Here is a 58,554-nt window from a genome sequence, read left to right on the forward strand (position 1 = left end):
ACCTACAAAAGTGTAAATCCGACCTACAATCGATGACCAACCGACCTACAAATGTGTACATCCGACCTACAAATGCATATATCCGACCTACAAAAGTGTAAATCCGACCTACAACCGATGACCATCCGACCTACAAATGTGTGCATCCGACCTACAAATGCATATATCCGACCTACTAAAGTGTAAATCCGACCTACAATTGATGACCATCCGACCTACAAATGCATATGTATCCGACCTACTTAAGTGTAAATCCGACCTACAATCGATGACTATCCGACCTACAAATAATTGTACATCCGACCTACAGTAGGTCGGATCAAACAAAAGTTTTTTGAATTAAGGTGCAACTGACCTATAGTTTAACAGACCTACAGCAGCTAAAAAGCAGCTGAAAAACCACGTGCAAGTAGGTCAGAAGTGTAATATAGAGGATATGCGTAGGTCGAAAAATACACCACCCACAAAATTACGAAGAAATAATTCAAATGAACAAAAAATTAGTTCAAATTGAACTTAATCAAATGAAAATTAGTTCAAATTAACACGAGATAGTTCAAATGAACCCAATTTTTTAGAAATAGTTCAAAAAACAAAAAGTATTTTAAAATTAAGATGGTGTATTTTTCGACCTACGCAAATCCGCTATACTCCACTTCTGACCTACGCCAAATCCGCTATACTACACATCCGACCTACTAGTACATGGTTTAACAGCTGCTATATATGGACTTGTAGCCGCAGCGCACGGCCCCTAGCCGGCCTAGCCGCGGCGCTCGGCCCCCTAGCCGCAGCGCTCGGCCCCGAAATTGTCTTAACCTAACCTTACCCTCAAATGATACAAAAATAAACAGCTGGCGTATAGGTACGATGTAACTCATGTAACATTACCATTTTAAACGAACACAAAAATAGTTAAAATAAACCAAAAAGTAGTTCACACATGTGTATTAATTAAGGGTTAGGTCAGACTAAGATTTCTGGGACGATCGCATGCGGCTGGGACGTTCTTCCGACTCCTCCTTGACTATATCTCTTCTTTCCTAATCAGAAAATTGTGGATTACCTTTTGATAAATTTTGTGATATGTAAAAAAACAATAACATTTTTCTTTGGCGCTTTGTGCATTTTTTCTAAAAGAATTTCTTTCCATTTTCTTTTTTCAACTTAAAGAAAGTGTATTGCAGATTGCAGAAAGAACCTTCCCGCATCCAACACAAGGGTGGTACTTAGTTAAGACTCAAATTTGTTTATTTATTTAAAAATTTAACTAATGTATTTCTATTTTCAGAGAAATAATCCAAAAACTCTTATTTAATACACGGCGGAGAAAACATTACTATTTCATGAAAATATCCTTCTCTTTAAAAAATTTTTTTTTATGCACATCTTATTCCCCCACAGAATATCCGCCCATTCTACTAGATTTAGATTATCTTTTCCCAATTTTTTTAAGAGTACTATTAATTTAAGTAAGAAGTTACTAGGACTCAGGTCTACAGGTGGACAATATCGGCTCGAACAGTTCATCCCGATCATTACTAAAATTGTCGGCAGCTTCCGGCTCTAAATGGCTCACAACTATCCGAAACCCCGATTCATAACTTGTTATCTTCAGACTCTTTTCATTTACTTTCTTAAAATGATGATCCTAGGTTTTCTGATCTCATACTTCATATGGAATAAAAATTCTGAGAAAACCCAAGAATATAAAATATGTAAATATCAAAAAAAATAACTTTTTTAGTTATTGTTATAGCTATTAAATCGTCTAACACCCGGAAACTATCATTATTAATCGAATTCACATTTACCGGATGAGCAAAAAAGGACTCATGACTGGTTGAAACTGATCCACCTATTCAGTAATAGGATTAGTTTTAATCATTTTCAAAATTTTCAAAAGTACCTTTGTTATTTTTCAAATGGTTATAAACTTATCTTACTTTGAATTGACAAATGAATAAAAAGTCAACTAAGAACGATTTAATAATTGTCACTATATTCTCATGTTTATGGGACACCCTTTCCTTGCATTGAAATTGTTCAAGCCAAAATTAAAACATTAAAAATTCTTCCGAATGTTTGTAAACTTTGCAAATAAAGGGGGGGGGCCACAAAACGTATTACTCTCCGGAAAATTTAAACAGTGTTTAAACATAACTTAGAATTGTCGTAGGAGGCTGATTTTTTGTATGCAAACTCAGAATTATGTATATTATGTGCATTTTTTGGTTTTGAAGGAATCTGAGCAAAAGTGCGTGCGCGCGCGCGTTTTTTGTGAAAAAATGCGACTTTTTTGACAGTAAATCAATGTTAACTTAGTTAACATTGATTTACTGTCAAAAAAGTCGCATTTTTTCACAAAAAACGCGCGCGCGCACGCACTTTTGCTCAGATTCCTTCAAAACCAAAAAATGCACGTAATATACATAATTCTGAGTTTGCATGCAAAAAATCAGCCTCCTACGACAATTCTAAGTTATGTTTAAACACTGTTTAAATTTTCCGGAGAGTAATACGTTTTGTGGCCCCCCCCCCTTTGGTCACAGTCTCTGAAATTCCTTACATTCCGAGTTTTAAAGAACAACAAAGAGATTTTGTATTTTATTTTTAACAAAAAATTACCTACAACAGGATGCCTTAACAATATATAATTTAATGCCAAAATTGGTTTGTTTAAGAAGTTTTTGAGTACTATTAAGACAACCTGAATTAAGGGTGTCCAAACATACTTAAGCACTGTACGTACATGATTAATGCACATGTTATACATGATTTAGATAGCTATGTACTGTAGTGACACACCCGCGTGTAAGGACTCCCTAGCGTACTACTATCACAGCTCAATATAGCGTGCAACGCACTTAGGGAGGAAACGATCATTCACATAGTTCTAATCCTTAGATCCTCTGTGTACAGTACAATTGACAGAATATACATTATACATACACATTGAGTACAAAGTGTTTACATCGAAAATTTTTATAACACTGTAAACCTAATGTACACTGTCAACTTTATTTGCAGTGTACATAGTACACTTTGAATGTGCAATTTAGAGTATTCGTTATATAAAACTGTACGGTACTACATCAGTATATACAGTACAATATTAGTCCTGTGACCTGTACACTTTACATAACTGAACGTACAAAGAGTACGTCAAGCACATTGTACATTGTCAAATTATGTACACTGTACAGGTCAAGTACACTGTCAACAACTGTCTAGTACAGAAGAAAGAATAGAAATATGTACTGGAATGATTTAATGAAGATTTGAAGGAAAAGGTTGCAGTACGCGAGGGATTCCTGAACAAAGTTTACGTTTAATATCGTTTCAGCATGATCATTGATCAAGCAATGATCGCGCAGCTGATCATTTCCTATGTAGAAATCAAGTTTACGGGTCAAATGATCGTTTGGACAATTCACAGGGGATTACTCCAATCCAACGATCAAAAGACAAATACATAATTTCTTACTTAGATACATTTGAAATTATCTCCCGATAACTGATCATTACATAATCGATAAATTACATTACAAAAGATCGCGCAGGGGCTTGCAATTCAGGGGAGTGTTGTAGAAATGTTATCGCTTGAAGAACATTGATCGATGGATGCCATCGTGAAAAGGGAGTTTATTTATCAAAAGTGTTATTTTCTTTCACACTTTTATCTCTTCAAACCAATGAAAAGATCAAAATTGATCTTTGTGAAAGCAGTTAATTTTAACATTTATGAGATGTAAGGAGAATAGAAAGATCTAGAAGTACATATTGTCTAACTACAAGCAGGAGCTGCTGTATTAAACCATCCATGTACTGAGGTGTGTGTTTAAATGGTTTCGAGGGTTGGGATCCTCAAAACCATGCGTTGCAGTTGTACAATCTAGTATATACAGGGAACAAAGGGTCCCAGAGGGAGATATCATAGATTGAGTTTAGCAGAATTCTTCAAGTATGAATTTCACACATAGTAGTGCCGAGATAGCTCACAGTTTCATTCAGTTGCTCGGTACTAGCTCACATAATATATAACACAGTTCACATGTTGAGCTCAGAATAAGATTGACTAGGGAAGGGGGAGTACTGTTCCTTCCTCATCTTTACACAGTTGGCACACATACAGTAGTTCCCGGGAAGGAGGAGAGAGTAGGTTGGGCGGAGGTATATCTGGTTTTAAACATGGCGGAGTGGAGTAAATTTGGAGGATTTTCTAGTTCTTCGTCTTGGGTGGAGGGGAAACTACAAACACACAGGCTGACACAGTAATTGAGAGACGCTTGCGCTTAAATTCTGCCTCCAGTATTGAGTGTCGAGGGCGGAGAAGGGGTGCATTGCCAGGGCGTGGCAGATAAATAGGCGAACCAGCTGCTGAGAGGCGGAGCGGTTGCAGGAAAAGCATAGCTCTCACAGACAACAGTATCCATCTACAGAAGATAGTTTAGGTTTCGAAGTTGCAGTCGTACGAGGTGCATCCTAAACAGACCAAGATTTAAGAAGATAATCGAACATGATAAAATACTAACAGACACAAGTTTTTTCTTAATTTCGTTGAAATCGAAATTTTTTCCAGTTCACAAATCGCAATAAGAAGTTAGTTAGTTGGTGGATTATCTGTAATCGTGAAGATGATAAGATTTATAATTAAATAGCAGCTTATTTGTCAGGCATTATCAAGTTAACTTATATCATTTCACTAGGGTTAATAACTTCGAGAAGAAATCTGTAAGACCCCCCCCCCCGTTGTTAAAAAAACCATACTTTGGCGGATTTAAGTCCTACCTCAGTTCAGAAGTTGAATCCTCCTGCGGGTTGATCTCCTTCAGGACCGGAGTTAAACTGGAATCCTTCCTCCGTTGCAGCCGGAGCTAATCCTGCATCTTCCTCCTCCTATTAAAATTATTATTTATTTTTATTAAATTCCTTTCAATCCAGGAAATGTATAAAATCAGGGCACCTCCAGGATCCAGTCCACACTTAGCCTGAGCTACATGGGAATTAACCCTTTAAAATTATAAAGCATTTGTTTTCCCTAGAAAATCCGCGATTTTACAAAAAATGAGTTTTGTGATTTAGTAGATTCACCTACAATGCAGTACCAAAATATGTCATTGGTTCAATTTTTCAACATAAAGTTTGCTTAGCAAAATGTAAAATTTTATATGAATATTTCAAGAAAATGAGAATGTCCGTGAAAATATGCGATATTTTCCTAAATAAGTCCCCATTTTGAGTTGTCGGTAGAAAAATTAACAGAACAAGATTGAGAAAAACAAAAGAGAACAAAATTTGTTATTCATACCTCGTCATTGAAATATTGCTCGATTATCTCGTACGCGAGTTTGTAAATTTCGACGTTTTCGTGGTTCTGCAGAGCCTCTATCTTGTCCAGACCTCCGTACTCCTCAATGATGGCCGCGACCGCCTCGACCTCTGTGCCGGCCATCTTGAGCATGTTGTTCAGACCGTCCAGGACAACTTGGATAACCTGGGTGTCTTTGCAGCTCAACAAACTAGAAAAATGCAATTCTACAATTAAAATAAGATTCATTTTAAATCTAATAATTACATAACTTACTTTCAATCATTGTACAATCTAATTTTAAACATCACTCTCATATTCTGAATATTAACGTAAATAAAAAAAACTTGTCACTTTTCTCCAAACCCAGTGTTGTGTGGAAATCAGAAAATGTAGAAGTCGGCCTATTTTACTTTGAAATTTCAAACCAAGCGCCGTGGTTCTTAACAAGTTCCCCAATAAAAATATGAGACATGCTTGGACATACAAACAGACAAACAGCGATTACTACTTTTTATAAATAGGTAAATAACAAGAAAACTTACTTGCAGAATGGAGGAATAACCCCCTGTTGGACCAGGTATGCAACCTGGGTTTTATTCCCGGAGATTGTTAGGTTTGAGATTGCCCAGGCGGCCTCCTTCTGGGTTTGGAATTCTCCCCTAGCGGACAAATTTGAAATTTAAAGCCTTTACCTGTAGGAATATTATTAACATTCATCCTTTAACGTTTACTTATAATCAATAAGAAAAGGATTATTAAAAGTAAAAGGGTTTGTTCACATTTTAATGTAACGTATTAGCACAAATAAAATCAGGCTTTAAGAGAGAGACATCCTACAACCTCACTTTACAATCGTTAAAAACTGTTGTTTATTTATTATTATGCTAGCTGAAGTGCCTGGCGTTTGATCTATGAAAAAAAATAGATTTATAAAAACAACTAATTTTCCTTTAAAAATAAATCTCAAATCGTGTTTTTGTTTTTATAATTTTGTGTACCTGGCAAGATGTGATATAACCATAGGAACTAGTCCTTGATCTATAACTGCTTGAACCTGTCCCTGGTTTCCAGCTGTTATGTTTGACAGAAACCAAACGGCCTCCTGCAAACATTAAGGGAATTAAAAGCGCAATTTTAAGTGACCCTCCATGCAAAGATGTCCTATTCACAACGGTACCCTTGAAACCTTAGTATGATCAAAAATGTGGAAGATTCGTCGTTTGGTGACTCGAAGTGTTTATTTCTGTGAATTTCTCCATTTTTCTTATAAGCAAGTAATGCACAAGAAACCACAAAAGAAAATACATAGTTCAAATAAACGAAAACATCCATATTTAATTCATACTTGAGACAAGACAAAGCTTTCAAGGGTACCGTTGTAAATCGAGCATCGACATTTTGGCATGGAGAGTCTCTTGAAAATACAGTTCCTTTAAAGGGAGTGTTCGTGAAAAATAAAGGGGGGTATAGGCTTAATGCGATAAAAAAGCACTTTTGATCGCTACTAATCTTACTTCTATCTGTTGCGTCTATAAGAAGAAAATTGTTAAGACGTCTCATACCGAATAACATGGCGTCCATACAAATTGAGGAAATTGCAACATACGACTAAGACCGTAAAAAAATTAATTTAATTTCAAACAAATCATTCAGATATTACAACCTATAGTCATCTGAATAATTTGTTTGAAATTAAATTGATTTTTTTACGGTCTAAGTCGTATGTTGCAATTTTCTCAATTTGTATGGACGCCATGTTATTCGGTATGAGACGTCTTTAACAATTTTCTCCTTATAGACGCAACAGATAGAAGTAAGATTAGTAGCGATCAAAAGCGCTTTTTTTTCGCATTAAGCCTATACCCCCCTTTATTTTTCGCGAACACTCCCTTTAAGGACAAAATCAACGAGGAGTAATTAGTAGTTGTGAGATGAAATCAATTAAAGATTTAGCAATTTGAAATTAAATACCAGAAGTGTTTATTTTCTAATAACATTGTAAACGGTAGAAAACAAAACAAAAATGAACAGAATTAGATTCAAATATTCAATTTTGGCTGTACTATTTGGATTCTGGGGTTTATGAATACTTTAGAGTTTTAGGGTAAAAAAGGGGACATTCTTAAAAGCGTGTCCAAAATGTGAATTTAATTCATCCGAAAAAAAAACATGTAAATAATTTTTTTGCTTAGTGAAATAGTTCTGAACATCAACAAAATGAACTATTATTTAGAAAGTGAAATCATATCTCTAGAAAAATTAACCCCTGAATAAATTCAAAAATCCAAGTTTTACCTTATTAATCTTCTCTTTTGTATGATTAAGAAGACCAGGGAAATGATCTAGAGCTCCGTGATTAAGAACAGTTTGGGTCTGATCATCCGTCCCGGTCACAATGTTTCCAACAGCACGTAGAGCTGCCGTCTGAACTTTAACCTCCCTGCAACAATATTTCAGAATTAATTTTGATGTTCATAATAACATAAACATTTTTTAGCTATGAAATGTGTATTTGATGAGTTTATAAAGCACAAAATTTAACAAGTATGTAGCTTGAAAATTAAATCATTAATTAAAATGTGACTGTGTACACTAAATCATAACTTAAACTATCAGCTGTCTTTTTTTTCTAGTTTTATCATTTCACGGGAAAAATGTAAATTCCAAAACCTTAAAAGATATTTTTTGACATGAAAATATGAACCCCTTTCAAAATACTGCATATTAAGATTAGAAGATTTTTAAACCTTTGATTAGTGTTATGAATCGCTATGATTCCTTTTAATTGTATAATGTTTAAGATTGCCTTTTACTAATCTTTGCAAATCAAATTCTGAACATTGTTTTTAGATAGTTTTTGGGTCAATTTTTGCAAATATCTTATGCTGCCAGGATCTAAATTTGACTTTGTTAAAGAAAAGCAAAATGTTTGGAATAAAAATGTTAGAAAACATTTTCTCTTTTTCTACTATGCTAAATATTGACACTGAAAGAAAATATGAACAAAAACGACCCAAAGCGAACCAGCTGAAGGCACATCACTTATCACTACCTATGACTGAGAAGAGGCACTAGTTTAGAGACTACTCCACTATCTATCACCATCTGGATCTGCTCATTCCCACCGTCCGTGAGGTAGGAGAGCGCCCAGACCGTGTCTACGAGAATGTTGATGTCGGAGTGATGGATCAGCATGGATAAAGCAGGAAGAATCTCCTAAAAGCACAATTTTAAGTTAAAATAAAATAAATACTATAAAAAACCGTATAGCGCAACACAATCAACTACAAAACAAAAGATTAAAAAAAAACTTTTGTATGTCAAAATTGGTATGTAATTTCAAATGAAATATAAACCGAGAATTAGAACTAGGATGAATATTTTGAAACTATAATCAATTTCCTATAAATTCTTCGTTACTAAATTCAGTTTTCTACGAAAGATTGTTTTTCTTTATTGTTAGCATATTAGAAGTGCTTACGTTGGTGAATTTTAATCATACAAAAATCTCTAATCCTGTTTTGGCAGCCTAATTTAAGCTTCGCCAAAGGTCCTTTTAACATTCAATGTTAAATATATTTCCGATTAATTAAGAGAAACCATGGAAATATATTTTGAAATATATGATGTTGGATGAAAACTAAATACTACCTAAATAAAATAACTTAACCTTTCACCATGCAATTACATCTATTTATATGATAAATTTTACCCCAAACTTCATATATTTTCCTTAATTCAAAAATAAATGTAGAACTCCACGCAAAAATTTACGAAACAGTTTTGGAAGACGATTTTAAAGAGCGAGATGAATCGGAATGGACAAAAACCTCCAATATATATCCCTGAAATGAAATTCAACTCACATTAACCCTATAGTTGCTGAACTAGTTTCTAACCTTGATAGTATCGATAGGAGGGGGAGGATCCTTGTTCCTGCACAAGTTTACCACCACCCAGGTCACGTTCCTCAAGAAGGAGATCGGGATCTCAGGGTTGATGAAGGTTAGAAGAGGTTGAACAACTCCAAGCTGGATTACATAATCACGGAGCTGAGGACCGTCACCAATGATGTTTCCCAGGGCCCAAACAGCCTAAGAAATGTCAATGATACTACTTGAACAAGAAAAAATGTAAAGAAATAGTTTTTATTAAAAACCACAGTTTTATGTCATTTCCCTTAAAAAAAGGCATCTAATACTTCCAAAAAAGTACTAAACATTGAAAAGAAGCATCAGAAAGATTGGAATATATTTGAAAATAGTTTGAAATGAATCAATATGAATACAAATCCGAACCTGTTCACAAACATTCTGATGTTGTGAGGTGAGCAGCTGAAGAAAGAGTGGCACTGCCTCAGCTGCCACCACAGCATGCGTCTGCTGACTCGTTCCGCTTGCGATATTTGTCAGCGCCCAGGCAGCCTCGAACTGGAGGCTAGGGTTGTCGGTTGACTTGAGGCAGTTGACTAGAACTGGTAGGATGCCAGAGGCGATGAGGGCATCAATTGGAGGATTTCGGTCACTTGACAACAACTTTCTAGCAGCCTTAAAAAATAATGATGGAAAGATTTCAAAGAAGGAAAACTATATTGTAATGTTAAATAAAAATGAGTAGCATTGCATTCATATAAAATAAAAATAATAAATATATAAAAATTTATGAAAATATGTATTTAGACATTTAACGATATATAATAATGCATAACGATTAACGAATAACATCGATCCTTAACGATTTTTCATCTTCTAACGTCGTTATACATCGCCAATCGCCATGTTTCGTTTTGTTATAACCTTTTTTATTCGTTTAACCTTATCCGTTGTTGAATTTCGTTATTGATGTGTGTCTATATTTAACAATAAATAAAGTTACATAACAATTAATAAAAGTGAATAACAATGTATAACGAAGTATAAAGATGAGAAACTCCGTTACCTGTACAGCATGAAGCTGAGTAGCAGGATCAGGGGACTGGGCCTTCTCTACAATAGTTTCCAAGCTGGAGTTGGATAGGTTCTCCCTTCCCTCCTCATCATCTAGTTTTTAAAGAAATTAAAAAATGTATTTTCTTTAAAAAAAAAATTCCATGTTGAAAGATTATCTTAAGAATTTTAATCGCCGATCTGGGAAAAAACAAACGATATTTTTAAAGTATAAAAAAATAGGAGGGGAAGGCTTTTCTTTATTTCTCAAACATATTTTGAATTCATTTTACTCAGGAGGAGAAGGGATAATTCTTAAACTTATATTACGATATTTCATCGTGGAGAAAAAAAAGAAAATGAATCATAATATAAGAGAGTAAGTATAAAGTTGCGATATGTTGAATTTAAAAAACAAAATCACGTGTTTCCTAAAAGTAGTTTTAATTAAAAAAAAAAAATTTTAAGTGGGCACTGGGCAGAAGGAGATGACAAAATTTAACCCATTATTGCAGTACTTGGTGAGAGGAGGGTGGGGTATACCTGTAGTATCCTCGGTATTCGGTACATTCCTCTTCTTCTGTAGTGTTTCATCTCTCTTGTTCTTCCTGATCTCTACAGTTACATCGTTCCTCTTCTTCTTCATCTCCTGATAACACATTATAATTTAATAAAATATTGATCAAGGAATTATTAAACATAATAAAACAAAAGTTACTAATAAAATACTCATAACTTCACAGATCATTAGCACGATATTAGTTGCAATTTTGGAAGTTTAAAAGTACAACTTCAGAGAGTCTTCAATGAAGTTTTTTCTATGTTTGACCCCAACGTACGCACAGAAAGCTCAAAAAACAATTTTGTTTACTGCATGCACATTTATATAATCAGCTTTATACAAATTAAATTTAAAATGATTTAGTGTTTACAATTCCAAGTCCCAATTAAGAGCTATACACATTCTGATGCAAGATAACCAACAGAGCGTCCCATATGATATTAGATTATCTCAAAGCTTAAACGCCAAAATACGCACACAATTCTCGAAAAACTTATTATTTTCTTCATGCAAATCTTTATATTAGCAATATAATTTTTATATAAATGATTCATTTTTTTAAATTGGGTCCGTCCTACAATACGATTTTTGGACCCCTCCCCTAATCAATTTTTGTACATGACCACTTTTTCAACAATTTTCAGTTAAATTAGTATTTATTTAGGATTAGGTTGAGACACTTTTTGGGCCGAGCGCAGCGGCTAGAACAGGCTAGGGGGCCGAGTGCTGCGGCCACGGGCTTGGTTGAGTTAAGACCCTTTCTGGGCCGAGCGCTGCGGCTAGGACAGGCTAGGGGGCCGAGCGCTGCGGCCAACTCCTCTTTTACATTAGTTCATCTTCTGATAATATGTATAGCGATAAAAAAAATAATGCTGCAACATAAAACTGGGTACTGAACGGTTGTGTACGATATGAAAGTATGAAGTATAGAGTTATTTCAATGATACAAAGGGAGCCCTCCCCCCTCCCCCATTACAACTCATAAACCCCACACCCATTCCAACACATTAGCTATACTTTTCAATATTATCTAGATGCATAACAAACCTCTTGATCCTTTCCTTCATTTTTGAAAAGTTTCTGGCGGCCGACAACGGCGGCGTTCGCAGCCGGTTTATTTTTCTCCATTCTTTGTTTATTAAACTATTATTTATCTGAAAACAGTAATATGTCTGTTAGTCGCCAAATTGAACCTTGGACTTAAAAATACATTTATAAACATAAATATACTTTGAAATAAAAGTATTAGAAAATCACTTTGAAAATAAGATTAACTTTTTCTGTAGTTTTATCCGCTCCAAGAAATTTCAGGAAACGCAGTGAACGCACTGTTGAGAATGAGGTTTGGTTTGGTTTGCAAAATATCAGTGTGCAGCGGCAATGCGCATACGCTCCCTTTTCATTCTGTGGCGGGAAATTCAAATGTGAGAAATATTTTAAAGATTAGTGTATTTTTCCATCTACACAAATCCGCTATACTTCACTTCTGACTTTAACCAAATCCGCTGTACTACACATCCGACCTACTATGACGTGGTTCTACAGCTGCTATAAGGACTTGTGGCCGCAGCGCCCGGCCCCCTAGCCTGTCCATAGCCGCGGCCCGCTCGGCCCCTAGCCTGTCCTAGCCGCAGCGCTTGGCCCAGAAATTGACTTAACCTAACCTAATCCTCAAATGATACAAAAATAAACAGCTGGCGTAGGTCCGATATTGCAGTAGGTCGGAAAGTTAGTAGGTCCAGTTAAGTTTAGGAGCTGGGGGATGTTTCGTATAGACGATGTAACATTAAACCTTTTGAAGATATAATATTTTTCCCCAGCAACGAAACTCAATGAACTGGCCAGAGGGGTAATCTGATTAACTCTCCCCCTCTAAGTACTATTCCCCTATCTCACATCTAAATATGTCTATAGCCTTTGCATGCCAATCAAAGGCGGCATATGGGGGGGACAGGGGCAAGGGCGTACACAGAAATAAATATGGTGTGCCAAATGTGCGCAGAGAACCAAATTCTCCCCCCCCCCCGAACTGTTAATTCAAAACATTTTGCTTCTTGGACAGGGGCGGATACAGGGGGGGGGGACGGGGGACATTCGCCCCCCTGACAGATTCAGGGAGGGACGTAGCCCCCCCATGAGTTTGGAATTTTTTGTTCCTATTTTCAGAATAGCTTCTCAATAGCATGCTTTATGCAAAACAGGAAAAATATTTGTCTTAATAAAATGTGTGAAAAGTTAAAATCTAGTTTTTTAGTCTTAAGTCATTAATTTTTTTGAGTCTTTTAAGTCCAAAAAAAATTTCGCCTGCTGCGCGATTTTTTGTTCCCAATTATGAATTTTTTTGTTCCCAAAAAACTTGCCCCCCCCCCTCACAATTAAATCCTGTATCCGCCCCTGTTCTTGGATACTTCAAAGGTAGACATAAAGTCTAATTTTATGATCCCTAGAGCTCTGCTATCTCTGCAACTTGATTGTATAAACTTTTAAGATTTCAAACTCATGGTTATTTGACCAGAGCGCTGGGAACTTTAGAATGGGATACCTTTAATCCTGACTGCTTAATCCAAATATCCAATGTGGGCACTTTTAATTTCTTGCTGAATCCACTCTTTTTTGGATATAGTGGAGAAAAATAAAAAATTAGGGAGTCCCTCCCGTTTTTGTATATTAATCTTAAATGCCGCGCAAAATTTCAAATTTCCGGGCTTCTGATACCCGACTCTGATCTTGGTTGAATTTTTAAACTTTTCAGGATACAAGTACAAGATTAGGTTAGTCTTGAGATTAAGAAAAACAGAGGATCAAGCATTGATCTCGATATCCACCATTCTAAAGTTCACAGCTCTGACAGAATTGTTTTTGACAAAGCAGTGGCGAATTAAGGTTGGGGGGGGGGGAATAAGGGAATCATTAGGGCGCAAGTAGAGAGAGCAAGCCCCTTCTAGCCGTTTAATTCTGATTTTCAAGAATAAGTTTTTTTTTTAATTTGTCTCCGGCGCCACTTAATATCTCAAAGTGAAGATTTTTTTTAAAAAATTGTATAAAAATCCAAAATTTGATTTTTAAAAAAAATTCCATCCCACACCCAGTTTGTTATGGGAAGGGGAGAATTTTTTGATGAAAAACTAATAAATCAATAGATAATTGGATGTTATTTCTGCATAAGCGAACCATGGAGTTTAGCTCATCTTCATGGTTTTAATTTGATTATGAGCTTGACATAAAATTTTTACTGGTCACTACAGGTCAGTCAAGTAAACTTGTAGGACTGATATTATTAACTGAAAGGCCCGGCGTTGCCCGTGGAAAAAATAAAAAAATTGAAAAGAATAAAAAATTTTGGGAAAAAAATTATTTTCATTTAGCTCATAACACTGTTCGGCCACCCGTGAGTGTCCACAAAAAATTTCAGCCCAATCGGTCCAGCCGTTTGGCTGCCTATACGCAACATATATATATATATATACGAATGTCTTGTTTTATTATACTAGCCTTAGAGGGCGCGTCGCGCCCATCTTCTAAATTAATTGTGAACATGTTCTTTTTGTGTACATCTAAAAACAAAGAAGAAAATAATTTTGCAGATTTTTACAAAAAATTCGCGGATTTTCAAGAATTTAAATTTTTTTACAAAATTAAAAACTTTTAAAACAAATTTTTTTTTAAACTTTTATCATTCATAAACCTTCCCTGGGGTCCCTAGATGTCCCACAAAAAATTTGGGCCCGATCGGTTCAGCCGTTTTGACGTTTATTGGATACAAACAGACAGACAGATAAACAGACAGACAAGCCAAATTTATTTTATTATATAGACTAGGCTTTTTTCTTCTATTTCAATTGTGAACATGTTCTCATTCTTGGATTTTCCAAATTTTCAAAAATCCAATTTTGTTATAGGCAAGTTTTTGAAAATTCGATCATTTATAAAGCTTCCCTGGGGTCACGCGAGGTCCCACAAAAAAATTGGGCCCGTCTGTAAAGTGTACACGGGAAAAAAATAAACATTTTGTTTAAACAACTGATTTCTTTGACAAATATAAAAAAATTTTGTTGAAAAGAGTTTTTTTGTTGAATATAAGAGATTTTTTGGTTAAATTAAAACGATTTTTTTTGTTCACAATAAACGAGTTTTTTTAATATACTAGATCTTTTGGTTGAATTAAAACGATTTTTTTTTTAAAAAGGCGATTACGTTTAAAATAAGCGTTTTTTGTGTTAAAAATAAGCGACTTTTTTAATGAAAATAAACGATTTTATGTCGCTTATTTGGCAGTCACCAACTTCTTCTGCAATATAAGGGATTTTTTTGTTGAAACAAAACGATTTAAAAAAAAATTAGCGATTTATGATAAGCGATTTTTTCTCGCCTAATCGGGTGCCATCCAACTTTTTCACCCGAGTAGGCGACTTTTTATCGCTTAATTACGACTTTTTAATTTAGAGTGGATCATACATAAAATTCTATTCTAAATATATCATATTTTCATCCTTCATTCTTTATTTTCTTCTTTTGTTGACTGTACCTTCTGTCAATTTGGAAAAAAGATATTTTTACAAAACACTGATTATAGAGTATGCCAGGATTAGCTGGACAGACCTGAGCTGCTTGTATGGTGAATTTCTAATTTCGAATCTGCATATTCAGATAGCAGTCGCGAGATCAATAGATGAGAAGAAAATAAATCAATATTACAAGATTAATTTTCTTGAACGAATAAGAAAAAAAAATCAGTTATATAAACAAAAACTAAAAAAAACAGTTCTATAAACAAAAACTAAAAAAGCTAGAAATTCTAAATAGCGGTTCACGAAAAGTTAATAAAAACCTTTTAACTTAAATAAAGATATAAGAATAAACAAGAGCTTGAACGGAAGAAAAACAAGAAGAATGGAGAAGGGGGGAAAGAGATGGAGAAAGAAAACTGTACATGGCAGGAAGGGAGGGGAGAAAAGGAGAAAGAAAGCTGTACATGGCAGGAAGGGAGAAGAGAAAAGGAGAAAGAAAACTATGAATTGCAAGAACGGAGGGGAGAAAAGGAGAAAGAAAACTGTACATGGCAGGAAGGGAGAAGAGAAAAGGAGAAAGAAAACTATAAATGGCAAGAAGGGAGGGGAGAAAAGGAGAAAGAAAACTTTACATGGCTGGAAGGGAGGGGAGAAAAGGAGAAAGACAACTGTACATGGCAGGAAGTGAGGGGAGAAAAGGAGAACGAAAACTTTACATATCAGAGGTTTACACCATCAAGTTGAGTTTGTGGCAAAGACTCAATTCCTTTGATTTTCAATCTAATCAAATCATATATTTTCTTCAGTAATAATAAATCATAACAGTTATTAACCTTAATTTTACAATTTACTATACATGACATAATGCAATTATTTTTTAAACTATAATTTTAAAATTTATTTTGTTTTTTATTTAACAAATTATGCTGAATATTTAAGGTTTTTCTTGGGTTTTCCGTTACAAATTATCATCTCACTTTATAAACACTGAAATTAAGTTGATTATTTAAATTGTGAAATTAAAATTTATTTTTACGAACCCCACATTGATAGAGCAGCATGTCTGAATTACAACGTTACCATTTTAAAAGCTTTGTTGGATCAAGTGTGGCTAAAATAATATCCATGTCTTTGTTTTTGAAAACTGATTATTTTAATTTGTGCTTTCTCCGAAAAAGTGACTTCCACATTTTTGATCAATTAAAGTTTCAAGAGTACCGTTGTGAATCGGGAAAACCCTTTTTTTAATGGAGAATCACTGAAAATTACAACGATAGACCCCTTAAATGATTAAGATGTAATAAAAAAATATTTTTTTTTAAATCTCTCAATTCCTCATCTTTCTCTTCCCAATCCCAAATTAAATCATACATCTCAGAGAGTTCCATACCCCCTCCTTCTTGCTTTACTTCCGGTGTATGCTAGGGGCCGGATGTACTTCAACACCGTGTTTCAAGGAAGTGTGTGACGGGAGGAGAAAGTGTTCCATTTCGATGAGGGGTGTTTAGGAAAAACTAAATTTTTGGAGGTGAAAAAAGAGCAGTCATGAAGTATTCATAAAGAAAAGATGGCTATTAACTGATTAAATCTAAATATCTCAGGGGGGGGGAGGGGGGGTGATTAAACCACTCCTGGTTCCAAGACATACACTGACGATCATGCCACCTCAGGCAAGGCGCATAGGCCTGATTCAGGGGTAAACCGCCTTCTACAATTAGGACAACTTGCATCTCCTTGAAGATACATATTAAAAAAATAATAATAACAATAAAAAAGGATTTATCAATCTAATAATTTGAAGAGTGAAGACGATTTACCCTTCATGTTATCATTCACTGCACTTGGCACTGCGCACACACTCACATATGGCGGCAAAAAGACCATACTGTACACACTACACGTCCTATATATTTATCCAATACTATCACATATATACAGGTTAATGCCCTGATGTGTCTTAATGACAAATTTTAAATGAATATGATTTCATTTTTATACGAATAAAAATTAGTTTTATTGTTATCATTTTTACAAGAACCTAGGATAGTTCAACTATTTAATATTCCATAATACCCTCAATTCAATTCCATAAAACTATAATTTTTTAAATTATTCATTAGTATTTTAAAATTGGTGAACATTCCCTTGAAAGATCAGCTTGAGTTACTAAGAAACCTAAGAAACAGGAACAGTGGATGCTACTTTTATTTTTCTACAAATTTACATTTTCATATTATTTTGAATATTATTAAAATGCACTGCAGGTGTATATATATATTTATCTTTTTTCGCATTATTGTTTTCATTATTAATATCATTATCACTATTGTGATTATCATTATCATTATTATTATTTTTAGTGTTGTTACTAAATTTTATTTATTAGCATCTATCCTTGTGTCCGGCCCTGTGTGCCCCTGTATCCTATATTTATGTTAAAGAACGATGTGAAAAATGTTGAATAGTTTTATCTAATGGAGATCTTAAAACCTTCTCTTGTATTCACTGTGTTTACAGTAAGAGGACTTGGGTTCGGGGAATTGCAGAATTTAACCCATTTATTTAATCTTGTTTTCAGGGTTAACTTCTCGGGATTCTTTTTTCGATAAACTTGAAATTTAGAGAATCCATGACAAGCACAATTTAAGTAATTATCTACTTTTCTACACACCATTAATTGTTGTTAAAGGGACTGTCTGCGTAGTTTCAAATAAACCTCCTTTTAAAGACTATATAGCATGTCAGAATCACAAAGGCTCTTTCCCTTTAAACCGATGAAAAAAATCCTGGAAGTGTCTAGAAATATTTTCTGTCTTAAAAAGTATACTTTGGAATTATTGTGGAATCATGCATTAGAGATGATAAAGGAAATTAACAGAATTTAGCTCTTTTCAGGAGAGTCACTAGTTCTTTCTTTTTGTTACTCGGATTAATATTTTTGGCTTGCGAGACTTTATAAAATATGCATCCTTCCTGTTCTGGAATAAACTCAGTCAAGATATGTATAACCTAGCCAAGCACAAAAAAATATAATATAGCCAAAACAAAATACAGATATTAGATGGGTGAAAATTTAATTTATTCCAGAATTTAAAACCTGGCCCGTGTTTACCGTGCTTGGTACTATTGTGAATTGGGCATTGAACTTTAAACAGAGGGGTTCACTCAAGATTACGTCCAAAAAAATGATTTTCGTTAAAAATAAAATGTATACTACTGCAGGGCTACCAAACATTTACTCATCTAAAATTTGTGACTTTTTACGTAATTTTAAATGAGCCTCAATATATTTAATTCTAGTGTGATATGTCTGATTCATAATGGTACCCTTCCATACCGGGTCTGAGTAGCATTAAGAAATATTTTGTCGTTTTCCATCAGGAAAATGAAAAGTGTTGTATTTTGAAAATTTTCCTTGTTGTCTTAGCAGTATAAAGATGCAAGTCACTTTTATAAAAAAAATCCAAAATTTAAAATGCTGAGTATTCAGCATAGTTATATAAAAATCCAAAATTGAAAATGATGAGTATTCAGCTATAAGAATCCCAAAAAAATCTCATTAATTTTTTATCTGACACGTTATGGGTATGGTCGAGAATTAAAAATTATATTTATCTAAGTTTTTTCTCTTACTTGTTTTTTATATTTTATAATTGATTTTGGACCAAACGTTTATGCAAATCTTCAATTTCGTTTCGAATTGTCATTTCCATTTCTTCAGTCCCACTCTCACAATCTTTTTTCACAATTTCTTTTTCCTTTATTTTCATATAGATTTTTGACAAATTCATTTTCACACAGAAAGAAAAGTTTATCTTCAACTAAAAAATCGGAAAAAAGTGTTGCTATAGACGCAAATGCCGACAAAAAAAGTAACTAAGAGAAAAAACGAAAAATTTACGTTAAATAGATTGTGATCGAAAGTCTCAGCGCGGTTGCCGTTAAAGCAGGAAGGATTACTAAAGCCAAAAATCGCCAAAATTGTTATCAAGCACGCACAATTTACAAAACACTAAAAACAAAAGTTCGTCAGAAAAAAAAACATCTCACAAAGACACTGAAAAAATTCCCCGTAGAAAATTAAAAACACACTCAAGTCACACAAACTCACTGCAACAAATTAAACAAACTAATAATAATTATATCATAACAATTATATTCTGTAATAAACCATTAACGAAATTACATATTTAGCGGAAATTAACAAGATTTTGAAAAAATAACACATTGTTCGTCTAGATAACTAGCAAGGGTATTATTAAAGCAAGATCTTGTATATATAAAATCACTTTATATTTTAATATATAAGTACTTAAATTTTACTAACATCGGGTGGTAACACAATTGTTGTCGTTGCTGGTAACAAGTCAAATTTTAAAGAGAAAAATAAGTCATTTCTGAACTTTGAGGTGACCCAATCATTTTTATTTACATAAAAATTTTGGGATTTTATAATAAACAGAAATCCACTTTTTCATTCTAATAAACTGCGTGAACTACAGGGTGAGACACATTTTAACAAAATATATGAATAATATAAAATTGTGAAAATATAATAAGTTTCTCTAGGCAGTACAGGGGTCTATATGTAATACATAAATAGGTTGAGACGTGTGCGTTTGTAACCATTAATTTCTATACCACAGTTTCTTCGGTTCAGAGTTAAAGTTTACAAAAAAAAGTATTTTTGGTCCTTTTTAGATATGGAATAGTTGGAGCTGGGACTTAATGATGGGCGGAGTGGAATGTTTATGGATTTAAAGCCTCAAATTATTTTTATTTGTTCCAAAAAATGTTAGAATGTATACAATTTAAGTTGAGTTTTTTGTGTGGGACAATTTTGAAAATGTAAACTTTAGGAAAACCCATATTGCAAAATAAAGCTGTTGGGGAAAACGTTATTAGGGGAGAGGGAGGGATTTGGATTAAAGGAATAAATTCTGAGCGCATTGCTCTAAATATTTATAAAGAAGGAAAAGTGAATTAAAGGACTAGATGAGTTGTTTAAATCATGTAGAGTTATTATTCGATTTTTTTCCGGAATATTTGCTGAATGTAACTGCAACATTGGCAGAAATAATTTCACAAAGGGAAGGATGAAGCAAAGAAACTAATGTAGTTTTAACAAATTTTTATCGGAAGCCCAAAATATGATGGCGGCCATATTTCCACCACCATTTTGAAATTCCAACCTATCAACCGGCCGATTTCAAATCAACAATAAAAAACAAAAACAAAAATTTGAGATTCTTCAGAACTCCAAAATTTTCACAAAGGATATAAAACAGCCTCGTGGTAAACCAATATATGGAAGGAAACATGGAAGACAAGAGATTCAAACATGGAGATTCAGGATATAAGTTTGGGAAGAATTGTTTATATAATAATTAAGCTATCACATGTCTCTCTCTCCAGAGTCTGACTAGCTTTAAGTGGCTAAATCTGAGAGACGGGGTATTCAGTTCAGTTCTATGGATACTCTACATATATCCGAGTGTTGAGAGATATCCGGATATCTCTGGATCTATCCGGATCCTCCAGGTTCCGGATCCATCTAGTCCCGGGAAATGCGCTTGTGGATCGACATGTGCTTCAACAGATGCGCTTTCTGTCGGAACGCTTTAGAGCAGTGCTCACAACCGAAGGGTTTCTCTCCAGTATGTGTTCGTAGATGCACCTTAATGTTGGATTTGTTGAGAAATCCTCTATTGCAAACATGACAATGGTGCATCATCTTCTTTCCTTGATCTCCGCCTGGACTCGAACCAGCACTTCCCATCAAGGATCTCTGCAACAAAAAATATTCAATTGCAAAACTCAAAAATACAGAAGGACCCTTTAAACTGTGGAACAGGATGACGACTTTTCTTAAATCTTAAGTGTATTTGGTTTTGTATAAAGACAACAGTTTTACTAATAGGTTGAAAATCAAGAGTTAATATTATTAAACTAATTTTACCTGTCTAATCTTCGGTGGCTTTGGTTTGGATCTAATGATTCCGTCTGAACCCATTCTTCTGTGATCTGAGATAGAGTTGACTGTGCTGTGCGGCATCTGCTCCTGGTAGTAGTCGGGTTTCATCATCTCTACACTCTCAAACTTGATCTGGGGATAGCTGAGAGGATACGTCCCGGTGATCGCTCCGCGGAGGATCGGAGATAAATTTGGTTGAAAAGAGTCTCTGGGTTCCACAATAGTCATCCTGGAGCCCTTGATCAAAGAAGAAAGGGAGCCTATGTAAGACTGTGTGTTGGTGAGGGTGTGGTTGCTAATAGAATGCAAATTTTCGGAGCTGGACGAATGAATATCGAACCCACCGTCGTTTGGAAGAATAGCTAGAGGTTTGATGTCCTGTGCCGTGTTTTCGATCCAGGCCTCGATATCAAGATCGTTCTCGATTGATGGAACGGTCGAGTCTGCACCCACCGACATTCCTACGATGTTTCCAAGATCGTCAAACGCGTTCTGATCGGTGGAAAAATCTATTTTCGTCATTCCCTGGGGACTAATGGAGCCACTGGATGTAACGTCGGAAGGAGAAGCGTTAAAAGGGAAATGTTCTCTGTGGAAGTCTGGACTAAGGGGTTTTATATTGATATACAGATCTGCCATTTTATTATTGTTGTTGTTATTGTTGTTATTGTTATTTAAAACCGGATCCAGACCGGTAAGACTAGTTGAGCTGTAATCAAATGGGATGGGTTTCAGTTCCGTGAAATCATTCTGTGGCTGGTTTAGACTCATTTCGAAGGTTTCGATAATTTCCTGTTTTATAGGACTAAACTTGGAATTAGATTCGGGGAACTGCTGGGAGCACTCCCATGGGAGGGGTTCAAGTCGTTGAACTGTCTCTGATTTGATATTAAGGAAGGATGAAGTTGATACGACGGTTTCTAACATCCTGACTCCGATAGTTCCACTAGATCTCACTGTATATAGTTAGAGAATCTCTGGATAATATTCGTCCGTACACTATGTAGAGGTATTCACCAATCACATCTGAAAATAAAGATTGTTATTAAAAATCAATTCATTTATACATGTACTAGCCTTAGAGGGCGCTTCGCGCCCATCTTCTAAATTAATTGTGAACATGTTCTCTTTGTGTACATCGTAAAACAAAACAAAAATAATTCGCGGATTTTCACAAAAAATTTCGCGGATTTTCAAAATTTTAAAAAATTTAATGACGATCGAATTTTGATGGACACAAATTTTTAAAATTTCAATCATTCATAAACCTTCCCTGGGGTCCCTAGATGTCCCACAAAAAATTTGGGCCCGATCGGTTCAGCCGTTTTGACGTTTATTGAATACAAACAGACAGACAAGACAGACAGACAGACAAGCCAAATTTATATATAGATAAAAGGGTTACGTTATTACTCTACAGATTGAATCTGACTGAATGTTTTTTTCTTCAGATTTTATGTATATAGTATTAATTACTAGACTTCTGATAATTATATCTATAATATAAACCATGAACAACAAATTTATTGGATGTGAAGTAAATACACTCTATGATATCTGTATATCTACACAGAAAAAAAGATAAATACAATTTACTATTTATATACTTTTAATTTTAAATACACAAAGTATAAAATATCAAAGGTTTACACCATCAGGATGCAAAGATAAAAGGATCAGTTTATTTTCGTATTTATTCTAAGATTCTAATTCAAATTATTAACCATTTCACAGAGGATATTTACTACCCTTAGTGTTTCTTTGTATTCCCTATTCTGAAAACTCCCTCCTTCTAAATTCCATCCTTCCAATAAACTTTACTCCATCCCCCTTATCATGTATAGATTATAATGGTGGATATCAAATATTCTTCTCATGCATTATTCCGCCCCTCATTTCTATCCATTGAACCCCCCCCAGGTTACTGCATCTTCTGAAGGATCGTGGACAAGATGTAATTAAATTTAAATTAAACGTAGCTACCGGTAGCAAGGTATGAGATAGCGTTAAATCTACGATATCACCACATGTACCGTTAATGTTACTCGTCAATAAAAGTTTCTTCTCTAGAGTCTCGACATACATCTTTCCTTTCTATAGCAAGGATTTTTTCTAAAATTATGATTATTTAGTCTAGTAGGCATTTCAACCGCCGAATGTTTAATTTAGAAGCAAACTTGTGTTAAATAACCAGAAAATGAAAAATCACGGTTTAACCTAAAACTAATGGATTAAACGTGAGAGAGGAGAATTCACGATGTTTCATTCTTATTTAATCCCGCTTCTTTTCCATTTTGCATCCATCCTAGGAAATATGCAGTTTTATGCGTTAAATTGTTTTTAGGTTAGTGTCTGAATTTAATGAATTTAAGCCGCGTCTCAAATCCCCCTAAAACCGTTTTCAATTGAGCGCCGGCTTAAATCTTGAAACATTGAATACAATTTTAAGTGGAATCAACCATATTTGCGCCGCGGCTTAAATTTAAGCAACGGCTCAAATTCTTTAAATCGGCCTTTGTTTGGTAAAGCAGACCTAACATTTATAATATTCATAATTCAATGCAAAGTTTAAATTTTTTCCAGGGCAAGATGGAAAATGAGGAAGATGCATTTAATGCACTAACGCTGGTTCTCTACCTTTAATTTAAATATACAATGACCTTTTCTAAACATTAAACTCGTTCAATATATAATTATTTACAATGATAAATTTCTGAAGTATGAAGATAATGTTTAGTTTCAAAATAATGAGATACATGGACATTATAACTGCATGAAAAATTTTGTTTAAGGGAATTGAGTCTTTGTCACAAACTATCATTTTCTAATGTCTATATCTTTGTAACCCAATGCCGTGGTCCATAGATTTTTTATCTTGATCTTTATCTTTTTTAATTATGTAGATTGTATAGACTATAGTAGACTATATATTGGAGTATATGTGTACATTATTAATTATCAGTATTTATAAAGAATGAAATCTTTGGTTTAGAACTTGTAGCTATGAAGGCAACAAAATTCATTTTATCGTGAAGTGATTAGGCTTCAAACATTGTGATTTCTTCCCCTCTGTTCCCCTTCAATTATTCCCCTCCTTCCCNCCCTCTCCCCTCGGGAATGGCAGTATCAGTCAGCTGTAAGCTATAACCTACTTTTGGCTGGAGCCGGGCCAAGCCTCAATTCAGGCAGGATAGTTAGACAGGCATATGGTGGGATAGATAGATAGATACACAGTCATGTATTGATAGATAGATAGAATATACCCCTCGGCCTATGTCCTATATACTTGCATCTAGTGAACGCTAGTCGACTAATTATAGAGGGAATCCCATATATGCTTGAAAGGGAGTTATTTCTAGTTAAACAGCTAGGCTGTATCTTAATAGATCTTTTTACATATGGCATTTCCATTTAACGTACTTGTTAAATACCCAGGGGAGGTTTAAAGGAAAACTATATATCTTATACGGAACACGTCTTATCTTAAATCCGTAAAAATACCGTTGGGATAACTTTACACTGGCCATATATACTACTTGTACCCCNCATCCCAAACAGCAATTGTACTCAAGTGAATGTGAAGTATGTTTGAGAGAGAACGTAAATATTTAAGGCATAACATAATTTGTTACACTGCATTTGACTTGGTGTATTGTAATCTAATGGTCTCAATTCTCTGCTCCGTTAGCCCACAGCTTACCTAGCTTTTAAACCCTGAGAACCACCTACATCCGTGAAACTTAGAAAAAACATTCTCACTTAAAGATTTTCCTTGGAAAAGTTTCATCCCCGGCTCACAATCTTAGAACCGTAAATACTATATAATTGCCCTTTTGTTGTACGCTAGAGGCTTATAGTTCGTTAAAGTCTCCCGAGAAACTAACTGTAAAGTACACTGAACAGATTACAGTAAATTTCAACGCAAATAAAGAGGTTTGATGACTAACAACGAGAGTGTTTAGTGGGTCAATTCTATCAAAATCCCAAGCAATCATTTTAAACAAAGGTCAGGAGGGGGGGGGAGAGAATGATTAGCTATGAAATGAAAAACTTTTGGAAAATATCGATTCAATATAAAAGAATGACGATCAGAATTGAGCAATAAAAAGCATGTTAAGAAAATCTGGTAGGAATTCAAGAAAATTTACCTTCAACTAAATGATAATACACAGAAAAATAGTAGAAAAAGACGATTTCGAATAATGGTTGAAAATGGGAGTTTAGATTAAGTATAAAAATCAAAAAAGAAACATATTTCACGAAGGAGATATAGAGGATTGATATCAAAGAAAAATCCGTTCTACGAAGAAACTTATTGAGCAAAAGAGATTTATATAAGTGGATTAAAATGTGGGTTTAGAACTGTGGATGAGAATGCAAGAATGAGAGTGTGTAACGGGATAGAACGTGAGGATTTACTCCGGGTACAGGTTGGAACAGGTTGGAGAAACACTGTATCCTGAAACCTTGACAGCTGGAGAAGCAGGACGGAGTAGACGGTTCCGACTCCAAACTTGGAAATTAGGTCAATGTGCAACAATTACTCCGTTAAGTAGAAGCAGTGATGGTATAGGAGGTAATCAACCATATAATACATAGCTTCGTGTTCATTCTACCACAAGCTTAGAACATTATCAAACTTTAATATGCATTCAGGGTATAATTGTCATTATTCTAATTTTCTTTGAAAAAAGTCTTTCCAGGTGTATTGGTTATCTAAAAATGTCTAGAAAAATTACTATTTATTATTTGGTTTACAAAGGAATTGGTTCTTTGCCACAAACTCTGATGTTCTAATTCTTATATCTTTGCAACCCAATGTTGTAGACAGATATTTAAAACTTTAATTCTGTTAGTTTTAATAATCTAATTCACTATCAGGTTGCAAAGATTTAGGGATTGGAAAATGAATTTGTGGCAAAGTAATAATTCCATTACAATATGTACCATCATGAATTAAGTGCAAAAAAATGATTATTTAAGTATATTCATACATATTGCATTTGACAAGGGAGATTTTAGAAAATGAATGTATTTTGCGTATTTTAAGAATATTTGCAATGTATTTGCATAATAAAATTCGCAAGTTTGTCCTGTAAGTTTTGCAGTTCAATATTGACCCAGAGAGAGCGAAATTGCACAACTTCAGTAACTAGAACGAATTTATTTTATTTATTCCGATGGCACCTCCCCTCTCTCCCAAAACTGTAGATTCATATTGTTTGTCATATTGTTTCATATTTGTATTGTGTTGTAGACGATATATACATGTCAATGAACTTCAAAGACCTGTATTGAGAAAAAGTACCTTGCATGAAAACACACAGAATTTTAAATTTTAAAACCCTGGGAGTTTCTTTAACTAAGATTAGATATCTAGGTTTATCAGAGTACACTAGAATTTTGGATTTTTTACAAAAGCAATTTTTAAAATATTATAAAATGCATTTTAATAGACAAAAAAGTTATAAAATTTTAGACTTTGAACATAGACTTTAAAGTGAAATTATCAAAAACAATTATTTCTCCCCCATTCCTTCCCCTTTTGTATCACATCTTCCTACCCCCCCGATCAACTTCCTGCTTCCTTAATTTATATACATAGTTTATAAATATAATTTTCCCAGAGAGAATAAAAAGTAATGGATACCAAAAGTTATGAATTGTATGAAATTGTAAATGTAAGAATGAAAGGGAAAAATAGGATCAAAATTAAAATAAAAAGTCAAGAAAATCAACAAAGAATAAAAGGAACCAAGAAATTATTAAAGAAAAACAGAAACAAAAGAAAAAATTGATGAAAAAAATCAAGAAAAAGGTGAAACGAGGAAACCCAATATAAAAATATGAAGATGGGTATAGTGGGCAGGAGAAATATAAATAGCAGGTATTCAACCTGAAATGTGGGGAGGGAGGGGGGAGAGGTCACATATTTAAAATCTGATGGACCATACTCAAAACTGTCCAAACACGGAAACCTTAGTCAACCGGAGTTTAAAATAGTACATTAATTAGGACTAGGAGGGGAATACAGGTAATAAGAAACAAGGGTACAAAGAACAAAGAGAACTTAAACAATAAAAAAAGGAAATAATTTTTTTTGCAAGATACTCTTATTTTTTTTGTCCCTATATCTTTGCAACCCGATGTAGTAGACCTTTTATATAGCAAACTATGAATTCTGTTATATGAATCATTTTAAGTTTAATTTATGACAGATTTATACCATCACGTTGCAAAGATATTAGGATTAGAAAAATTCAGAGATTGTGGCAAGAAGAGAAACAATTAAAACTGTAAACAAAGGAACAATGAAACTAAAAAGTTTTGAAACAAGGAAATCAAGAAACTCGGAACTCAAGGGATCCAGGAAATCAAGAAACCAGGAAACTAAATCAGAAACACAAAAACCAAAGAGGCCAGAAAACCAAAATAAATTACAAAAACCAAGAAGCCAAGAAACCAGAAAACTGAAACTCAAGAACTAAAAATATACATTTTGAAAGCAGGAAACTGAAAAGCTGTAATAATCAATAAGCCAGGAAACCAGCATTTTAATTTATAAGGAAACCAGGAAACTAATACACTCGCAAATTCAGAAACCAGTAGAAGTAAATAACTGTTCCAAGATGTTTGTATAATAAAGTATCCAGCATGAAATGTTTCTTCATTGTTCTGCATACAACAACAATGCATAACATCAGCCCTATTCCTGCCTTGCTTCCTGTGTATAGTTGTGTTTACGTACTGCAGGCTTGTTTACAATTATCCACCCCCTGGTGGTTCTATTATTGATTCGTTTAATGATATTAGTCCTGGCACGTTGCAATATTATAACCACCCAGAGAGTCAGAATGAAGGGGCGATTGCAATTAGTATTCTGTAGATAAAGCAGATTGCAATTGTGATTAATTTTCTACCGTTCGGAGGGAATGGGCTTGCTAATGACACATTTAAAACTGGTTAGATGGTTAGTATCTATATGACAAACTGCTAGATTTTTGCAATTTATTGCTCAGTTATAAGTTAGGAGAGTTAAAAAAACCAGTTTGCGCCAAAATTACAAATTATTTGATATTTTATTTTTGCATTAAAATTGTACAACATAAAAAAGTTACTAATTTAGTTTAAAATCATTTAGATTTAATTCACAATAATGTGTTTCACAATGCATTAGCTCTGAGTAATAATACATGAAAGAAACTAGGTCAACATATTTAAAATATTATTGTTTAATTAGTAAACAATTAATTTTATGTGTGTCAAGGATTTTTAATAATTTATATCCAGGTAATTAAGTTTTGTCATTATTCTAGTTTTATCGAGTTTCTTTCTCTACTTTTTGTATTTTTTAAACTGTTTTTTTTTATTATTTAAGATATCGAAAGTACTAAGAATTTATACGAATTCCAAAATATTTTGGTTAAACAATAAAACTAGTTTGAATTAAACAATATCAGTTAGATTCTGGGATTCTATTCTTCTAAATTTAGGTCAAATTATTTGACCAAGAAAGGTCGAGCGGATCCATGGACATGAAACACTGCACTGGACAGTTTTGGACCGGGATCTTCTTCTTTTAGATATTCAAATGTGGAATCTTAGATATTCGCCATTTTAATTTATCACAGATACAGGGATACAAGCTGACACCAATACAGCGATAAAATGATACAGGCTTAGATAAATACAGTGATACAATAATCAAATGTTACAGGCTTACATCGATAAAGCGATACAAGGATACAGGATAGGTGCAGTGAAACTATGATACAAGGATACAGGATAGGCGCAGTGAAACTATGATACAAGGATACAGGATAGGTGAAGTGAAACTATGATACAATGATAAAGGCTTAGATTGTACTATAAGACAAGGATACATGGATGAAGAGATACAAGGATGAAAAGATACAAGGATACAATGATACAAGGATACATGGATACACGGATACAAGGATTCAAAGATACAAGGATACAAGGACACAAGAATACAAGGACACAAGGATACACGGATAAAAGGATTCAAGGATACAAGGATACAAGTATACAAGAATACAAGGACACAAGGATACACGGATACATGGATACAAAGACACTAGAATACAAGGATACAATGATACAATAATACAAGGATACAAGGATACACGGATACAAGAACACAAGGATACAAGGATACAATGATACAAGGATACAAGGATACACGGATACAAGGATACAAGGATACAAGGATACATGGATACAAAGACACTAGAATACAAGGATACAGGTATTCGTGGATGCAATGATACAATGATGAATTAATGAATAGATACAAGCATGCACGAATTACAAGAATCAAAGAATTTGAATTTAGAAGGATAAAATGATGCAAGGATAATTATTGAATGGATACAAGGATACAAGGATGCAGGGTTTCGAAGATACGAATAGATTATTAGATTATTATTTTACAATATTCTTCTATACAATAGATTATTAGACTAGAATTTTATAATATTTTTTTATACAATAGATTAGTAGACTAGAATTTTATAATATTCTTCTATACAATAGATTATTAGACTAGTATTTTACAATATTCTTCTATACAATAGATTAGTAAACTAGTATTTTACAATATTCTTCTATACAATAGATTATTAGACTAGTATTTTACAATATTCTTCTATACAATAGATTAGTAGACTAGAATTTTATAATATTCTTCTATACAATAGATTATTAGACTAGTAATTTACAATATTCTTCTTTACAATAGATTAGTAAACTAGTATTTTACAATATTCTTCTATACAATAGATTAGTAAACTAGTATTTTACAATATTCTTCAGTACAATAGATTAGTACACTAGTAGTCTAGTAGACTGTAATATATTTAATCTGTATCTTTACTATTGATTAAGGCAGTATACAAGCCATATGTTTAAGCCGTTGCTACCAAATTATTGACGCCATAGGGGTACAAGTAAGATGAGTTGAAACGGCGGTGTTTAGAGGGGGGTGTATGTTTATCAAGAGTAAATATAACAGTTAAAGATGATAATAGCCAATGATGGCAACCTGTTACTCGACTCAAATCCTTAGATTATAGCATGACAGATGGGGAGATGGGAAAATTGGGGATACATTGGAGGAACAGGGGGCTGAATGGGAGAGGAAGACATGAGTAAAGGAGGGGGGATGAAAGGTTAGTATGATGATATTAAAGGATACTACAGTATAATCAGAACTTCCTAAAATAATTAAAAGTAACATCGACCCAACTAAACAAAAGCTCTAATGATAAGAAGTCATCTTTCACATAATTAATTTTGCTGTTATATAATCACATGTAGAATGTAGAATACAGGTCAATGACTTGATATTTCAAGCAGTCCTTGTGCATCTAATGCTCTATTTGTTTGGATAATACCCTCACAAGTTCTCTTAAGGTTCTTCATGCTCTGTAAGTTTTGACATGGTGTGCAATTTCCTAGTTAATATCCTGCATTTCTTGTGGTTTCGTTAACTTCGATAATCAGGAAGGTAGAGGGGGACCACATTAATTAATTAGAAATATTAAACTCGATTTAAAAGAGAGCTATGAAATATTAGGGAAAAAAATTTTAAAGATAAAAATTAGAATAGTTAAAAGAATTTATGATCATTAGAGACTGAAAAGGTTTATAAAATGGGGTGCATACTGCATATACTCAAATAAAACATCTTGTTTATAGGTAAGAGTATCGTTTAATGTTCTTCAATTGGCAGTTAACTTTAAGTAGATACACTGCAGTAAACTAGATGTATAATGCAATATACTAGACTAGATGTCTACTCCAGTGAACTAGATGTACACTCAGCTCCAGTAAACTAGATGTACACTGTAGTAAACCAGATATACACTATAGTAAACTAGATGTATACTGTAGTAAACTAGATGTACACTGCAGTAAACAGATGTACACTGTAGTAAACTAGATATATAATGCAGTAAACTAGATGTACACTGCAGTAAACTAGATGTACACTGTAGTAAACTAGATATACACTGCAGTAAACTAGGTGTGTACTGCAATAAACTAGATGTATATTGCAGTAAATTAGATTTACACTGCAGTAAACAGATGTACACTGTAGTGGGCTAGATAAACACTGTAGTAAACTAGATGTATAATGCAGTAAACTAGATGTACACTGCAGTAAACTAGATGTACACTGTTATAGTAAACTAGATGTATACTGCGTGAACTAGATGTACACTGTAGTAAACTAGATGTAAACTACAGTAAACTAGATGTACAATACAGTAAACTAGATGTATAATTCAATAAACTAGATGTACACTGTAGTAAACTAGATGTACACTGCAGTAAACTAGATGAATATTGCATAATGCAATAAACTAGACTAGATGTATACTGCAGTGAACTAGATGTACACTGTAGTAAACTAGATGTACACTATAGTAAACTAGATGTATAATGCAATAAACTAGATGTATAATGCAATAAACTAGATGTATACTGCAGTGAACTAGATGTAAACTGCATTAAACTAGATGCATATTGTAGTAAACTACATGTATAATGCAATAATCCAGATGTATAACGCAGTAAACTAGATGTACACTGCAGTAAACTAGATGTACACTGCAGTAAACTAGATGTATACTGCAGTAAACTAGATGTATAATGCAATAAACTAGACTAGATGTATAATGCAGTAAACTAGATGTACACTGCAGTAAACTAGATGTACACTGCAGTAAACCATATTTACAATCAGTTAAGCTTAAAAGTACAATAAAACAAACAATGTTCGGAGTAAAGTACAACTTAAGCTTAAAAGTACAATAAAACAAACAATGTTCGGAGTAAAGTACAACTTAAGCTTAAAAGTACACTATAAAGTTAAAACATATATAATCAAGTACACTATCAACTGTAAGAAGTAAGATAGAGCATGATCCATTATTTGAAAAGTGCAATGCTGTTGGATAAAAAGTATATTGTTAACTTTGGTAGATTGAAGAAACAGATAAACAATTTATTTGACGTATTTTTATCTTTTGATTTAAACTCCCCTTTCAATAAACCCGAGATCCTTAAACTTTTGACATGGCACAACAACAGCGAGAAACACGGTTTCGAAACAGGAAAATTAGGATTTAAATTCATAAAATATCTTTAAAAAAACATATTTCTAAGGGTTGAGTCATTTTTTAGGTCTAAATCTACAAAATACTATATGAAAGATTTCGTTTTCATATATTTGAAAGTTAGTTATTGTCTGGCCTTAGTTTTATAGTGGTTTTTGGCTTAAAATGAACACATGAAGGATATGAGTCTTAAACTCAACAAATAATAGAATTTTGGCTGATAATTGATTTACTTAAATAGCTAGATAGATTAAAAAAATAGACAGATAGATATGCAACATAGTAAAATAAACAATCTGTAAAATTGATAGATGATGATATTTAATAAAAAAGAAAGATTGATGACGAAAAACAAGTTCATAGTTTCAAATAAAAAAAAATTGCTCTGTAAATAATTCAGCTTGAAAGGAACTGATTTTTGCCACAAACTCTGATATTTTAATATATATTTCTTTGAAAATCGAAATCGTAAACCTTTGATACAGACTACAAATTCTTCTTTACCCTGGTTTGAATTATCAATAGTTTACTCCACCAGGTTGCAAAGATAAAGGGATCATGAATTTTGAGTTTGTGACATGAACTCAGTTTCTTTAGAGGATTGTTTAAGAAACTGAAATAAAAAGTAAAAATGTTTTACTTCCGATTTGAATTAAAATAAAAATGTCGATAATTATTCAAGCCAACAACTTTTTGTATTAATTTAAAATCTTAATTTTTCAACAAATATTGCAATGAATTGCCTGATATAAGCTAACTGTTGTTTACGTAGTTCTAAGATCTATGAATGTATATATATAAATGTATATGTGTGTATAACGTGCATGGTATCGGCTTGGTTTTATACCTGTCCCGGCATAGCAGAGAGAGACTGCCCTAGGCCAATATACAGATAGACAGTTACTTCAATATATGACATTTAAAAATACTTTAGACCTACAATATACAGTACAGATTTATAGCAGATAAAAATAGAAGAGTGTTGTTTAAAAACTCAATATACCTGTACGAATAGTTTTATTCTGTCTACAATAATTCTTCCTTTAGTACTTTAACATTTTCAGGTGCTGGGCGCCGGTTTTCTGGGAGCATAAACTGAAGAATTAATATCACAGGTTTTATAAAAACAATATCACTGAGTGTAGTTGGGTAAAGATTGGTTTAACTTTGTATAAACCCTGATCACCTTAAACTAGTGAATACGACGTCTTTATTTTCTTCCGCTCAGGTCTCTCATAACGGAGCTCCAACCCTAGACTGAGAGTAAGTTGGTCATGGGCCGGCTCGTCTTGTAGACCCTGTCCGTCCAGGCAGCCTGGCTTGAAACTAGGACTTTGCCATCACACTGCATGAACCGGGAACAGGTACACATAGGCTGCACCTATGGTTTACCAGGCCAAAATACACGCATTCACGTAGACGCCGTAAACTGGTGGAAAATACACGATGGGCAAAGTCGAGGCGTTTAAAAGATTCATTTTTAAAATATCCTAATTGATCAGATTTATTAAAATTTTTGATAATTTTTTTATTCAAAACTAAACAGCAACCATCTGCAATAAACAAATATTAAAATAAACCCTCCAATAAAATCTCTTTTGTTCAAAAAAACAAAATATAAATTTTGAAAATCTGGGTTCTGGATTCATGGTATGCGTCTCAGCCCGGCTTCTCGAACACACACACATACACTCACACACAAACACCCCCCCACACAACATACATACATTCCCTGAGGTCTCCGCATAGTTTCGGAAAATACATGGTTTGAATCCCTAGCTCATCCTTCCTAGTACACCAAACTTAATCCTAGCTCCCCCCTCCTCATCCTTCCTAGTACACCAAACTTAATCCTAGCTCCCCCCCTCCTCATCCTTCCTAGTACACCAACCTTAATCCTAGCTCACCCCCCTTCCTTCTCATCCTTTTTAGTTCTTCATTTCTTTATTCTGATTTTAGCTTTCCTCTTCACTCCAATTTCCTTATCCATCCTTCCCCTCTGTACGAACGCTCTTGCAAGTCTAATAATATATTACTAACATATACTTAGAGCATGATACTCCAGTTTTCAATGGGTATATATTACAGCGTGGGAGTTCCTTCCTAACAATATTCCGAACTGTGTTTAAATATTCTCTGTGTTGGCTATGGAAGAGATTAGGTCAACCATCACAGTTATGATAATTAAGTAATTAAATCTTGGCGTAGGAGGAACTGGAACTAGAGATAGGAAAATAGGAGATATGGGTGGGATAGGAGAGGGAGGATAGGTGGGAAAGGAGAGGGAGGTGGGAAAGGAGAGTAAGGATAGGTAGGTGGGATAGGAGAGGGAGGTGGGATAAGAGAATAAGGACATGTTTGACATGAGATGGAGGATACCTTGTACTGCTTACTGTACTAGACGAAAAGAAAAGTCTTAAAGTATAGTTATGAGATGTTTATGTAGAAATAAATACGAAATAAAAATGCAAATCATTTCCTCAGGCCTTCCAAGTCACAGAGAGCCCTAATATTTGTAACACAGAAACCAGAATTCACCTGAAACCTTTAATGAATGCAAATATTTGCATATTCTTTTTTTTGCATGCAAAATATATCAGTAATGAAATCTTACTTTTCTAGAATTACTTCCCTTTCCCAGAATAATAAAGTGTTATTTGGGCATGAGCAATGGGTTAGAACTTATGGGGTCTTCAATTCCCCCCCCCCCCAAAAAAAAACAAAATATATATATATTTAATATATTTAACCCGTTATAGGAGATGCATCAAAATTCTTCTGAAAATACTTCACCAAAGATATTTTAAATCATCTTTAAATCATCTTTATTTTTTAAATGTAAATTGTCCTTATTGGCAAAAAAATGTTTTCACTCTCGCAGATAGGAAAATCTCGGGTTTGGAAATTAATTTCGATATATTTTTATATCCTCATCAGTCCTACAGAAAAGTACCAAAACTATTACATAGTCAAATGCAAAAATTATAACAATAAAAAAGGCAATATACAGAAAAAGTAAACAAAACATGGGCAAAAGATATATTTTTTTTCTTTGAATCAGAAACCGTTTTTCTTCCCTATTTTCCCTCCTAAACCCCCGATATTTGAGATGATAGATGACGGATAAACTGAATATTCATCATGGTTTCTCGGATTATATTTCCATAAATGGAAGAATAGATAAATAAACGGTTGAAGGTTCTGCTCTATATATTTAGCTACGGTATAGAAGGGAGTTTAGGGTGGCAGCTAGGAAAGTACATTGAAACTGTTTCAGAGTTGGAATCTTAAGATGTTCCAAAAGCAAAACCAGGTAATAAATCCAAAATTAGCTTAATGTGATTTTCGCACTTACAATAATGATAATGTAGTTTAATTTTTTTCTACAAAAAATGATCTTTGAAGACTTCTTCATTAAATTAAGGTCTCCAAAATAAGGCACTATATATCATAACGTTNCAATCCAACCAACCAAGTTTCTTCATATTGTATTGTCACAAGTTTCAGACCCCTAAATCCACCTCTGAAACCACTATTCATGGAGTCAGAAATACAGGATTTTAACCCCAAAATTCATGGAGCTACAATAAAACAGTTTTTGACTTGCAGAAGTAAATCCAATCCAATATGTAAATTGTCTGATATTAATGATCCGTCCCTGATATAATAAGTCCCCGTTATTGTAAACCAATTTGAACTCTGGGAGTATGAACAGCAACAAACAAATTACAAAATCGTGGGAAAATTCGAGATAAAAATCCGAATCTTCCTTTCTTGCCTTTTCAACCAAGAAATTTTGTCATTATGCATTTATATTAATTCAATTTTATCCAAGGTACTAATGCAAGGAAAGTTATTTCAGATGTTACGCATTTTTTGTACTGCAATGTACTGTCTTTTTGCGGAAAAGTAAACACAAGACAGATGTCACAGCCTGACATGGAATCCATTTTCACAAAAATAATCTATGAAATATTCTGGTCATAGGAATTAAACTATTATGTGAATTTTCAAAATTATCAAAATTAAATGCTTTTAACCTCCTTGGATACTGAACGAACACGGATGCATCTTTTCTTGTTTACAAATTCCGCCTAGAGAGAACTGGTTTCAATATGTACGCAGAGTATACGAGACCGCAATTAACTTTCCTTGCATTAGTACCTTGATTTTAACTAACAAGACAGCTAATGGTTCCTAAAAAACTTCAAGTTGGGAATTTGTATGATAAAATTAGCACGGTCGGCCACTCTTTGGTCAGCAATGAGATCCGGGTTTCTCTTAAAGGAACTGAACACTCGGAACAAGCTCAAATTTTCTTATCCCAATCGCTTCAGGCTGCAGTATGATGGTGTAAACTAGAATTCAAGTTTGAACAAATCTAAGATCAACAGACATCAAGTTGCAAAGATATAGTGATTAGAAAATTAGAATTGTTGGCAATTGTTCAGTTCTTTTCGTTAATTCTTTAAACATTTTCCAGAACTTTGACGATTTAATATTTGATATTGATAAAGATTAAACTAAAAATAGTAATGAAGAATGTTCAACGATATTAAAATAAAACCCGATTTTTCTCGCAACAGCGCTATCAAACCCATATCATTTTACGTAGAGAAAGAAAAGGATATGTATACCGTTGTGGATTCTTTAAATGGTGGTTAACTTGAAACTACATCGAAAGTCCCTTTAAGCATAGCATTTTAGTGGTTTGAACATTGAAATTTTTATGCACATCTGTTAACAAGTATAAGTTTAGTTTTTATGCACAAATATCTGTTAACGAGTATAAGTTTAGAAAAATGATAGATGCATGCCTGTATATGTCCTAACCATTAAATTTAATGACTTTTCTTTTACTAGATCTTAAATGTCAATACTGTTATAGACAAAAGACATCCCCCGCCCCCCCCCTCCCTCCCCCGGCACAAGTTGGGACGTTTACTTATCCAGTGGGGTACTCCTATAGTCTTATACAGTATACACGGATTTGATGGTTTCTAACGGTACTTTATATATACGTACATTCATGCATTCAAACCAATTCCCAAATATAAAACCCAAATAATGAATACTTTTCCCAAATATAAAACCCAAATCCTTCATATTTTCCCCGAATATACAACTCAAATTCCGAATACTTTTTTTTAAACCCAAATACCGAATATTTTTCCCTTATATAAAACCCAAATTTAAAATACTTTTTTCAAAATATAAAACCCAAAAGTTCAAGTAATTTTACCAAATTTAAAACCAAAAATCTCAAATATACCCCGAATTAATAAAATCAAATTAACTATTTATAACACTGTTATTTTGGTTCGCAGTGCTATAAAGTTTTTGGACAGAAATCTTCTCTTTGTCGAGAAGGTTCAAGTCTTTTTAGATTTAATTTTGTCCCGAGCTTTAGCGAGGGACAAAATATAATCTAAAAAGACTTGAACCTTCGAGATATAGAGTAAATTTAAGTCCAAAAACTTTATAGCACGTCGTGCCAAAATAATAGTGTTATAGGCAATCTTATGAAACGTTTGTGTACTTGTCTTATTTCAATGGCTATTTCTAGATCAAACAACCTTTTAAACAAAGCAGAAGTCAAAATATAAAGTTCATTATGAAATTCACGATGAATTTTGAGGAAGAATGATAAAGTACACAATAGTTTCATAAAAAAAAATATTTTAAATATAGATAAATAATGTTTAGTTATAATATATAATAAATCTAAAATACTTTTTCTAAATAAAAAAACTAGTTTCTCATATATTTTACTTTCACAGGTAAAAACAAATACATTTGAATGACCATGGAACAAATAATATTCACTGCATTATATTAGATTGACGAATAGATAGATAAATGACTGGATTCAATCTTGCATCAAATCACGAATATGTCAAAACTAATATATATAGAGTTCATATCAAGCGTACAGATAAAACCCAGACATTCATACAGACATACATGTATACAGGCATTCAAGCATACTGGCATGCTGGCAAACTGGCGAACTAGAAAACTGGCAAACTGACAAACTGGCATACTGGCGTGCTGGCACACAGGCATACAGGTATACACTATACAGACATACAGGCAATAACGAAATAAAGACATACAGGCATGTTGATTGACAGGCATAACGACATACAGACATACAGGCAGGTAGGCATAAATGCATGCATTCAGACAACAGACATGCAGGCATACAGGTGTACTGACATACTGATATACAGACATAAAATAATAAAATCATAAAATCATAAAGATATACAACCATGAAAGCATACATATATTCAGACATAAAAACATACAGGTATGTAAAGGAATTAAGTCAGTTCTACATTCAGTCTGGGAGGTCATTTGGATGTCTAGTGCCTAGGCCTGCAGGTTGGAAGTATGCCTGTGATATGGTTTAATATATTCCGTCGAGCTTAGGGAGCAGTGGAGGGTTTAAACTCCAGACACAGAGAACCGTAACTTCTTACCGTTACTTGTACTCCGTCCTCACGACGACGACATCTACTGCCCGAATCAGCTGGGATGGTATTACAAGGCAGAAATTTTAAATTAAAGTACAAAAAGTCCGTTGTTGCAACAAGTCAAGCTTTTTTTTCGAGGGGAGGGGGATAGTATGTGATGGGGAAAATGTTCTAGGTATGGTTTGGTATATTCTAAGAAGAGGGGCAAAAAAAAGCCCAATTCCTAATTCAATAGAACTTATATAACAATTAAATCAAAATTTAAATTCTTACACATTAAGAAATTGTAAAATTACTCTGAAATTCAGAATTTAAACCTAAATTTTTATGAACGTCTAATTTTTAACGAAACTCGACTTACAATTTGCATCTTACATATATAAAGTAGAAATCACTATTTGTCTGTTGTTTGTTTGGATGTCCGATCAAAACTCAGAAACCCCTGAACCGATTTGCATTGGGGACTTGGGAGAACCACGGGAATGTTCTTAGCTTGACCTAAAAATTCTAAGTTAAGTAAGTTGACTTTTATAAAGAAAACCTATTATCAATGCAAAGCTGGGCTCCCAAGATGGTTTAATCATATAATTCACTATCATCAAATTATATTACGTACATTCATGCATTCAAACCAATTCCCAAATAACAAGAATAGGCTTTAATGAGAATAAAGAGTTTGTGACAGGGTAAAACTATATAAGGTTTGGAATTAGCTGACTACACTCTTGTAGAACAAGTTAATCAAAAGATATTTTTGTTCTTTCACTGTACAGTGTACATAGTACAGTGCACAGTGTACATTGTTGTACATAACATGTTCACTGTACAGTGTACACAGTACAGTGCACAGTGTACACTGTTGTACATAACATGTTCACTGTACAGTGTACACAGTGCAGTGCACAGTGTACTTTGTTGTACATAACACGTTCACTGTACAGTGTACACAGTACAGTGCACAGTGTACATTGTTGTACAAAACATGTTCACTGTACAGTTAGAGTGTGCAGCATCTGTTGTTTGGTTCGTTTTTGAGGTTTTTAGCTAATAAAAGGCACCACACAAATAATATAAACTTTTATAAACATTTTTTGTAAAAGTTTCTTTTATTAAACTTTGCAAAATTTTTATTCTACGAGAAACTATAAAGGAAAAACTAAACATGAAGGGTCGTTTTTTGCCAATACTTTGCCTAAATTTTGCCTTTATTTTGCCTATATTTTCTTTCAGGATAAAAAATTTGCAAAGTGTAAGAAAGGAAATTGTAGAACACAAGCAGCCGTTAAAGTACATTTGGAATTTCCGAGCCGGGTCAACCTTTCCGGTCCCAGTTTGTACTGTACCTAGCTCTATGGAAAGGACTAGCCGGTGCAACAAGGTTGACACGGTCAGATTTTATGCTTCATATAGGTTGAATTTACTTTTACTACAAGGGGTAGAGGTGCGTGAGGATAAGCTATTATGAGTAGAACTTCTTAGATTTTTGTGGAATGAAAACATTAAAGGTGTTTAAAAAATGTACCAAGCTTTGTTCCATTACTATATGCAAAGAGAACGTTTCTGATATTCTTTATAACGTTATTTCTTAGTATTTTATATAAGATTTGCACTGCGTTGCTTGGTAGATGCAAAGACAGTTATTTTAGGGATTCTGGCTGAAACATAGAATAGAAATAAAAATATCATAAACATCGGGTAAATAATGCAAGTATAAATATTGGATGCAAAAAAAGTAGAAACTTCAGACAGAATAAACGTTAAAACGTCGGATAGAAATAAATGCAGAAAAATCGGATAGAAATAAAGTTAGAAACTTCGGATAGAAATAAAAGATGAAACATCGAATAGAATTAAAAGCAAAAACATCGGATAGAAATAAAAGATGAAACTTCGAATAGAATTAAAAGCAGAAACATCGGATTGAATAAAGCAGAAACATCAGATAGAGATAATTTAGAAACTTCGGATTGTACTGTACCATAGCTCTATGGACAGGACTAGCCGCTGCAACAAGTTTGACTTTATGCTTCAAATAGGTTGAATTTACTTTTACTAAAGAGGCTTCATCAATAGCTTCATCTGTATCTTCAGATTAAATTTGAAGAACATTTTTATTTTTTTAATGTGATTTTTACGTCAAATTAAGACAAATTTGACGTTAGATTAAAATAAGCTGCATGTTTTAAATTGTATTTCCTCTTCTTAAAGAGCTGGTGAAAAGTACAAGTAAAATTTTGAATTTATAATACGGAAACAAAAATTTGAATTTATAATACGGAAACAAAATTTTGAATTCATAATACGGAAACAAAATTTTGAATTTATAATACGGAACAAAATTTTGAATTTACAATACGGAAACACAATTTTGAATTTATAATACGGAAACAAAATTTTTAATTTATAATACGGAAGCAAAATTTTGAATTTATAATACGGAAACAAAATTTTGAATTTATAATACGGAAACAAAATTTTGAATTTATAATACGGAAACAAAATTTTGAATTTATAACACGGAAACAAAATTTTGAATTTATAATACGGAAACAAAATTTTGAATTTTTAATAATTTTCTTATATTTGGACGAGAATCAAAGCTAGAGGAGCTACGAGGCCACAAATTCGTGCCAGTAGTTTCGAATGCAAATATGACTTTTTTTCTCACTGCGTTATTTCTGTCCCATGGATCCTTGGTTCCGTCTGTAGTGTTTGGTTCAGTTTCAAGGTGAAGAAAACTGAACTTTTATTTTCCAGACAGAATATTCAAGGCCAGGTGTCTAAATTATTTCAAATTAATAAAAAAAATATTTTTTAACAAATATTTAAAAGAAATTGAGTTTTTGTCACAAACTCTGATTTTTTATATATATTTTATCTTTGCAACCCAATTTCATAGACCTTAGATTTTTCAAACTATGAATTTTGTTATAGAACAGATAAAATAGTTTGAAATATCAAAGGTTTACATCATCAGGTTAAAAAAATAGGGATTTGAAAATCTGAGTTACTGGCAAAGACTCAACTCCTGTACCTGAGCGCATTCCAAATATCAGTGGACACTTCCTCGACGCTGAAATATTTAAAATGAATAAAAATTATGAATACATATGGATGTATTTTATTTTGTATATATATATCTATAATATAGGACGCTCGTTTATAGTTGCAAGTTTAGATTTTAAATGTTGATTTTCAAGATTTTCATGTCGACATTTATTCTTTGTTGCACTGTACATTTTTCTTAAAGCATTGATGGACTTTAATAAATATAAATTTTTATATAACAAAGGAATCGAGTCTTTGCCATAAACTATGATTTAATAATCCCTATATCTTTGCAACCCTATGTCGTAGACCTTCGACATTTCAAACTATGAAATCTGTTAGATCAAATAGTTTAAGTTTGAAATATCAAAGGTTTACACCATTAGGTTGTATAGTAATAGGGATAAGAAAATTTGAGTTTGTGTCAAAAACTCAATTCCTTTATAAATATATAAATATATTAATATATACAGATTTATCAGCTCTGATACAAGGTTGCCCTCGAAGGGTAGGACTTCACAGACAAGTGTTCGGAATACATTCAGTCATTTTTCTTACAATCTTGGTTTTCTGCTGGGTTTGCCTTTTAATTAAGTAAAAGACTTTATTTGAAACCAAATGTAACCATTATAGTGTTATATTTTAAGATTTTCAGGTCGTCATAAAAAAAGCTCATCCTCTGATGTGGGTAACCCTATACCTGGAGGCTGGAAGTTCGAATGCATATGAACGTCCGTCATCTGGCAGCTCTATGGTGTAGGAAACCGCTCCTTTAACATGATTGAATTCATTATTTTCTAAATAACGAAATTTTACAAAAAGTTCTTAAAACTGGGACATATTTCTACACACATTTATTGTAAAAACAGAAAATGTATTATTTAAAGGAATAGAGTCTTTGCCATAACCTCAAACTCTACAGTCACTGAATCATAGCAACTTGATTGTGTAAAGCGTTGAGATTAGGGATTAGGAATTAGAAAATCAGAGTTTGTGGCAAAGACTTGACTCCTTTGCATCATATATTGTTTAATTAAAGGTCATTATAACTTAAAATTGTAATTAAACTAATATAGTTTATATAGATTTATTTATCATTATTCAACTGTACAACTACCATATAATATCATTAGATCAAAGAAACCCATAAACTATTATGCAGACCTACGAATTTATATAAATCCACTTTATACCTTGTATAGATGACATTTATTAAGGAATCAAGTATTTATCCTCAAAATTAGAATTGAATATCGAGATCAAATGTTTAGGATTAACAATACTACAAAACAAAAATTCTGACCTCTGAATTAAAAACAGCCCAGGGGAATACCTTTTCATTTAAGCTAGTTGCTTATTGTCCATACATGGGTCACATTCCTTGAAGGCGTGGTGCGTAGCTTGGCGGAGGGGGGGATAGATAAAACTCCTAAATTGATTAGTTGGCCGCAGCGCCGGCCCCCTAGCCTGTCCTAGCCGCGGCGCTCGGCCCCCTAGCCTGTGCTAGCCGCAGCGCTCGGCCCCCTAGCCCATCCTAGCCGCAGCGCTCGGCCCAGAAATAGTCTTAACCTAACCTAACCCTCAATAATAGGAGTTTTATCTATCCCCCCCTCCGCCAAGCTACGCACCGAGCCTTCCTTGAACATATTTACCTGTTATGTTGTATACCCAGTCATCACTGGCTCCTCCAGCTAAATAAATGTTTTAACATTTGAATTCAATATTTTTAATAAAAGGTAGATCCCCACAAGATTTCATTAAATTAATTGAAAATTACTAATTTATAAATTCACACATAACACAAATATAAAAAATCATGTTACCCAATCTGAAAAGTTTTAATAAACTTTTTTTCTCTAACAGGGAGTGTCGTGATATTTAATAAAAAGACATTTCATAGAGAGAGATTTTATAGACGTACAAGATATTCATAGATAGGACATTTTATAAAACAATTTGTGGACAAAAGAAAATATGTTTTCTTACATCGTAAAAATAACAGTGTATATATATTGTAGATATATTATATTTTTAAGGAAGAACATTTTAGAAAATGGAACTTAACTTTACAAATCTTCTTTGTCTAGAATATGTCCCAACCCCTATAACATTAAACTTTTTCGCGTTGGACAAAATTTCAAGATTTGAGCGGTTAATTTTTACTGATCTATCCTTGGTTCGATATTTATCGTTCAATTTTAATTTCTTTTCATCATTTAAAAGTTGTCAGCTTGGAGTAATATTTAAACTTCAAATGCAATGTTTTAAATAACTAAACTGCACCTATATAATAAATCTCAGCAGCGCCGCCCACCTCCCATTCTCTTAACAATAGTTCATTAATGGGTACAGTGGTAGGAGAAGGGGTAGAATGGAGAGGGGGGGGGGTGATAATGAGTTTTTAATACTTTTATTCATGGCTTGGTCGGTTCTTTAAAGCCATAGTTATCTTATCAACTCCTCGTATATCTATTACACATGTTATTTATCATGTATTGTATCTGCATGCTAAACTTCAGATACAACCTTAAGTACACCTAACAAAAAAAAAAATATTTTGTGATTGTGAAAGTCTAACTGTTTAACTACTTACTTTTATACTTACCTACTTTCTTACTTAAGTACCTACCTCCCTACCTGCATCCCATCTGCCCAACTACCTCCTTACCTTCCTACCCTAACTACCAAGCTACATATTTATCTACCTCCTACCTACCTACTAACCTACCTTTCTACCTACCTTCCAACCTACCAATCTACCTACAGTGAAACCCTAATAACGAATACATTGAAAGAATTCATCAAAAGTCGTATTCTTAACTTTCTGATAATAAAATGTTGCAGATATTTAGTTTTTTAATTAAATGATTATATGGAACTCTTTAAAACTATTCCCGCATATTCATGGCTATTTTCGCAAATACAGAAATTTACGTAATATAGTATAAAACTAATTGAAAAATTGTCAAGACAACATTTGATAAATTCTTCTTATGTATTCGTTATTATGGGTTTCACTGTACCATCTCCTACCCCCTATTTTCCTACCTATACCTATCTTCATACCTACCTACACACCTATCTATTTACATCTCATTTATATCTAGGTAGGTAGAAACCTACCTTCCTACCTAAGAACCTAGTTACCTACCTACCTAACTACACGTATACCTGCTAGGAACCTGTTCCCCGAATCTGCAATCCATCTGTTTAAAAGATTGTTTAGCTAACCATTCAAACCTCTCATACTCAGGAATCCTAAATATTTGAGTTAAACATGAAGATTTGATATGTATAAACCGTCAAAGCACAAAGAACATCAAACACGGCCATTTGCAATTTGCAAGTGTACAATGTGCATTGACCCGTTTTACTGAACAGTTTGATTTACAAGCTACAGGTAAAACTATTTGCGTGATCAATTAAACGTTCCTATTCCACAATTGTATTGGGTTCTACCGTGTGATAGGCTTGGAGTGGAAGTAGCACCAATAAATGCTGGAAACTACTTGTTTAATAAAGATATTACTATAGATGTTACCTATCAGCAATATATCCGTAAGGCATAAGCCAAGACTGCCCAAAAGCGTGCAAAGATGTGTAGAAAACAAGAGTTTTATTCAACCTTAAAAATAGTAACAATAATGATAATAATAATAATAATAATAATAATAATAATAATAATAATAATAATAATAATAAATGTGAAAATAATGATAAAAATTATGATAGCCGGACGTTTCACCTTCTTGTCTTGGCGGCAAATGCTTGATTTTACAGTTCTGGTAACTTGCTGAAACTAACATATTTTATGTTGGGATAGGGTTTGCCGAGACTTGCATATTTAAAAAAAACCCACAAAAAATCAATTTAAATTGGATATGTACTGTATACATTAAACAAATGTACAGTGTACAGTGGTTGATAAAAATTTTACACATATCTAGTTTTTCAATAATTGTCATGAAGAAATATAGGCTGTTGTGTTTTCGGACAATGCGAAAAAAATATTCTCCAGGATGGAGATTTGTTTCAGTACAAAGAATTATTTTGAAAACACTTACATTGGAAAGGGAACCAAAAGCTTCAGTAAACCCCCGAGGCTTCCTTTAGAAATTTGGAATGTCTGAGATGAAATTTTTTATAATGAACCCACCACAAACAACCAAACTGAACGATGGTTTAGTTAGAAGTTTTAAAGCTGATCAGCCTGGAATACAGACTGCAGGGAAGTCCTTTTTAGGTCTTAGATGAGAAGACACATTGGTTAAACTACTTTTCAAAGAGCTCAAAGACAAGACCTACACTGATCCGCAGCCATCTCAATCGGCAAGAATTCTTGAAAGAAATATTCGATTTAAACTAATTGTTAATTATTTTGATGTATGCAATTTAAATTATTTAATTACAAATAATAAATAATATTTTTTGTCACATTTGTCAAATTATTAGTGTTATTCATTACTGTAATTTTAAGTTCATTTCGTATGAACACTAATATTGAAGAAATTATGTTATATTTAAAAAAGCAACCCTGACTGCAGTTTCAGTAATTTGCCGCCAACACAAGAAGGTCAAACGTCCGGCTATCAAAAATTATAATGAAAATAATAATAATGATAATAATAATAAAAATAATAATATTTAATAAATTAATATTAATGATAATGATAATAGTAATAATAATGATAACACTAAATATACCTAAAAAAGCACAAAAAATAACAAAATAATAAAATACTATCAATTTTCTAATTTTTGACAATAAAACAACCTGTGCACAATATTAAACAAGGATTTTGATTCAGGTTCAGATAAAGCCTCAGTTCCCATGTACACCTAGAGAACAAGGATCAACAAAATTAAGAATAAAACAAATTTTAAAAACTTGGTTAAAAGTTGCAGTTTATCTTGCTTCACTCTAAATACTAAAATTAACAAAACTAAATAAATGGGTTTGCTGGCATCATTTTATTTTGTTTTAAACCAAAATTTGAAAAGTAATAAATCCTGAATATTTAATATTCAAATTTAGTCTTTCTGTTATAATTTCTAAAGAAGTTTTCTCTGCAAAGTTTGACCAATAAGTTTGTCATTTTGTCATAAAAAAAATATTCCCAACTGGAATAGGAACAGGTGTGTTGGTGATTTCACCTTAAAAGAAGCTAAACATTTTCTTGGCTATTTATTTTCAAATTTTACCTTAGTATTTCCCTTTTATCTAAAATCTTACCCCCCTTCCCGACCCTACTTGATAAACAATTAAAGAGCTATATGCATTATGTAAGTGTTTGGTATGTCTTGAGGAGACTACTCAGGACTTTAGAGAGTAATACAGAACTAAATAAACAGAGGAATACATTATAAAATATAGTCCTTGAATCGGGACTACAGTGGACTACAAAAGGGTAATAGTCTCAGGAAACTACACAGGAGTAATACAGAATTAACTATACAGAGGGATACATTTTGATATTTGTAGCTTTGAATTGAACTACAAGTTTGGTTCAGATTTCAATTTTGTTAAATAAAAGCAAAATTGTCGAAATCTGAACGAAAATTGTTCAAATCTCGGGCAATATTGAAAGCACAAAAATGCAGACCACATATTGGAAATGGCAGGACTAGGGGAATTTTGTGATCATTATCTCTAGAAATTTACTTCTAAAATTAGGTTGACAAATAAATGCAGCAAATTATATCAAAAATCAAGACGACATTTAAGTCGTCTTGCATACTGTCATGGTTCGTGGGACACCCTGTACCTCCGAGCACGGATTAGAATCAGCTCCAAGTCCGTATCCAAGCGGGAAGTTTCGATTGATATCTACTCCAGGACAATCCGAACCTAACGGAGCAGGGCGCATATTCTTTCTCCAGTATCTAGACAATACACTAAACTAAAATAAACTTCTTTTCCTTCTACATCAAAATCTTGAAATTTTCAAACACAATTTCTGTTTTTAAAACAACATCGGCCAAAAAATCTGTTTGTTATTCTTTTACCATAAAATAAGTTTGCTTTATAACAAACCTTTAGAAAAGTAAATGCATACGTAACTTTATTTTAACCATTGAAAATAGGTATTTTCCTAATATTTCTTAACAAAGACGATTTTGTTTTCGTCACTCAATTCCCATATTTATTGGGACACCCTGTATGTACAAGTTTACATTTTAGATCCTTAGCCTGTTGAATATTATGATAACAGGATTTGAATACACTATACTGAAGAGGACGTGACTTTTTACAGCAGGGTCACATTAAAAAAAAAACTTTACTGTCCCTTTAAAAGTGTTTGAAAAGTTATGAAACATGGCGATGAATGAAGGATGAAGTCTGCTGCTATATGGCAAATAAAGTCTTTTAATAATATACAGGGTGTCCCACGAAACATGAAGTTGGTGAATAGTTTGAAATATGATTTTTAAATTGTTCGATACTAAAGAGAATAGTTTGAAATATGATTTTTAAATTGTTCGATACTAAAGAGACTAATAAAAAAGTATATGACAGTCGTATTATAGTAAAATTAATTTCAAAATAAAATATATTTTGGTAGAAGACTTGTTAACTAAATAAACTGCACAAAATGTCTTCAATATTTAATACAGTATATGGAAGAAGACATTCAACACTATTCACCAACTGTTATGTTTCATGGTACACCCTGTATATTTCCTAAAGAAAGTCCTAGATATTAGGAACTAAGAATATACGGAAAAAGCCTATTTAAATTTCGTAAAGTCGATTTTAGTCTTTTTTTTGTGGATAACCCTATTTACTTCTGCATAAAATAGTTGTGGAAAATTGAAGACGACTTTTTAAAATATTGATATTTTTTCAAAAACCGATTAGGTAAATAACGCAAAAACAAGATTATTAAAAGATTTATTAAAACATCTTCATTAATAATATTTTTCACATTTAATAACCTTTGATTAAAAACAAAAAGCAAAATGTTACCTGTCAGAGGTATGGGAGTATTCATACCCATCAGGATTTAATAAAGGGATTATATACCAATCCATACTCTGTAGTGGATCCATACAACTAAATAAACAAGATATTAAGGGATTATATACCAATCCATACTTTGTAGTGGATCCATACAACTGAATAAACAGGATTGTTAATTGGGATTTTATACCAATCCATACTTTGTATTGGATCCATACAACTGAGTAAACATGATAAAGGGATTGTATATATGAAAAAATTTATAATTTGAATATCGACTTTGTTCTTACGATATCTATTTTTAAAAGCTAAAAATAAATTATGATAAGAATATATATCACCTCCAGAGCTGTATACCAGACCTAACTTTCTTTATCAGCTTTAAATGCGCTGATAAGATTGAATATCGTCTAAAGAGCTGTTTTCCTACCTTTCTGTATCAGCTATGAATAAGCTGAGAAGGTAAATATCAGCTCCAAAGCTCTACTTTTACCTGTCAGCTATAAAAAACTGATAATATTAAATATTAGCTTTTAAGCTGTATTCCTACAAATCTTTATCAGCTATAAATAAACTAATTTAGAAGTACATTTATTGCTTCTAGATATAAATACATATTAAATAATGAGTGTATAAAAGCACAGGAACATGAGTATGTCTTCTCTGGTTCCAAGATCCGACACTACTGATTTGCGGATTTCATAATCCTCTTTCGGGGATTTCATCCTCTACACTAATAAAATTGAATATCAGCGGTAGAGCTGTCTTCCTACCTTTATTTATCAGCTATAAATACCCTGATAAGATCGAATATCAGCTATAACGCTGTATTGTACTTATTTATATTTATCAGCTATAAATACGCTGATAAGATTGAATATCAGCTATAACGCTGTATTGTACCTATCTATATTTATCAGCTATAAATACCCTGATAAGATTGAATATCAGCTATAACGCTGTATTGTACCTATCTATATTTATCAGCTATAAATACGCTGATAAGATTGAATATCCGCTGTAGAGCTGTAGTCCTACCTATCTTTATCAGTTTTAAATGTGCTGATGAGATTACATATCAGTTGTAGAGCTGTAGTCCTACCTGTCTTTATCAGCTTTAAATAAACGGATCAGATAAGTATCAACTATGGAACTTAATCCCAATACCTAACTTTATCAGCAATACATAAACTGTTAACATTAAATATCAGCTATAACGCTGTATTCTACCTATCTTTATCAGCTTTAAATACGCTGATAAGATTGAATATCAGCTGTAGAGCTGTAGCTGGTGTAATCCATTCTCTGGCATGCATCCCTCCATCCACCAGAGCAGTCGGAGTTTCTGAACCTTAAAAACAAATTTATAATTCTATTGTGCAATTTATCATTCATGCTCCCATCATTCTCAATTTCATTATAGCAGCAGTGTAATGAAATAATTATTGTGCTATTGATTAGCTTTAAACATAGTTTAACTGATTCTTGGATTTTTGTCCAACGTTAGCTGATAGGTTGGAGGTTTATCCTTCTTGTTAAATATAGGTTGTATATGTCCCACTCCTAATAAAATTTAAAAGAAAGGGGGGGGGGGGGGGGGATGATCAAGATTATAAAAGTAAATAAAACCTACAATTACCTAATCTCGAAGTTCCAATTTTGACTAAATAAATTGATCTATTCTCGTGGGTTCTTTCTAAATCTTCTAAACTATAAAATAAATTGCTTTGTTTTTTTCTCTGAATTCTCCGATTCGAGAAAAAAATTTTATATTTTACCTGAAAAATTGTGGAAACTTTGCCGCCATTTTTTTCAAGTATTTCTCTATTTCAGCATATCTTGATACAATAGTTATAAATCAAAAGAAATCGGATGCTCATGGGATTATATGGCATCAAGGGATTTTACATATGTTTTGAACCTCGTAAATCGCTAATTCATCAAAACATTGTAAAAAAATAGGATTCTCTTAAAACATTCTAAAACCTCTGATATTGATATTTTTATATTTGTATTTAGTTGAAATATCTGAACAAACCCTTTATATTGATATATTTATCTAATATCTGAACAATCCTTTATATTGATATATTTATCTAATATCTGAACAATCCCTTTATATTGATATATTTATCTCAAACCTGTGATATTCTCCAGGAAAGAGACGATTACTGAAATCCAAGAATCCTTGGACCAGATTTAATGAATAGGAGAAGTAGTTGAACTACGCAGACTAATTTGAACCCCTTCCCTAAAAGCTGAAACCAGTGCTCCAGAGAAATGGTTGTGCCGAGATTTAATGGTTCGGTCCATACCAGCAAGTTGTGACTTAACATCACAATTTAACCTGTTAAACATACAATTTTTGCTTTTTCTCTTTTATAATTTTTGACAGAATATACGTTTTAAATGAAAAAGAAAAAGAACACAACCTTGTTGGTTTAATGGTTGTTGAATTATAGACCAAAATATAATTGAAATCAAATAAAAAGAAACAGAATGGAACTCGCAGTTGGCTATTTGGTTAGTTCAGGTAGGGGGGGGGGGGTCACCTCTTTTTCGATATTTTAAAATCTGATCCCTGGATTCATTGATTCTCTTTTCACTTCTCTTCTTCTTCTTCTTTCATCTTCCTCCTTGCTTCCAATCTTATTCTCCTCTCTTCTTACGTTACAATCACCAGCCTACAGAATAATTACCAGAGAGGGGAACTTTAAATAAAATGCAGTTTAGCTATTGAATTAACCGGAAACTATGGAATGATTGTCGTCGTCGTTCTTTTTTAGTTAAGAAATATCTAATTTGGTTTTGTAACTTTTTTTAAAAGAACTATCCATTTGTAATTAAAAGGAAGAAAGATGACATAGAGGTAATTCCTCTGTTCGAAACGTTTACTCTTTAACGTTAAACATAATTTTTAAATTAAAATGCTAAATATCTTATTTTAAGCTCTTTAAAAAATTCCTTTCCTTGCTTAATATGTATTAATTCATTAATACCTGTTTTGTGTTGATTTTTTCATCACAGAGAAGTTTTGAATATAATTTATATTCTTTAAGAATAACACAATCATTATCTGAAACAAAATATGTTATTTTATACTTATACTAGACTAAACCGTCGTGGTAAAAAGGAACCGTCTGAGCGCTATTGCCACAGATTTAAAGGGACTTTAGGCGTAATATCAAGTGATCCTCCGCTAGTAGAGTGTCGTGTCCAATTCATAATAGTACCCTTTAACATTTTGACTGATCAACGGTGTAGAACTTATTATTTTAATCAAAAAACGCTTTTCTTTGCAAGCTGTTTTATATCTAACAAATATTAATATTTGCTTTCTAAAAGTTACAGAAAATAAATATTTACGTTCGAATTGTTGAAAATCACTTTGGACGTAAAATGTAACGGTATTTTCACGGGACACAAGTAACGTCAGCTGAGTTTAATTCATACAATATTTGAGATATAAACACAAGGATATCTTTGTCCTCTATGAACAGTTAAAGGTTTAAAGGGTATCGTTGTTAATCGGGCATTGTATTTTTTGCATTGAGGTTCACTTGCAATTCTTCTTTGCAGTTCCTTTAAGATACTAAAGATACCGAGTATACCTGCTGAGAACAGTCTAGAGTTTTGAAGATCACAGAATACATTGAAGAACTGATGATTGCTGTAGTTTACACTAAATTATTCAACCAATGAATTGCATACATTTTTATAAAATAAATTGAGTTTTTGCTACACACTCAAATTTTCTAATCCCAATATCTTTGCAACCTGATTGGGTAAACCTTTGATATTTCAAACTTAGCTTATTTAAAATACAGATGTACAATTTGAAATATCACAGGTCTACGACATCGGGTTGCAAAGATATAGAAGGTAAGGAAACCAGTATAAATTATTGGATCAGAAATGTTCAATAGCATGAAAATTGTATCTAGTTTAAAATTATGAATATTAGAGAAAATTGAGTAAATTGAGGTTTAGGAATCAGGAACCAAAAAAATAAACATTTTAAAATTATTCTTTGAACGTATATTTTATTTTTAAAATTACAATACTCCTCTTAAAATGCATTTGCCTTGTGTTTGATGTTGAGAATGGACAAATAAATATATTCTGATAATCTTTCCTTTACAAACATTGTATGAATTGTAGCTTGCATTGATTTTTAATAATTTCAATTTATAATTACTTTTCCCGTTCATAAATTTATCCTTGAATGGATCCTGTAAACCCGCAATATATTTAGATATCGTCTTTGTTACAGCGAGTATATATGTTACATATATATTTTATAGTAAAAGCACAAGAAAGCACAGGGGTTTCAGAATAGTCTAAATATATAAATAGATTCTAACAGTCATATTGAAAAGATTTAGGGGCTCCAGCAGCACCCCAAATTCTTGATTTAGTCAGTGTTGAAAAATCGTATTTTAAGATTTTTCAATGAAATAGCGGGGTTTCGGTCGAAATTCTTAACTAAAACATAACATTTAAAAAATAAAAAAATAAGAAAATAAAATTTCTTGGCGGCCAAGCCTTATTTGACATAAATAAGAGGTTTATCGAATAAATTCATTTTGGCTGACCCTCCCCTAATACCCCAAGAGAATAGAATATATAAGAGTGGAATTTACTCGAAAAAAATTGTAAAACGGCCATGGTGGAGAACTGTTATAACTGATTTGTTTATAAAAAATAACTAAAAGATAATTATAAAGATAATTTCACTGACAATTAAAACATTTAAGTAAAAATATCATTCTTTGAAAACCTGCATTCATACCTTTCAGCTTGGACGTATTCTAAAGGTTCATGTAGAAGGAGGATTAGATAGAGTATCATTTTGATAAATTAGACAAGATACGCCATCATAGACTTTCTTAAAATCTTTAGTTCAAATAAGCTGCATACCATTTTTCTACAATGTTCTATAAAGCTATATTTTGAATAAATCGCAAAATTGATATTTTTTAACGTAAAATTTTTCATTTACAGAATAAAAGATAATCATAACTGCGTCTCAGGTTGTATTAAAAAGTTTAAATTTGTCTACTTAATTTTCTTGAAGAAACTCTAATAATGAGTGCCTTGAAAATGACGAATGTACAATGATAGGAATTGAAACAACAGACTCTGACTTTCTTATCCCTAGATGTCTTTGCAACCCACTGATATAGAACTTAAATAATTCAATATAAATTCTGTTAAATCAAATAATCTGAATTTGAAATATCAGACTGCAATGGGATAAGAAAATGACTCAATCTAAATGTCTAAATTTTTTTTCTTCTAAAATATGCTCTGCAAGTTTGCTATTATTTCATTTTTAAAAATGTTTTCTTTATACAATATTTTTCAAATGTACAGTGGTAGGCGTCGCGATTATATCATTATAATGAAGACGACTTTTTTGTTTAAGTTTTGATTACAAGTTTACAAGTAATCAAAGCTTTTTTAATTGACAGCTTCTATAGACTTTTATGTTTACGTGTAGCCATGCTTTTTAACAGCTTGGTATAAATCAAAATTGAAATAGAAAGTCGTCTTCATTGTATTGATATAGTTTGTAATAAACCCTAACTTTTAAGAGAATGATACTTTCAACTATATAAAACTTCTCAGATGTTTCAGAGATTTCTGAAAGTTAAAAATCTTGAATTTTTAAAAATTGGATAGAAGCTATAGAGTCTAGACGTCCACTCCTAATAACAAGCTTTTTTGTTATGGATTCCTTTGTTTTGCATTAACTCTTAACTCTCATTGTTTAATGCAATCGTATTATAAACAGATCGAATTTAGAACGTCGTCTTCCTGCTCCAGTTTATTACGGTGACCTCTGCATACTTTACACTATCATACATGAGATGATAATGCAATGAGGATACACCAAGCAGGCACCCTTTTGTGTGTTTACAAAGGTGTAATATACATATATATTTATACTACAGGAAGCAATACCATGGGGTTTCCTGGTGTAGCTTCCTTGATATCTTTGCTAAAGTAACTAACTAATTATATAATACTATGGGGGTTCATGGTGTAGCTTCCTTGATATCTTTGCTAAAGTAACATAACTAATTAAATAAAACCATGGGGTTTCCTGGTGTAGCTTCCTTGATAGCTTTGCTAAAGTAACTAACTAATTATATAATACTATAGGGTTCCTTGTGTAGCTCCCTTGATATCTTTGCTACAGTAACTACTAATTATATAATACAATAGGGTTCCTGGTGTAGCTTCCTCGATATCTTTGCTAAAGTAACTAACTAATTATATAATACTATGGGGGTTCCTGGTGTAGCTTCCTTGATATCTTTACTAAAGTAATTATATAATACTATGGGGGTTCCTGGTGTAGCTTCCTTGATATCTTTACTAAAGTAACTAACTAATTATATAATACTATGGGGGTTCCTGGTGTAGCTTCCTTGATATCTTTACTAAAGTCACTAACTAATTATATAATACTATAGGGTTCCTGGTGTAGCTTCCTTGATATCTTTGCTAAAGTAACTAACTTATTGTATAATACTATAGGGTTCCTGGTGTACTTCCTTGATATCTTTGCTAAAGTAACTAACTAATTATATAATACTATGGGGGTTCCTGGTGAACTTCCTTGATATCTTTCCTAAAGTAACTAACTAATTATATAATACTATAGGGTTCCTGGTGTAGCTTCCTTGATATCTTTGCTACAGTAACTACTAATTATATAATACTATAGGGTTCCTGGTGTAGCTTCCTTCATATCTTTGCTAAAGTAACTAACTAATTATATAATACCATGTGGGTTCCTGGTGTACTTCCTTGATATCTTTGCTAAAGTAACTAACTAATTATATAATACTATAGGGTTTCTGGTGTAGCTCCCTTGATATCTTTGCTAAAGTAACTAACTAATTTTATAATACTATGGGGGTTCCTGGTGTAGCTTCCTTGATAGCTTTGCTAAAGTAACTAACTAATTATATAATACTATGGGGTTCTTTGTGTAGCTTACTTGATATTTTTGGTAAAGTAACTAGCTAATTATAAAATACTATGGGGTTCCTTGTGTAGCTTCCTTGATATCTTTGCTAAATTAAGTAAATACACGAGTTGATATAGCAAACTCCGTACTGTTTACTGCGAGAGAGTAATCGTTCCCTGTTTTGTCCCCTTTGATTTGGGATCGATAGTTGCAAGCTTCCGATAGATATTGATAGCTAACGAGATCCCGCCCAGTGGTAGTGCCGTTGATTGATCACGGATCGTAAATTTGTGTGGTTGATATTGATAGTCAAGAGAATCTGAGTTGTATCTGGATAGATACGTTCCCAGAAACTGTATGGAGTAGGTATTAACAATATGTATATATATTTATATGTCAGCTATAGCTGGCCAAACGGCTGAACCGAATGGACTGCAATTTTTGGAGGGAACTCTTGAGTACCTTCGGGGGGATGACTTAACCTATAAATTTTTTTTTCAAAAATCGGAATTTCTTTTTTCAAATTCGATCAAATAAAATTCCCGGACAACGCTGGGAATCTGATCTAGCATTCTATATTCCTCTCCTCCTCCTGGATATCTATGGTATAGTAGATATGTCTAACCGATTATATTTATTCCTTTTGCACCTGTCCTCACTAAACTAAAGATTTAACCCTCTTTATACAATTTAACAGATGTTTTTTAAAAAGAAAATGAAGAACATGTGTGATACATTTTTTATCAACGAATATATCTTTGATTTAGGAATACATTTATTCTCCCTCTCTATATAATCCAAGCTAGAGACCAGAATTTATAAATAGTGTGGTTGAGCTACTTTTCTCCATTCATTAGATCTGCAGTCCCAGGACAAAGTAATTCCGGAGAAAAGTTCATATAATTTATGAAAAAATAATAAATCATCATAGACTTTAGCAATTGTTAAATAAATACTTCAAGTTATTTCATAATTGTATAAACCTTAAAATGCTTGAATGCAATATACTTGCATGCACGTATACACGTGCATTTACCATTTCCAGTTTTTCTACAGGGTTACCCAGAAAGGATGAGACTTCAGAGACGATTGTACGAATTTTATTCCGCCTTTTTTCTAAATTCGTGCAGTTTTTTTTCCTAACATAACAACATTTTACATTCTTTGCCAAATACTTTAGTACACCTATAAAAGTCCGAAGAACAAAGTAAAGGTTCAGTTCGACAGAATTATAGATTATACGGTCGTCTTCATTGTCTCATCCTTTATGGGTAACCCCTTAGTCGTACTCGTACATTCCTTATTGGCATATAATATCCTTCAAGATTATTTAATAATTCAAAAAGGTAGATTAACTGATTTTTACTTAAATTCGCATCTTAAACAAATACATTAAAAATTAAATTGTCTTCTGTTTTTGACTCTCAAATTAAAACCTATTATTTTTAAATCTAAATTGTTAAAAATATAACCTGAACATTTTCATAAATATTTATATATAGACATAGTATGAATGTAAAAATTCAAAATTATGATCGAATTTCATAATCATAAAGATATAAAGTATAAAGTATTCGCCCAATACAAAGATTTCCGGTGAGAAAACTACAGAGTTTAAAAAGTTTGAGGTGTTTTTTTTTGTTTTAAACTGATATTTAAAACCCCAGAGTTTATGGGCCTCATAGAACACGTGGGCAATAGAAAATTTGTAGGATAGAGGACGAATAGTGACTTCTCTTGATCCATGCGTAGCACATAGAGCAGCCACCGTAGAATCATAGACCGGCCTCCGTAGAGTCTTGATGCAGCCTCCGGATATCATGCAGAAATCATGGATATCCCACAAAAACAGGGAATCATTCTAAAGGGGGGACGGCCGTAGAGGGAGTAAAGGTCAAGAAGGGGGTTATGCCAGTCACAAGAATTTCTTTTCCGAGCCACATTCTTGGTTGGATTCAAAACAGGCTCGAAGGTTTGATTCACAACAGGCTCCTTGGACGTTTGATTCACAACAGGCTCCTTGGTTGGAATCACATCAGGCTCCTAGGTTGGATTCACATCAGGCTCCTTGGTTGGATTCACATCAGGCACCAAGGTTGGATTCACAACAGGCTCCTTGGTTGGATTCACATCAGGCTCCTAGGTTGGATTCACATCAGGCTCCTTGGTTGGATTCACATCAGGCTCCTTGGTTGGATTCACAACAGGCTCCTTGGTTGGATTCACATCAGGCTCCTAGGTTGGATTCACATCAGGCTCCAAGTTTGGATTCACAACATGGCTCCTTGGTTGGATTCACATCAGGCTCCATAGGTTGGATTCACATCAGGCTCCTTGGTTGGATTCACAACAGGCTCCTTGGTTGGATTCACATCAGGCTCCTTGGTTGGATTCACATCATGGATTCACATCAGGCTCCTAGGTTGGATTCACATGTTCAGCTTGGTTGGTATTGTAATACTTATGAGTAGCTATACAGTTTTTTAGAGGATAAATCAAGACTCACTTTCTTTAAGTCAAAAACGAGAAAATAGTTAGAAATTCTATTATAGAAATAATGCGCGAAGCGCCAAAAAAAATTTTGGTATTTTTTCTTAATTGACAAAATTTGATAAAAGATGATTCACAATCATGATCATGCTGGAGCCTAGTTAGGG

At 33.0% G+C, this 58,554-nt stretch overlaps 3 protein-coding genes across 4 annotated transcripts; all 3 read right to left on the bottom strand.

Moving 5' to 3' along the window:
* Positions 1-2,594: 2,594 nt before the first annotated feature.
* On the bottom strand, positions 2,595-11,974 carry LOC111708444 (importin subunit alpha-4). Of its 2 annotated transcripts, XR_002766672.1 has the most exons (13): positions 11,849-11,974; positions 10,783-10,888; positions 10,253-10,353; positions 9,613-9,861; positions 9,214-9,408; positions 8,367-8,530; positions 7,610-7,754; positions 6,313-6,416; positions 5,857-5,973; positions 5,312-5,522; positions 4,792-4,899; positions 3,488-4,485; positions 2,595-3,388 (listed from the first exon to the last, which is right to left on the bottom strand). XR_002766672.1 is itself a non-coding variant. In XM_023481825.1 (12 exons), exons 1-11 carry the CDS (start codon positions 11,927-11,929, stop codon positions 4,798-4,800), a joined length of 1,575 nt encoding a protein of 524 aa, XP_023337593.1. In that variant the 5' UTR covers positions 11,930-11,974; the 3' UTR covers positions 2,595-4,485; positions 4,792-4,797. The 2 variants fall into 2 exon arrangements, 1 of the variants encoding a protein (XP_023337593.1); XM_023481825.1 differs by having other exon boundaries at positions 2,595-4,485.
* A 7,489-nt stretch (positions 11,975-19,463) lies between these two features.
* LOC111708556 (transcription factor Ken) lies at positions 19,464-33,677 on the bottom strand. Its single transcript, XM_023481976.1, has 3 exons — positions 33,431-33,677; positions 21,269-22,309; positions 19,464-21,097 (listed from the first exon to the last, which is right to left on the bottom strand). Exons 2-3 carry the CDS (start codon positions 22,208-22,210, stop codon positions 20,864-20,866), a joined length of 1,176 nt encoding a protein of 391 aa, XP_023337744.1. The 5' UTR covers positions 22,211-22,309; positions 33,431-33,677; the 3' UTR covers positions 19,464-20,863.
* Positions 33,678-41,453: 7,776 nt separating this feature from the next.
* LOC111708631 (carboxypeptidase B) lies at positions 41,454-54,166 on the bottom strand. The gene is made up of 18 exons (XM_023482074.1): positions 53,708-54,166; positions 52,527-52,597; positions 51,915-51,991; positions 51,497-51,599; positions 51,057-51,102; positions 50,694-50,753; positions 50,555-50,625; positions 50,146-50,266; positions 48,922-49,008; positions 47,720-47,837; positions 46,729-46,793; positions 45,496-45,579; positions 45,126-45,212; positions 44,238-44,278; positions 43,607-43,645; positions 42,655-42,724; positions 41,941-41,979; positions 41,454-41,686 (listed from the first exon to the last, which is right to left on the bottom strand). Exons 1-18 carry the CDS (start codon positions 53,764-53,766, stop codon positions 41,653-41,655), a joined length of 1,272 nt encoding a protein of 423 aa, XP_023337842.1. The 5' UTR covers positions 53,767-54,166; the 3' UTR covers positions 41,454-41,652.
* Positions 54,167-58,554: the final 4,388 nt, after the last annotated feature.

Source organism: Eurytemora carolleeae, unplaced genomic scaffold (assembly GCF_000591075.1).
Source record: "Eurytemora carolleeae unplaced genomic scaffold, Eaff_2.0 scaffold38, whole genome shotgun sequence".
Classification (NCBI taxonomy): domain Eukaryota; kingdom Metazoa; phylum Arthropoda; class Copepoda; order Calanoida; family Temoridae; genus Eurytemora; species Eurytemora carolleeae.

Coding starts and splice junctions, on each gene's coding strand:
- LOC111708631 (XM_023482074.1), bottom strand. CDS start 53,766: ATGATACTCTATCTAATCCTCCTTCTACATGAACCTTTAGAATACGTC. Junction 45,213..45,495: donor TACGGATATATTGCTGATAG/GTAACATCTATA, acceptor TCAAATATTTAG/GATTCCTGAGTATGAGAGGT. Junction 43,646..44,237: donor TGCTGAGATTTATTATATAG/GTGCAGTTTAGT, acceptor ACATTTATTTAG/CTGGAGGAGCCAGTGATGAC.
- LOC111708556 (XM_023481976.1), bottom strand. CDS start 22,210: ATGTTAGAAACCGTCGTATCAACTTCATCCTTCCTTAATATCAAATCA. Junction 21,098..21,268: donor AGCCACCGAAGATTAGACAG/GTAAAATTAGTT, acceptor TTTTTGTTGCAG/AGATCCTTGATGGGAAGTGC.
- LOC111708444 (XM_023481825.1), bottom strand. CDS start 11,929: ATGGAGAAAAATAAACCGGCTGCGAACGCCGCCGTTGTCGGCCGCCAG. Junction 6,417..7,609: donor CAAAAGAGAAGATTAATAAG/GTAAAACTTGGA, acceptor TAATGTTTGCAG/GAGGCCGTTTGGTTTCTGTC. Junction 4,900..5,311: donor AGCAATATTTCAATGACGAG/GTATGAATAACA, acceptor TAATTTTAATAG/GAGGAGGAAGATGCAGGATT.